This window comes from Peromyscus eremicus, chromosome 17, assembly GCF_949786415.1.
Source record: "Peromyscus eremicus chromosome 17, PerEre_H2_v1, whole genome shotgun sequence".
In the NCBI taxonomy this organism is placed as follows: Eukaryota; Metazoa; Chordata; class Mammalia; order Rodentia; family Cricetidae; genus Peromyscus; species Peromyscus eremicus.
Window position 1 is genome coordinate 59,301,126 of NC_081433.1, and position 66,796 is coordinate 59,367,921.

The 66,796-nt window shown below is 53.2% G+C and overlaps 5 protein-coding genes across 9 annotated transcripts; 2 read left to right on the forward strand and 3 right to left on the reverse strand.

Annotated features, from left to right (window-relative positions):
• Positions 1-3,219: 3,219 nt before the first annotated feature.
• Positions 3,220-10,190, reverse strand: Borcs8 (BLOC-1 related complex subunit 8). 2 transcript variants are annotated; one of them, XM_059244379.1, is made up of 5 exons: positions 7,870-7,905; positions 7,658-7,770; positions 6,764-6,828; positions 4,340-4,450; positions 3,220-3,619 (listed from the first exon to the last, which is right to left on the reverse strand). In XM_059244379.1, exons 1-5 carry the CDS (start codon positions 7,883-7,885, stop codon positions 3,586-3,588), a joined length of 339 nt encoding a protein of 112 aa, XP_059100362.1. In that variant the 5' UTR covers positions 7,886-7,905; the 3' UTR covers positions 3,220-3,585. The 2 variants fall into 2 exon arrangements, with proteins under 2 accessions (XP_059100362.1, XP_059100361.1); XM_059244378.1 differs by lacking the exon at positions 7,870-7,905 and adding an exon at positions 9,758-10,190 and having other exon boundaries at positions 3,501-3,619.
• Positions 10,191-10,307: 117 nt separating this feature from the next.
• Rfxank (regulatory factor X associated ankyrin containing protein) lies at positions 10,308-18,820 on the forward strand. 2 transcript variants are annotated; one of them, XM_059244434.1, is made up of 9 exons: positions 10,308-10,731; positions 11,509-11,703; positions 16,077-16,157; positions 16,597-16,662; positions 16,847-16,947; positions 17,053-17,178; positions 17,526-17,592; positions 17,852-17,932; positions 18,618-18,820. In XM_059244434.1, the coding sequence occupies exons 2-9, from the start codon at positions 11,517-11,519 to the stop codon at positions 18,686-18,688; spliced, it is 780 nt and encodes a 259-aa protein (XP_059100417.1). In that variant the 5' UTR covers positions 10,308-10,731; positions 11,509-11,516; the 3' UTR covers positions 18,689-18,820. The 2 variants fall into 2 exon arrangements, with proteins under 2 accessions (XP_059100417.1, XP_059100415.1); XM_059244432.1 differs by having other exon boundaries at positions 10,309-10,645.
• Nr2c2ap (nuclear receptor 2C2 associated protein) lies at positions 18,284-36,441 on the reverse strand. 3 transcript variants are annotated; one of them, XM_059244437.1, is made up of 8 exons: positions 36,182-36,441; positions 33,129-33,350; positions 31,978-32,055; positions 20,339-20,441; positions 19,997-20,087; positions 19,696-19,801; positions 19,556-19,623; positions 18,284-18,996 (listed from the first exon to the last, which is right to left on the reverse strand). In XM_059244437.1, the coding sequence occupies exons 4-8, from the start codon at positions 20,374-20,376 to the stop codon at positions 18,877-18,879; spliced, it is 423 nt and encodes a 140-aa protein (XP_059100420.1). In that variant the 5' UTR covers positions 20,377-20,441; positions 31,978-32,055; positions 33,129-33,350; positions 36,182-36,441; the 3' UTR covers positions 18,284-18,876. The 3 variants fall into 3 exon arrangements, with proteins under 3 accessions (XP_059100420.1, XP_059100418.1, XP_059100419.1); XM_059244435.1 differs by having other exon boundaries at positions 18,284-18,994; positions 36,129-36,441; XM_059244436.1 differs by lacking the exons at positions 31,978-32,055; positions 33,129-33,350; positions 36,182-36,441 and having other exon boundaries at positions 18,284-18,994; positions 20,339-20,563.
• On the forward strand, positions 33,161-53,840 carry Ncan (neurocan). Its single transcript, XM_059244438.1, has 14 exons — positions 33,161-33,233; positions 34,397-34,795; positions 36,136-36,310; positions 36,410-36,537; positions 36,853-37,146; positions 38,348-38,908; positions 39,955-41,199; positions 44,872-44,988; positions 46,442-46,555; positions 47,145-47,303; positions 48,790-48,872; positions 50,569-50,713; positions 51,495-51,677; positions 52,936-53,840. The coding sequence occupies exons 1-14, from the start codon at positions 33,161-33,163 to the stop codon at positions 53,064-53,066; spliced, it is 3,807 nt and encodes a 1,268-aa protein (XP_059100421.1). The 3' UTR covers positions 53,067-53,840.
• A 5,159-nt stretch (positions 53,841-58,999) lies between these two features.
• Positions 59,000-66,248, reverse strand: Hapln4 (hyaluronan and proteoglycan link protein 4). The gene is made up of 7 exons (XM_059244485.1): positions 66,165-66,248; positions 65,893-65,998; positions 65,367-65,432; positions 65,098-65,283; positions 64,509-64,871; positions 62,446-62,769; positions 59,000-61,416 (listed from the first exon to the last, which is right to left on the reverse strand). The coding sequence occupies exons 1-7, from the start codon at positions 66,246-66,248 to the stop codon at positions 61,025-61,027; spliced, it is 1,521 nt and encodes a 506-aa protein (XP_059100468.1). The 3' UTR covers positions 59,000-61,024.
• Positions 66,249-66,796: the final 548 nt, after the last annotated feature.

Here is a 66,796-nt window from a genome sequence, read left to right on the forward strand (position 1 = left end):
TACATCAGACTCCACGTCCTCCACCGGGGACTCCTGGGAGCCAGGCCCAGCATGCTGGCACCAAAGACTGTCTGCATGGGTCTCTTCAAGACCTGTAGACCCTGAAGACAGCCTGTGAAGAGGAGGGCAGAGCCACATCTGGGGCACACACAGGTCTGTTCCTGGATAGAGAAGGCTTCCCGGAGGCTAGGGGCAGAGAAAGCAGGAAATGAAAGACAGGCTTGGGGCGGGGAGCACACGGAAAGCCAGAGGGGCCGCAGGGTGGCTCAGAGCTTAAGAGTACATTCTGTTCTTGCAGAAGACTGATTTCAGTTCCCAGCACCCCCATGGAGGCTCACAACCAACTTTAACCCCAGCACCCTCTTCCTGCCTCCTGAACACCCGCACTTCTGCATACCCACACATATACGCAAAACTAAAAATAAAGTAAATCTCTAAAAAACATAGTAAGTTTTATTTATACTTTACAATGAAATGTTTATTAAAAAGCTAGCAACGCTGGGCCTGGTGGTGCTGGGCTGTGACCTCAGCACGGAAGAGCTGAGGCACAGGGTCTGAAGCTCATGGCCGGCCTGTTACATAGCAAGAGCCGTGTCTAAAAGGAAATCAATTCAGGAACTGTGAGATGCTCAGTGGAAAAGGTGCTAGCTGCCAAACCGGATGACCTGAGTTTGGTCCCCATAGTGGGAAGACACCCCAAGCTGTCCTCTGACCTCCTCCACATATATGCCATGATACTAATGTGCCCCCCAATAAAATAAATGCAAAAGTTTCAAAAGTCATAAGCACAGGCCACCGTGGGTTCCCTTCCAGCCCTGACAGGTCTGGAGGAGCCTAGTCTTCACTCAAGGTCAGACCCCTTGCAGGTTATTCCCAGCCAGGTGGCTGCTAGGTTCCATCTTGCTTGTCCCATGGCACAGGAAGGTCATTGCCTGTCTCCAAGTTACCGAGTGAGGTGGGGAGGGGAGGCTGTGAGCTTTGGTTGGAGCAGTGTGGGGACAGATATAAGGCTTGCTGAGTGCCCTGGTCCCTTGGAGGCTCAGTTCACTCTCAAAGGACCAGGAGCCTCTGCTGGGTTTGTGTGGGGCAGGACTGTGCGCCAAGATCAATGCTCAGCTGGGGGTGGGAGGGATGCAAATGAGATGTAAATTATTAACCATGGCTGGGGAGGCCTGGGCAACAGGTGCTGAGGTGGGGGAGAGACCCGAGTCCTACTCTGGAACCTCTGAAAGGTGCCAGCTGCCAGGTGAGGGGGCACCCGGGGCTGGGGGTGTTAAGGAGCCCTGGAAGCGCACTAGGTGCCCCAGGCCTGCCCCCTAAAGTTCAGAGCACCCAGTTGTTTCAATGGCTGAATCCTGCAGGTACTTTTTACATTTACTATCTATTTACATGCATGTATCTATAGAGGCATACTTGTGTGGGTGTTGGGGTTACAAGCTTTGGCCACATTCCTGGCCTTTTGTTTTTGTTTTTGTTTTTTGAGACAAGGTTTCTCTATGTAGCTCCAGCTGTCCTTGAACTCACAGAGATCTGCCTGCCTCTGCCTCCTGAGCGCTGGGATTAAAGGTTTGCCTTCCTGCCATGCCTAGCTTTTTTAATGTGGGTTCTGGTGGCTGAACTCAGGTCCTCACAGTTGTGAGGCAGGTGTGTAGCTGATGGAGCCATCCCCCTAGCCCCTCCATGTCTGGCGGCACAGCTGGGTCTGGTGGCCCCGCTGTGCACGGCTCACCTGCAGTCTTAGGCAGAACTGCGACACAGTGCTCTTGCTCCAACTGCTCCAACTGTGGCAATTTATCTGGTTGGAGTTTGTGGGGGTTTTTGTTAGTTTGTTTGGTGTGTGTGTGATTCTGGGGATGGAACCCAGGGCCCAGTTGTAGGCCAGACATGCGCCCTGCCCCATCGTGACCCAGGAGACGGGAGCTGGTGGCCAAGCCAGAGTAGGAGACAGTTATCCAGTGTCTCCTGAGAGGTCAGACAGGGAGATGTGTTCACCTCAATCTCAGAGAAGCCAGCACCCAGCCCTGCACCACACATATCAGAGGCAGGGTCAGGGTCTGGTCTTGAGCTATGTGATATGATACAGGTCATGTGACCCCAGCATGGAAGAACAACTTCTGGACATTCAATGTATATGCACCAAGATTGCCCCGGAGGTGCTACCGGAACAGTGACCCTGGTTCATGGCAATTATGGCCGAGCCAGGAGGCACCAGACACTGGCCACCTTGCTAGGTGTTCAGTTCCTGCTGAGTTCTCAGTGTGGTGTCTGAGAGCCTGCTTCTGCAGGGACTGGGAGGGGGACAAGGGGACAGGAGCAGGGGGGGGTGGGGCAAAGGGTCAGAAGGCCAGGGTGTGAATCCTGGTGCCCACAGGCGGGGCGGTACCTGGAGCAGCGTCTCACCACTAACTCACTTTGCTCTTGTGTAAGTAAGATGAGACTGTGGAGAGGGTCATGGATTTAGACAGGCAGTGTGTATCTGACCCCATGAAGTGACCGGAGGAGAGTGGCTTTGGGGGACACAGGGGTGGCAATCTCAGGAAGGTAAAGAACTCTGTAGAGATCAAACTGGGATCAGGAGGAGCCCAGGATGCCACGAGGTAAACAGACCAGGAGACACATGATGAAGGGGTGCCCAGGTGCGGGCTGGGTATGGGCAGGATGCACCAGGGCTGACAGGATCACAGTGCACACACCTGGGAGCCCTTCTAGCTTCGGGCCCTCCCAGATGCCCCATGGGATTCTCAAGTCAAGAACAGCCCATCTCCTGTGGTGCTGGTGACAGCCAGTGAGTGCCCAGAAACCTGGCAAGCTGAGGCACTCAGTGAATGCTCACTGACTGGTGCCCAGTAAGTTCTTGCTACCCAAGCAGCTTGAGAAATGCTTACTGTACAAGGGAGTTGCTCAATTCGTGCTCGATGACATTCTGACTACTGTCTAGGAGGAGCACTCTGCTGCCTCTGGGCTTTGGGCTGCAAGCCAGTCTCCTCACACCCCTGGGCCTCTGCAGCAGAGGATGGTCAGCACCAATGGGGCCCAAAGGGATCAGCCCCTCTGCTTGAGGTGGTGAGGGGACCCTAGACCCCCACCACAACACAGCAACAGGCAAAGGCCAGAGGAAGCCCCAGCTGTGTGCAGCCTGAAGCAGTCTCCGGGCTGGTCAGTTTATAGTACTGTAAGATGTTAGGATGTGGGGTGATTCTCTCCCGCATAGACACAGCTGTCACAATGTACAGCCGTCACTGACCACGCGACCTCAGCTGGATGAGCCATGTTTACATGAAGAAAAAGCTGAAGACCAGAGAAGGGAGCGTGCAGCCTCAGGGTCCCACAGCAGCTGAGTGGTCGGGGGCAGAGGAGGCAGGGCTCTGCCTGAGGGAGAGGAAGATGAGGCAACAAGAGGCCTGATCAGCAGAGATCAGAGTGGGAACCCCAAGCCAGCCCCCCATCCCAGAAGAGCAGCCAGGAAACCCAACAGTTAGACAGCAGGTCCCGGCAGGGACACAAATGGGTTAGCTCAGCAGAGGGGCAGCCTCCACACTGACCTGGGTGGGGAAGGCGGTGGCCCCGAGTCTTCCGGGGTCAGGGTCAGGCCACAGAAGGAGGGGATGGTTTCTCCTGGCTGGAACAAAACATTTGGGGTGCATGAGACTGATGCCACGGGCCAGGGGCCAGCTCAGCCGAGCTGACTTGAGGCTGGAGTCACACCCTGGTCCCCCCCAAGACCTGAGCTCCTGAGTAAGGGTGGGATCAGCACCTACGTCAGAGGCCAGGCCAGGGCCTGGGCAGATGGGGCACACACAGATGCAAGAGTGGAGAGGGGTCGCCAGCACTTTCTGCTGCTGCTCCTCTCACTCCAGCGACAGGCCAGAGTCGGGGGACCCCAGGTAAAGACTGGCTGCGGCCGGTGCAGGTCAGCTCTGCGTTTATTGAGTTATAACCAACACACAAAAAGTCCAAGGTCAGCAGGTGCTTTTCATCTTACTGGGCCTCAGCTGGAGAAACCACAGCAGGACAGGGTGGAAAGTCCAGTTCCCCACCAACCTCAGCTTCCCACTGAGTTACTCCTCTTGCTCTTTTTATGGGCCCAGAGTGCCAGCCTCAGGGCCTTGCTCTGGTCATATTTCTGGGGATGCCAGGATGCTGCTCCTTGATCACACACTTCCTCTGACCTGTGTTTCTCGGTCACTGTCCCTGTGAGTCTGTCAATCAGGCACCACTGTATTCCTCACATGCAGCTGGGTTACAGGATATTTGTGCCACAGATAACAAAGAATACCTGGACAGCTCACTGGTTAGGGTGGTGACAGGGGCTGGGGTGGGGGCAGGTGGCTGAGGCTACCTGTGGCTCTGAGCGCTGGTGTTCATGTGGTCCCGGATACTGATGGCCTGTTTGAGCAGGCCTTCCACACTACGGAAATACACACTGCTGTCCACTAGGCTCTTCACAGCACTGGAACAGAAAGGAGGGAGGTCAGCGTCAAGGCTGCCAGGAAGGTTCCTATCCTGGCCACACCAGCAGCCTTAGTGAGGAGCTGTGGAAGTCAGCTCAGCCTTCAACACCGTTAACTACTAACAACTAAAAGAGATTCAATGTCTGTAAAGCGAACACTCAGTGTGTCTGTCTGCCTGAGACACTGCTATCCTGCTCAGGGAAAGGATACCTCTCAACCCAGTGACTGTTGTGGGTGTGGCTTTCCAGGGATGGAACTGCTCTTTATGCAGTTTAAAAGGTGGCTGGCTGGCTGTGTAACTTTGCTTTTAGGATTTGAAGTGTATAGGTCAGGCATGGTTGTACATGCCTGTCCTCCTAGGACTGGGGAAGGCTGAGGCAGGAGGATCCTGAGTTTGAAGGCAGCCTGGGCTGTAGAGTGAGACCCAATCTCAAAATTATATGAATCTTTTTTTTTTTTTTTTTTTTTTTTGGTTTTTCGAGACAGGGTTTCTCTTTGTAGCTTTGCGCCTTTCCTGGATCTCACTCTGTAGCCCAGGCTGGCCTCAAACTCACAGAGATCCGCCTGCCTCTGCCTCCCGAGTGCTGGGATTAAAGGCGTGCGCCGCCACTGCCACCGCCACCACCACCACCTGGCTTGAATCTTTGTTAAAAAAGCATTTCTTTGTGGAGGGCATGCATCTGCAGCAGTGCCCTATGGGGTCAGAGGGCAACCTGCAAGAGGCAGGCTTGGCGCAGGCACCTTCACCCACCGAGCCCTCTCTCTGGCCCCACGTCCTTCCTAAGAGTCCTGGCGTCATCTGTGTGAAGGGCTTTATCACTCACTCTCATGTCCAGAAAACCCTACAGAACCGTGCAAATGAGGGTGTCAGGTCCTCAGTAAGAGCCCATGAGAAGCCCAGGCCATCGAGGACGTGCTTATCAAAAGCAACTGGCTATCTGAACCTGACTTTACAGAAGTTGTGAGATGCTGGAGTGGGTGAGTGTGGCTGGACACTGCTGTGGGATGTCTTTCTGTATGCTGTGAATATGTGTTGCTATGATTGGTTAATAAAGAAGCTGCGCTGGCCTATGGCAAGACAGCTTGGAGGCAGGTGGGAAATCCAAGGAGAGAGACGGGAAAGAAAAAGGCGGAGTCTGGAGAGACGCCAGCACTGCCAGGAGAAACAAGATGTGAAAGTACCGGCTGGCTTACTTATAGATGAATAGAAATGGGTTAAGTTGTAAGAGCTAGCCAGCAAGAAGCCTGCCACAGGCCATGCAATTGGTAATTAATATTAAGCCTCTGAATGATTATTTTGTAAGTGGCTGGGGGACCATGCAGGCTGGGTGGAATGGAAAAACCTTCTGGCTACAGGACACAGGGCTGATGACTCAAAAGGAGGGCTGACCTGCTACTGAGGAGGCCCAAGAATGCAGAGAAAAGCCAGGCATGGCGGCACACTCCTTTAATTCCAGCATAGCTCTATGCCTGGGGTCCACACAGTGGAAGGAGAACAGATTCTTGTGAACTGTCCTCTGCCCTCTACTTGTGTGCACCATGGCACATGTGTGCCTACACACACAAACACACACACACACACACACACACACACACACACACACACACTAAAATGACCTCAGTTCCAGGGAAGGCAGAGGCAGAAGGACTGCTTAAACCTGGGTATTCAAGGCCAGCCTGGAGAGACACCAAGACCCAACTCAAAAACAACATGGCAGGTAGAAGTGGTGGCATGTTCAGTACCTGCTGGCCAGGCTCTCTCTGCACTAGAGGACACATCACAGGGTGGAGGGCAACCCTGACTCCCCTTAACTGTGGTCCAGCCTCAGGCTCTGTGCCACCGCTCAGCTGGGAGGGAGCTTATCTGTGTGGCTTATGTGTGAATATGTGTTTGCACGTGTGTGGAGGTCAACACTGGGCATGCTCATCAATTGCTCTCCACCTTATTTTTCACACAAGAATTCCAGCAACGGAGTCTTAGCCCCTAATTTGAGACAAGAGTCTCTCATTAAACTAGAACTCGATGGCGGGACCGGCTGCCTAAGGGAGCTCTGGGCATGCTCCTGCCTCCAGCTCCTCAGGACTTGCTGGTGCACATCAACTGTCCACAAGGGTACTTCGGATGGAACTTGTGCAGCAAGCACTTTATCCAGTGAGCCCTCAGCCCCGTCAGAGGCAGATAGTCAATTCCCCAAACTCCCCAAGAACAACTGCGAGGGACCCAACAGAGGTGTCCTGGCTGCCACAATGTAGGGATAGAGATTGGGAATCTATGCCACTCTGCCCTGTGACGATACAGTAGGGTGTCTCACCTGCAGGCATACTCCACGGTGTATATGGCACCTTGGCTCTGCTCCTCCCACCTCTGCATGTCAGCCTGCAGGATTGGGGAGTGTTAGGAGGGAACAAGTGTTCTATGACAGATCCCCTCCGAGTTCCCCATCCCCGAGCCCCACCTGAGTCCTCCACCTCCCCACCTGAGTCCTCCACCCCCACCTGAGTCCTCCACCCCCCCATCTGAGTCCTCCACCCCCACCTGAGTCCTCCACCCCCCATCTGAGTCCTCCACCCCCACTTGAGTCCTCCACCCCCCCACCTGAGTCCTCCACCTCACTTGAGTCCTCCACCCCCCACCTGAGTCCTCCACCCCCACCTGAGTCCTCCACCCCCCACCTGAGTCCTCTACCCCCACCTGAGTCCTCCACCCCCACCTGAGTCCTCCACCCCCACCTGAGTCCTCCACCCCCACCTGAGTCCTCCACCCCCCCACCTGAGTCCTCCACCTCACTTGAGTCCTCCACCCCCCCACCTGAGTCCTCCACCCCCACCTGAGTCCTCCATTCCTTAGCTGTCTTGGTTGGGGCTTCCCTACTCCTTGCTTAGACCACAGACTTCTCCTGCAGTCCTCTTCCCCTTAAAGCTATGTGGCTGGCAGGCCTCAAGCCCTTGGCACTGGCTATTTCTTCTGCCTGGCACACCCTTCCGTGGGCTCTTCGCTCACCTTGCTCGTCACAACACAGACCATGCTGTCTCCTTCAAAAGCCACCCAAGGGCTGTCCCCACTGTGCAACCTGATTCAGCTGCCACAGGCCACCTCACCAGAGTCTCTGCTTTAACTTCAGCCCCTCTACATGTAGCACCCCACTCCTGATCAGGAGCTGTGAGTGGACTTGGAGGAGATCCTCAGCAGGGCTGGCAGAACTCACCTTGTGCTGGGCCAGCTCCGGCAGTGAGCGGCGCACATGTTCCTGTAGCCGGTACAGGGCCACTGACGGCTCGTTGGCCAGGACATAGACACTCTCAGTGAACTTGTCTGTGACTGAGAGACACGATGGGAACAGGAGACAAGTGTTAGACCCCTGTCTTTATTCTATTTTGAATTATGTGTATGTGTGTATCTATGTGAGTGTATACACACATAGGTGCAGTGCCATGGAGGCCAGAAGAGCTGGTGGTTGTGAGCTGCACACTGTGAATGCTGGGAACCAAACCCCAGACATTTGTAAGACCACTACTGAGACATCTCTCTAGCTTTTTTTTTTTTTTTTTTTTTTAAAGCTAGGGTCTCATGTAGCCCAGAGCAGACGTTAGCTTTCTGTATCCAAGGATGACTTTGAACTCCCAATCCTCCTGCCTCCACCTCCTGAGTGCTGAGAATGCAGATGTGTGACGCCACACTTAGTTTATGTGGTGCTGGGCATGTAACCCAGAGTTTCATGCATGCCAGGCAAGCACTCTGCCAGCTGAGCCCAAGCCCACATTAGACTCCTGGTTGTTCAATCTTCGAGCCCAATCAGCGGGGAGGAGCTGCCAGGGTGCTCCTGCACCTGCCATCCACACTGAACTCACCCAATCAGAGGGGCGGGGCTGCCAGGGTGCTCCTGCACCTGCCATCCACACTGAACTCACAGGCTTTTCCCACTGCAAACCCACTTTCAGGGGACACTGGTGAACAGTACTATTGCCACTGAGACCCCTTGGCCTCTTTTATAATATCATAGTAGAGACCAGCATGGAACATCATATGAGAATCCAGTAGCTCTGGATTCCCTGCAACTCACTGTGTAAACCAGGCTGTCCTCAAACTCAGAGCAATCCTCCTGCCTCTGCCTCCCAAGTGCTGGGAAGAGAAGCATGCACTAGCTGACCAGAGAATGACCAGAGAACCCAAAGGTGCCTCAAGTCCACATCCTTGTGTGGCCTCTACTTTGACCAAAATGGGAATGGTGTGAAAGCCCACATCCCTTGCTGTTCTGGAACAACTCTTAGGTATACACCATCACCAGCCCTGCCATAGCAGCATGCCTACTGAGGCTGCCCTCTAAAGAACCCAGCAATGTGCCTGTAAAGCCCGCCTGCTTCCTTTTCCCCAGAACTCATGTGTCTCCCACAAGTCAACTGCACATAAACCATCATCCTATGGTAGACTTCGAGCAAGGGCTTTCCAGTCAGCCAAGTCTCCAACCTTCTTGCCCGATCCATCAAGAATCTTGTTGCTTCCAACTGCACTTGTCCCCACTCCCGCTGCAGGTACCAGACCAGCTCTGACAACAGTCCCAGCTCCGGGCTGCAGATGGCGCCAACACCCAAGGCAAAAATGACGTAGGCCCCGCCTTTCTTATCATCCAGGGCTTCCACCAGCCAAAGAGAATAACCTACTTATCCAGTTTTTATTTACTTTGCAATGTCGAGGATCAAACCTACAGCCTTCAACATTCTGGGCAGAATGCTCACGACTGAGCTACTGCCTCAGCTCTTCTCTTGAGACTGAGTCTCACTAGAATTAAACTGGCCTTCAATCAGTAATCCTGCTTCTTGCCTCTAGAGGAAAGATTAGAGCACTTCGTCACCAAGCCTGCTCGTTTACGTGTTCACAGGATAAGAAACAAATTAAATTGAGCATGGGGTGCGCGCCTTTAATCCCAGCACTCGGGAGGCAGAGCCAGGCGGATCTCTCTGAGTTCAAGGCCAGCCTGGTCTACAGAGCGAGATCCAGGACAGGCACCAAAACTACACAGAGAAACCCTGTCTCAAAGAAAAAAAAAAAAGGCAGAGGTGTTAGAGGCCAGCCTGATCTACATAGCGAGTTTTCCAAAACAGCCAGGGCTACATCCTGAGACCTTGTCTCAGAAACCAAAAACAGAAAGAGAGCCTTCCCCTGCTCCGGGTCACTACTACACGGCTGTCACATCACCTCCCGCCGGGAGACACTGGCCTCCCTTTTCCGCTGAGCCCCGCACTGCCTTTTCCAGGCTGCGGTCGGGCGACTCCCCGACCCCTCCAATCCGCCCGGTGTCCCGCAACACCTTTCTTTCCCTTCAGCTGCATCTCTGGTTCTTCCATAGTGAAGGCCGCCAGACAGGGGCCCAAAACCGGAACCGGAAGTCGGGGGACTGGGACGTCTGCCTAAACTTTCCGGGTTGAAACAGCCGCCGCAAGCCTCCAGTTCTGGTGTCGGGTTCGCTGACCCCTCTTCGCGCCCCCTTTTATTCAGACCGGAGATGGAAGAAGGCAATCCCGCGCGTGCGTGGGTAGGATGGAGATTTCCTGGTGCCTAGGATACCTAGTCAAGGACTCCCTGCTGCCACCATATCCCTGCACATGCTGATAACCCTCTGGGACCAGGGAGGCACCAGTGAAACTCGGTCCCTTTAAATCCTCTAAGTCCCTCCCACGTGTCTCCGCCCCGGTCTGGAGAACGCTCCGCTCTCCCACCCGCAAGTGGCTCCGATTGGGGAAGACGGGGGGGGGGGGGGGGGGGGGGGGGGGGGGGGGGGGGGGGACGGGGGGGAGGGGACGCAAGAGAGGCAGCACATGCGCAGTGAAATCCTTAGCAGGTTGAGGCTGCCTCACCCCTGCACAAGGAGAACGCGCGCATGCTCCGCCGTACTTATTGACCTCCGCGGAAGCCATGCCCTGTCCTCGGATCTTAAAGGGCTAGAAGCAGCTTCGGTTCCTTGCACTTTTGCTGGGAAGGGGTGCGCAGGCGCAGTGAGGAGTTCTCCAGTTGGAGTAGTCGTCGCGTATTAAGTTGCTGCTGTCTGTCCCAGCAGAGGAAGCTAGAGTGCTGAGCGTCCGACCACCAATTTGCACCTCACTAGATCCACTGGACCAGAAAAGTTTGTGAATAGGGGTTCCCGAGTTTTGGGATACCCAGGCTTGCAGCGTAGGGGGACGGAGGAGGCTGGAGGGAGGTGAGTGGACCTCCTGTGTCGTATCGTTTATAGAGCCCTAAGTCATTTTGGAGGACCCCGACCCAAATAACCACAGAGGGACACTGGTAAGTTTAGTGTTAGTATCTCTCTGTGCTGTTTTCTGACATGACCTCTCTGAGGCCTCGTTTTTTCACCTTATTGAGGAGAAAACTGAGGTTCAGCTTAGTCATAGCCCAGGTTTTCACAGCTTGTAAGTGAGGGGATTTGAACACAGACTGCTGCCCGAACTACGATTTTATTGCCTGGTGCAAGTGCCTGGGATTCTGGTGTTAATTTCTTGGCAATAGCAATTATCCAAAGCCTTAAGTTTCCCATTCTCACTATATAAGGCTGAGTATGCAGAGCATGCCGTGTGTGTGTGTGTGTGTGTGTGTGTGTGTGTGTGTGTGCGCGCGCGCGCGCGCATATATACATATACACACACACACTACACACACACACATACATACACAGAGAGAGACAGAGACAGAGACAGAGAGAGAGATTTTTTTGAGATAGGGTCTCTCTAACATAGCCCTGGCTGTTCTGGAACTTACTAGGTAGACCAGGCTGGCCTCAAACTCTAAGGATCTACCTACTTCTGGCTCCTGAGTACTGGCATTAAAGGTGTGCACCACCATGTCAGGACCTAACCAAGTCCCAGCCCCTGATAAGAACTAATTTATTCCTTTATTTGGGGGTGGGATGTGCTATGGAGGCCAGAGGACAACTTACTAGAGTCAATTCTTTCCCTCACCATGTGGGTTCCTGGGATTAAACTTAGATCATCTGGCCTGATGTCAAGCTGAGCTATCTTGGGGACCCAAGAGCTTTTGATAATTATTGTCATCTCTTCCCTCTAGCTCCCCATATGGAGCCCACTCAGCTTGCAGAGAACCTCATCCCAAACCAGCAATCCCCTGCTCCTGAACTTGAGGATCCTGAGGACCCCAGAGACGAATCCCCAGACAGCTCAGATACTGTGGTCCTCAGTCTGTTCCCCTGCACCCCAGAGGCTGTGAATCCTGAAGCAGATGCCAGTGGATCCTCATTACATGGTGAGAACCTGGGTTTCGGTGAGGGAAACTGTCAGGTTCCACATGAACTCTCTGCCCTCATGGCAGGAGACTTGGGACTACTCTTCCCCTCCACCCTCCTAGATTATTTTTTTTATTTGTGTGTGTGTGTGTGTGTGTGTGTGTGTGTGTGTGTGATGTATATGCATGTTCCTGAGGTTGTGTGCATGTGTTCACACTACTGCATGTGCATATGTGTGCACATGCATGGAGACCAGATGTTGACTTGGATACCTTGTCTATAAAAAATATTTCATTTTTTAAAATATTTGCCAGGCATGGTTGGCACACATCTTTAATCCCAGCTCTCAGGAGACAGAACTAGGCATCTCTGTGAGTTCAAGGTCAGCCTGGGCTACAAGGGAGTTCCAGGACATTCAAGGACAGTCAAGGTCACTTAGACCTTGTCTTTAAAAAGTGTGGTGGGATAGGTAGAGAGATATCTGAATTGTTTAGAGCACTTGTTCTTCCGGAGGATCTGGGTTCAATTCCCAGCACCCACAGGGCAGCTTATAACCATCTTAACAACTCCAGCTTTTCAACCCAAATACCCCCAGAGATCCGACAAATTCCTCTGGCCTTTGAGGACATCAGACACACAGATGGTACACATACATTCATGCAAGCAAACTATACACATAAAATAAAACAAGACCATCTAAACAAAAAAGTTTTAAAGGGTTTTTATTTTTTTTTATTTTATTTATTTTTTGTATATTGTTATTTTGCCTGTGTGAGGGTGTCGGGTCCCCTGGAACTGTAGTTACAGACAGTTCTGAGCTGCCATGTGCTTTTAAGCACTGAGCCATCTCTAAAGCCCCTAAAGGATTTTTTTTAAAGATTTATTTGTTTATTATGTATACAGTATTCTGTCTGCATGCATATCTGCAGGCCAGAAGAGGGCACCAGATCTCATTACAGATGATTGTGAGCCACCATGTGGGTGCTGGGATTGAACTCAGGACCTCTGGAAGAGCAGTGTTCTTAACTGCTGAGCCATCTCTCCAGCACCCCCAAAGGATTTTTAAATGTTTTATTTTATGTGTATGAGTGCTTTGCCTGCATGTGTTTGCACCATGTGCATGCAGTGCCTGAGGGAGCCAGAGGAGGGTGTCTGAACCCTGGAACTGCAGTTGTAGACCCTCCCCCAACACAGATGCCGATCAAACCTGGGGCTCTTGAACCCCAGAGAAACATCTCTGCAGTCCCTAAATTTTTACATTACATTTATTTATTTCATGTGTGTTTGTGCACATGTATGAACATGTGTGTATGTGGAGGATGGAAGGCAATTTTCAGGATAGGTTTTCTCTTGTATCTGGTGGGTCCTAGGGACGGAGCTCAGGTCATCGAGCGCACAACACGTGCCTTTACCAGCTGAGCCATCATTCTGGCCGCCGCCTTATGTTCAGGAGGCAGAGGCAGGTGGATCTCTGTGTTTGAGGCCAGTCTGGTCCATACGACAAGTTCCAAGACATCCAGGACTCTAAATAGAGTGGCTCTCTCTATATACATACATATATACACACATGCATACATACATGTGCACATATACATACAAATACACTAATTTTTTTTTTTTTTTTTGAAACATTCACTGTGTAACCCTGGCTGGCCTAGAACTCACTACGTAGACCGATTGGCCTCGAAGTCACAGAGACCTGCCCGCTTCTGCCTCTATAGTGCTAGGACTCACTGACTAGCAGGTCAAGCTGAATCAGTGAGTTTCAGGTTCAGTCAACCTGGGATCAAATGCGTACTCCACCACACCTGGCCATTTTGTAAATGTCTTTAGTGTGGCAAAATACATACATTTACTATTTGGACACAATTGCAGTACAGTTAGTGAACTTTGGCACACTCACCAGCTTGTGCCACCATCACTTCTATCTAGTTCCAGAATATTTCCATCACTGCAGAAGACTCCCCTCCCCCAGGCCGGGGCAACACTGATCTGCCTCCTGTCTCTGGTAATTGCCTGTTCACATTGTTCTGGTCGATATGTGTCCCGGGGGTGGCCCGACATCTTGAACTCATGATTGACCAAGTGTGGCATGGGGCAGCTAGCTCTACATTACTCTTCATGATCACATGGTATACTAGGGGGTGGGCGGACCACATTTGTTGACCTGTTTATCTATGCACAAACATTTGGGTGGTTTCTTTTTATTTTTAAATTTGTGTGTGTGTGTGTGTGTGTGTGTGTGTGTGTGTGTGTTTGAGCATGCATGCATGCACTGGTGCCAACAGAAACCAGAAGATATTGGCTCTTGCTGGAGCTGGAGTTACAGGTGGCTGTGAGCTGGCAATGTGGGTGCTGGGAGCTGAACGAACCCCAGTCCTTTTTTAAGAACAACTAACACTCTCAGTAGCTGAGCCAGCTCTCTGCCCACCCCCCAGTTTCTTCTGTGCTGTTGGGAACAGTACTGCTTCCAGCACCACGTTTTCATTTGAACTAGGCTGTCTGAGAACTTCAGAGGTAGAAACAGGAAGATTTGAAATTCAGGGTTATCCTCAACTACGGAGAGATCCTGGGCTACACGAGACCTTGTCTCAAAAGCCAGGAAGGCTCCCACGGGGATGACTGGGTCAGGTAATGCTGCCCTGTGAACAAAGGGACCTGAGTTCAATCCCGAGCAGCCAGAGCAGAAGCTGGTGTGGTAAAACACACTTGCAGTTCCATCTCCGAGGAGGCGGAGACAGGGGGGTCCCAGGACCTGATGGACAGCCAGCCTAGCCCAAATGGTGAGCCCCAAGCCTGTCTCAAAAGACAAGGTAGACAGCTCCTGAGGAGTACACCTGAGGTTGACCTCTGACCTCTGTATGTGAGTGCATGCTCGCGCGCGCACACACAGTTGGTCCATCCCTTCCCCTTCTCTATTTCCTTATGTGAAACATCCTGAGCCCAGGCCTCCTTGTCCCTAAACACCCCTAATTTGATGTCCCACCAGGACCTGTGTCCTCCCTACCTCTGCCCAGCTTGTTGGGAGTGGAGCGGGGGTCACCTGAGAGCCACCTGCTCTAACCATCTTCTCAGGCAGACTCGCAGCCGGCCCTGCTTTTGTACTCTTACCTGCCTTTTCTCCTTCCTTCTTTTCTATGGCAGGATTTCACTGTGTAGCTCAGGATAGCCTCAAACTTGGGATTTCCCTCCTGCCTCTGCCTCCCCAGGATTGGGATTATGGGGTGTGCCCCTCAAACCTATTTGTTCTATGGCCTTTTTATGGCCCCTCTCTTTGGTTTCTCTGTGTAGCCCTGGCTGTCCTGGAACTCGCTCTGTGGCTCAGGCTAGCCTTGAACTCACAGAGATCTGTCTGCCTCTGCCTCCTGAGTACTGGGATTAAATGTGTGTACTACCATCGCCTGGCTATTTATCTCTCATTTTTATTTACTTATAGTCTTCGAAAAGATTTATTTTTACTTAAAAAAATCATGTGTATGGGTGTTTTGTCTGTTCGGGTGTCTGTGCAGCATTCATGCCAAGTGCCCACAGAGGCCAGAAGAAGGCGTCAGGTCCCCTGGACCTGGAGTTACAGTCGGTTGTGAGCCAGCATATGGATGCCATAAACCAAATCTGGTCCTCTGGAAGAACAGAGTGCTCTTAACCACTGAGCCATCTTTCTAACCCAATTTTGATTTTTAATTATGTACATGTGTAGTGCATATATTGTCCACAGAGGCCAGAAGTATTGGGTGCCCTGGGGCTGGAGCTACAGGTTGTGGTTGTGACTCACACAACATGGGTGCTAGGAACCAAATTCAGGTCCTTTGGAAGAGCAGCAAGCACTCTTAACCAAAGAATGATCTCTCCATCTCCCTTCTCTTGTTTTGTGCTGGGAATCAGCCCGGTCCTCACACACTAGGCCAGTGCTGTCACCGCCCTGGATCAACAGCTCTTCTCTTCCTCTACCTTCCCTCCTCTTTGTTTGCTTTGGTTTTTACGAGACAGGATTTCTCTGTGTAACAGCCCTGGCTATCCTGGAACTCACTCTGTAGACCAGGCTGGCCTCGAACTCAGAACCCTTGGAGTGCTGGGATCAAAGGCATGTGCCACCACTGCCTAGCCTCCTATTTCTTTAACATAGGGTTTCATTCTGTGGCCCAGGCTGCTGCGACTTGTGATACCTGCCCCAGCCTCCTGAGTAGCTGGGGAAGTGAGCCTGCACCACTAGGCCCCGCCCCTTCGCCCTCCATTTTAAAAGGTTATTTTATTTACTGTTAGCATCTGTGTGGATGTGGGCGTGCACATGGAGATCACAGGGGTGGCCTTTGAAAGCTTGGAGCCCACAGCGTATGCCTGACACCCGAGACAAGGAGACAAGCAGACAGGGGACGGGCTCTTCCTCTCCCTGCAGGCAGCTTCTTGAAGCACTCAACAACCCTCACGAACCGGCAGCGTGGGAATGAGGTCTCGGCGCTGCCAGCCACCCTGGATTGTAAGTAGAACTCAAGGAGGGGTGGGGTGGGGGGGGGCTAGAGGAGTCCTTACAAGCCCGGCAGGGCATCCCATGGCCCAGCACTTGGGAGATGGAGGCAGGGGGGTCAGAAGTTCAAGGACATCCCTGGTTACTCACTGAGTTGGAGGTCAGCCTAGACAAAGAAAAGCCACAGGGATTGAGGAATGTGGCTCGGTTGGTAGTCTGCTCACCAGCATGCACAAAGTTCTGAGTTCACCCCAAGCTCCTCATACCTGTCACCTCAGCACTCAGGAGGGTCAGCAGTTCCAGGTCATCCTTGGCTACATAGCAAGTTGCAGGCCAGCCTGGGCTATGAGACCCTCTCAAAAAAAACCAAAGAGGACGATTTTGAACAGGGTAAACTGAGGCCTGGGGAGGGGATGGAGTGGGTGAACACTGTGCCTGTCTCTGGCCCCAGCTCTGTCCATCCACCAGCTTGCAGCCCAAGGGGAGCTGAGCCAACTGAAGGACCATCTGCGGAAAGGTACGTGTGTCCTCTGTGTGCATGCACACGCCTGTCTGGTAGGGGAACTTGTGTGTGAGTGGCTTGTGTGAACATGTATGTTTTGTGTATGTTCCCCTTCATGAGACCCCCGAACCCTGCCCACCCCACTCATGAGAGTGCACAGTTTTGTCATCTCCCACCCCATGTCCCTCCCACTTGTCAGGTGACAACCTGATCAACAAACCAGATGAACGTGGCTTCACCCCCCTCATCTGGGCTTCAGCCTTTGGAGAAATTGAGACAGTTCGCTTCCTGCTAGACTGGGTACGTCCTGGGGACGCAGGGACAGGCTGGGCTCTCAGCTTCTGATGCTGCTGCCTTTGAGATGGGCTGCCCCACTTGAGGACCCTGAGATTTCTGCTTCCCTAGGGTGCTGACCCTCACATCCTGGCCAAGGAGAGGGAGAGCGCCCTGTCGCTTGCCAGCATGGGCGGTTACACCGACATCGTGAGGTTGTTGCTTGAACGTGACGTGGACATCAACATCTATGACTGGGTGAGCACTGCCACCTTGATCTGTCATAGCCTCCTAAGCTTCCATTCCTGCTCCACATGGATGGAGTCCCCGGGAGGTGCTAGGCCTGCCCTGGGTTCTGGGAACACAGGACAACTGTTATCACAGCTGGTAAGACTTCCCATTAATGGGAGACAGATGCACAAAGAGAATGAGTAGAGCTCTGAGGGTAGGCTCACCAGCAGCTGCCGTGAGAAGTGAGGGAGGGCTACCTGGAAGAATGGGCATCTAAGAGACACCGAGCATGAGAGCCCATGTGGTAGACAGCAAGTGGGGTGAACTGGCAGCCAGGGCAGGGGCAATGGTTTTCACCTAGTCTTATCCCACAGAACGGGGGGACACCACTACTTTACGCTGTGCGTGGGAACCATGTGAAGTGTGTGGAGGCCTTACTGGGTGAGTAGGAGATCACTGGGCACTTTGGGAATCCTGGACTCCAAAAGTAGACAAGAAGAGGCAGAGCAGTGAGTGTGTGGGTTTTCCTGTTTGATCCAGTCAGCCACATTGAGCCCCCCCCCCCCCCCAGGGACTCCAAATCCTAAGTCCTGTTCTTTGGGTAGGGGGGCACTGAGGCCCTGCAGTCCCCAAGCCCTGCGGCCAGGGGCTCCTGACTCTCAGATGCAGCCCTGTGCACAGTGCTTGTTCTGCTTTGCAGCCCGGGGCGCTGACCTCACCACAGAGGCCGACTCTGGCTACACCCCAATGGACCTCGCAGTGGCCCTGGGATACCGCAAAGGTGGGCTTGAGATCCTGGGGTGGATGGAGGGACCGTGTGTGGGGTGGTCACAGAGGGGTACACAGGGTGCTCCCCGAAGGTGCTAGGTGATGCCCTTTAGCACCCAGGCACCTCCTCATCCTGGCCCTTGGCACTTGGGCTGTGGTAGGGGCACCAGTGCCTGACAGGGATGGAAGCCACTCGGGTACACAGACACGCAGATACCAATAGCCCCAGCTTAGCTCCAGGGTAGGTTTAGATCTTAGTCCTCCCTGCCACAGGCACGCATGCACCATGACACACGGTGCTGGGGTGGAGCACTTCACTGAGGCCACCCCAAACTTGTGTCTATTTCTGCGGCTATAACAGAATACAAGGTAGAAGGCTTTATTTAGACAGACTCATGGTTCTGGAGGCGGGAGAGCTACAGCTGTGTGGCCACACTGGCTGAGGGTCTGGTATTGCTTTGACTGAGCGGGGAGCAAGAGCCGGAGTGGGTGTGAAGCAGGAAGTCGAGAGAAGCCCGGAGGCCTTGTCTTAAAACAGCCGATTCTCCAGGGAGCTCTGCCCCGCTGCCCAGCTGCAGCAGACCACTTGTGAGGAGTCCCAGCCTCTGGGCTGAGCCCCTCCGGGGTCTCCTTCACTCCTGCTCATGGCCCCCTGAGCAGCCTCTCCAGTCCCCTCCCACTCATACCTCCTCCCACAGTGCAACAGGTGATGGAGAGCCACATCCTCAAACTGTTCCAGAGTACCCTCGGGCCTGCTGATCCCGAGTGAAGACGGCCTGTTGGGAACCCAGGCACTCAGGGAACAAACCAGTCTGCCCACAACTGGCTTGAGGCAGCTCCTGGACAGTGGTGGGAAGGGGCCTTCCCCAACAAGAACCAATAAATCTGTGGAGATCTTGAAGGGCTTCCAGGTGCCTCCCAGGGGGGCTTCCTGGAGGAGGTGGCCGCCGATAGCTCTCACACTGCTTTCTCACCCAGCACCCGCAGGTGGTAGATGACCACACGGCCAAAAAAGTCGGTGGTGTCCTCAAAGGTCAACTTCAGCTGATCCACCTCCACAGTGGGGATGGAGAAGGTGTGGCCTCTAGCAGTCAAGGAAATGGTGACTTTGTTTCTGACCGACCAGGCCACCTTCCCAGTTCAGACGCCACCCAATGGACTACAGACCCTTTCTTGGTGCCTCTCATACCCAGCAAGAAATCAACAGCACCTTCTGCCCCCCACAGGGCTTTACTGTGTAGCTCTGGCTGTCCTGGATCTCACTCTGTAGACCAGGCTGGCCTCGAACTCACAGAGATCCGCCTGGCTCTGCCTCGTGAGTGCTGGGATTAAAGGTGTGAACCACCACTGCCCGGCCACCTTATTTTTTGATGGCCTCAAAACTCACTGTGTACCTGAGGATGACCTTGAACTCCTGACCCTCCTACTTATACCTCCGGAGCACTAAAGCTCCATGTAATAGCTCCTGCTCAGGTGTAGGAGGCCAAAGCTTTGGAGACAGTATGGTTATGTGGCCAGGCTGGCCTAACATTTTAGATCCTTCACCTCAGCTTCTCCAGTGCCTGTACCACCACACCCTCCAGAGCCAACCCTTTTAGAAGACCATATCCCTCAGACCCCAGGCCAAGCAGGATATTTGAAGAGCATTGCTGTCCTCAGGGTAGAGGTCCACAATCTTGCTGAGGGTGCCCCCGCCCTTTGAACCTGCAGTGGAGAAAGACAAGCTGAGAATCCAGGGAACCCCTTTGACACCCACCTCTCACGACCTTCCAGTACCTTCCAAGCAGCTGTGGCGACTGGAGAAGCCGCCCTGGAACTGCACCTGCAGCTGTGTGACGTGAACACGCTGGGGAAACTCGAGTGTCACCCACTGGGAGGGGCCCTGGAAGCAGATGGGTACTTGGTAACCGCAGGGTAAGGGCCTATTATGCTCTGCTCACCTGTCAAGTCCCACGGCCACAGCCAGTCCAGCGAGAGTGAGCGCGCAGTCATTTCTAGTTCTCCCCAAATTTCTCAAGGCACCCTGCACCCCGAATCTGCTTCACACTCGGAATGGAGGGGTGTGGAAGCGCCTCACCTGGTCAGAGTTCCAGCACGTCTCCTCATCCTGGTCAAAAAGATGTTTCTTCCCAAACTGCCGGCTGTTGCGATGAAGCACAGAACTCACCCTGCAGGACAGGAGCAGGGCGAGGGGCCTCGGCACGACTGTGAGCCACCCTCCAGGCCAGCCAGCCCCACCCGCAAGAACTCTGCCACCACCAGTCTGGAACAAGACCACCAGCCCTCGCCCGGGCCAGGGACACGGCCGCCTGGCTCCGCCCCCAGCCTGCCCTACCCGCCACCAGGTCGGGACCCTAGATCTCACCTGGCCTCACCACCACTGCTCAGCTCCCAGTTCATCCGCCCCCTTGAGTCTCACCTGCTCACGGTCTCGGGGCAAACCAAAGACTGGCTCATCTCGGCTCTGCGACGCCTTGCCCAGAGCTCAGCGCGAGTTCGAACTCCGGCGCTGCCACTCCCCACTTGACCCAGGTGACAAGGCGGTGATCCGGGAACCGGAGAGAGACAGAAGCAGCTGCCTAAACTTTACAGCCTAGCCCAAGTTTTTCCGCAGATTCGCGAACCCGACACCAAACCCGGAACCGCGTGCGGACAGCGCACGCGCAGTGTAGCCAGGACCCACCCACCGCGCGCGGTGCCGGGGCGGGGTTTGTGGCGACTTCGCTTCGCCTCTTAAAGAGCCCGCACCCCGAGGTTTCTCATTCCGTGGAGCTGGAGGGAAAACGCAGGCGGTCCCCCTCCCGGATACAAAACGTTCTCACACAGCCTTCTAGTGATCGTGTCTCCTGCGGAGGGCCTCCCTCGCCGCGGATGCAATCCAGCTTCCCCAGCAGGGTTTGGTGGGCGCCTGCCGTCCCTCAGGAGGCTAAGCAGGAGGCTTGCATGTTTCATGCCAACATGGACAATTCAGCAAGATGTCTCAAAAAAAAAACTTTTTGGTATATAATATATTTCTTAATTTATCTTGTGTGTATGAGGACTTTGTGCCTGGTGTTTGAATGAGACTCCCTGTGGGTGCTGAGAATCGAACCCCAGTCCTTGGAAAGAACAAGTGTTCTTAACCACGGAGCCAACTCTTAAGCCCTTAATGTGCTTTTTGAGACAGGGTCTCGTTGTGTAGACTTGGCTGCCTGGAACTCCCAGAAATCCTCCTGCCTCTGCCTCCTGAGCCCTGGAATTAAAGGCATGAGCCACCACACCCTGCTGTGGGATTTAAATATATTTTTTTATTTTTTATTTATTTTTTTTTGGTTTTTCGAGACAGGGTTTCTCTATGTAGTTTTGCGCCTTTCCTGGAACTCGCTTTGGAGACCAGGCTGGCCTCGAACTAACAGAGATCCGCCTGCCTCTGCCTCCCGAGTGCTGGGACTAAAGGCGTGCGCCACCACTGCCCGGCTAAATATATTTTTTAATTAAAAACATTTTATTGCTGGGCGATGGTGGTGCACGCCTTTAATCCCAGGCTCAGGAGGCAGAGGCAGGCAAATCTGTGATTTTGAGGCCAGCTTGATCTATACAGAAGAGTGCCAGGAAATCCAGGGTTATACAAAGAAACCCTGTCTCAAAAAAAAAAACAAAACAAAACAAAACAACAACAACAACAACAAACATTTTATTTAATGTGTAATGAGTTTTTCTTGAATGTTCATACCATGTAAGTCTGGTACCTCTCCATCTAGAAGAGGACATCAGATCTTCCAGTGTGGGTGCTGGGACCTGAACGTGGGTCCTCTGCAAGAGGAAAGTGCTCTTAACCACTCTCCAGCCCCTAATTTTTTTTTATTACATTTATTTGTATAAGTCAGAGCACAACGTGTTAGGAATTGGTTTTCTCCTTACACCACATGGATCCTGGGGACTGAGCTTGAGTAATCAGGCTTGGCCATGTCCTCAGCTAAGGATGTAGTTCAGTGATAGAAGGCTACCAGAAAGTGCTAGGTGGGGGTTAGTTCCATTGCCAGCACAGAATGAACTGGTAAGTCTCAGCAAATGGTGTTATGGAAGGCTTGTTCAGAGAATCGGCATAGGTGGGTTTTGTAGGATGAACAGTTTACCCCAGCGGTAACAAAACAAAACCACTCAGACACCGCAAACCCTGTGGTTCAGGGATGAACCACAAAGACAAACAGGCTGAGGAAGCCCTGAAGGAAGGGCTTTCTGGGAGGGAACACCTAGTGGGAACGAGTTCCAGGCCAGGGATTGGAAAAGTAAAGGCATAGACTGAGGTGACAGACCTTTGGAGCCAATGCCTACTGAGCTGGAGCAGCTTTGGGGAGAGGGTCGGACCCCCACCTCTCTGAATTAAGACTCCCAAGCTAGAGCAGTCCCTGGGGTTGAATGGTCTTAGATCTTTTCCTTTTTCTACTAGAGCCAGAAGGGTTCCCAAGGCATCCACTAGTGTCTCCCCAAGCCCACCCCAGGAAGCGGGGCTGGCAGGGTAACTGGGTCACCATCGGGAGAGCTGCCCTGCTAGCCTGTAAATGCCAGAACTTCCTTGCCAGAACTTCAGTTATGGGTCCCATCCAGACCTAGCCTAGCAGTCCTCCAAGGGCTATGGAGGAAGCGTGTGGAGTTAAAAGCTGGGCTGTGTGATCTCAGACAAACATTTGACCTCTGAGCTCAGCTTCCTGTCAGTGGAAAGTAGGCTGTTTGGGTTGACGCCTAGTAACAATAATATGAGACACTGGGACTCAGACAAGGTCTGTCTCCAGGCACAGGCTCATCATTATCCTGCCTATGGCTGTCTGGTATCACTTCTATGGCACTGAATGCAAAAAAACGTGGCCGTGGTGCCTGAAGAGGCTGCATACAATCCCAGCCGGATCCTTCCTATATCGCTCCTGGCTCTGGCATGAGGCTGCCTGGCCCCCTGGGACATGGCCAGCTCCTTACCCTCTTCCCGCCTCCTCACCCCACTGGCGCCTGGGCATGAAAGAGCCTCCTGTTTCACCAGGGAATTAGTAGTTCTGAGTTCCCAGTGAGGCAGCCAACGCGGTCCATTCATCCGCCTAAGTAAGGGAGCCTGAGTGCTGCCTCCTTCCCACCGCTCTACAGGCCCTGAGGCAGGGAGGGTGCCATAAGGACCGGATCTGTCTATTCATTCTCTCTCCATTTTTTTTTCCTGTTTGTTTGTTTGTTTGTTTGAAGACAGGGTCTCACTGTGTAGCTCTGTCTGTCCTGTAACTCACTCTGTAGACCAGGCTGGCTTAGAACTCTCAGAGATCTGCCTGCCTCTGCCTCCCACGTGTTTGGATTAAAGGAGAGCTCCACTATGCCTAGTTTTCTTTTTCTTTCTTTCTTTCTTTCTTTCTTTCTTTCTTTCTTTCTTTCTTTCTTTCTTTCCTTTGTGACAGAGTTGCTGGCCTCAAATTCATTATGCAGCCAAAAATAGCCTTAAAATCCCAGTCCTTCTCAGGTGGTTGGTGGCATTGTGTGTAACTGTCTACATGTGACCATGGACAGCTAGAGGGATATTGCCCCAAGACCTGGCTGTCCAGGAGCTTCCTGCCACCCATGTGGCCTTTGGGCCATTCATCCCCACCGCCCCCTTACCTCATCCCCTGATGGCAGCCCCAGGGTGCTTGAGACAGAAAAGACCTTCCAGGCTGGAGGTAGGGACTTTCTGGATCCCAGAGTGGGCCTATAAATAGCTCTTTGAGCCTTACAGATTCCCAGGCAAGGTTCCCTCACTCAAGACCCCGGCAACAGCAGGTCTGGGCACTGGGCCAGTCCTCTCTTTTCAGCCCTGGCACCAACCCAGGAATGGGGTTGGTGCAAAGCTGGAGGGTCAGCTTGGCTCTGGGGCTGCAGACAAGGTCTGTGCAACTTTAGGCAGGGCATCTCATCTCCCTGAGCCTCAGTTTCCCCCAGCAAATTCCAAATGAGCAACAGTAAGATGGTAGCCCTGGGTGTGGTAAAGCACGCTTCATCCTAGCATTCAGGGGCTGAGGCAGGAGAATCAGAGGACCAAGATTATCCTCAATGGACCAAGGTTATCCTCAGGGACCAAAATTATCCTCAGTGGACCAAGGTTATCCTCAGTGGACCAAGGTTATCCTCAGTGAACCAAGGTCATCCTCAGGGACCAACATCCTCAGTGGACCAAGGTCATCCTCAGGGACCAAGATTCTCAGTGGACCAAGGTTATTCTTAGGGACCAAGGTCATCCTTAGCTGCTTAAAATGAACTGCAGGCTAGCCTGGGCTGACACTTGGTCTCAAAAATGCAAAACAGTAATGCACGAACGCATTCGTGCTCACACACACACACATTTCCTGTTGCATTCTAGCAATATATGCAGAGCACTCATACTCTTCATTGAGAGGGGTTAACTGAGGCACGGGAGGATGAGGTGGCTGGTTCAGAGTTGCATGGTTATGAGTGGTAAAAACAGCAGATCTTTCCCCTCATTCGTTCAGAACATCTTGTTTGTTTGTTTGTTTTGTTTTCCTAGACAGGGTTTCTCTGAGTGTCCTGGATCTCACTCTGTAGTCCAGGCTGGCTTTGAACTCAAAGAGATCCACCTGCATCTGCCTCCCAAGTGCTGGGATTAAAGGTGTGCTCCGCTGCTACTGCCCTGCATAACTTTTTTTTTTTTTTTTGTTTTTTTTTTTTTGTTTTTTTTTGTTTTTCGAGACAGGGTTTCTCTGTGTAGCTTTGCACCTTTTCCTGGAACTCACTTGGTAGCCCAGGCTGGCCTCGAACTCACAGAGATCCACCTGGCTCTGCCTCCCGAGTGCTGGGATTAAAGGCGTGCGCCGCCGCCGCCGCCGCCGCCGCCGCCGCCGCCGCCGCCGCCGCCGCCGCCGCCACCACCACCACCGCCCGGCTAACTTTTTCTTCTTTCTGTTGTTTGTTTAAGATTGATTCTTACTTTAGCTGAGTCTAACCCAGAAATTACTGTGTAGCCCAGGCTGTCCTAAAACCGGTGACAATTCTCCTCCTGAAGCCTCTTAAGCACTAGGGTGACAGTTGCCAGCCGTCACACCCTGTCTTCATGGTGATAAATTCAGAAGGCATGTAATTTGCTCTGATGGGGGTGGCATGGGGGGACGAGGGGAGAGAGGGGATGGTTCATCTTGATTTGATTGTCAACTTGATAGGATCTCACTAAGAAAATATTTCCCTAAGGAAACAAACTTTTGTTTGTTTGTTTTTTAAAATAATGTATTTATTTAATTTTATGTGCAGTGGTGTTTTGCCTGCATGTATGTTTGTGTGAGGGTGCCAGATCTCCTGGAACTGGAGTTACAGACAGTTGTGAGCTGCCATGTTGGTTCTGGGAATTGAACCCGGGTCCTCTGAAGAGCAGCCTGTGCTCTTAACGGCTGAGCCAACTCTCCAGCCCTGGAAACAAACTTTTGGACATGTGGGACTATCTAGATTAGTTGACTGGGTGGGAAGGTCCCCCTTCTGAATATGCTGTCTTTACGTTAGTTTTCTGAGGATTTTGTTACAGCTACCAGACCAGTGTGGAGGGGTCTCCAGTGGGGACTGACCACATCACAGTGCGTGCAAAGCACATACTGTACCCAGGGCCATGTTCATTGGTTAGGCAATATTGTTATTTATTGGAGGGGGTGCACGTGTGCCATGGTGTGAATGTGGAGGTCAGAGGACAACCTGCAGGACTCAGGTCGTCAGGCTCGGTGCCTTTACCTTCTGGGTCACCATCTTAGTCCAAAATTGTCCCCTGTTTTAATTTTATTTCATTATTTTAAAAGAACTTTTTGCTGGGTGGTGGTGGCACACGCCTTTAATCCAGCACTCAGGAGGCAGAGACAGGCAGATCTATGAGTTCAAGGCCAGCCTGTACAGAGTGAGTTCCAGGACAGCCAGGGCTACACAGAAAAACCCTGTCTTGAAAAAACAACAACAACAACAACAAAAAGAAACTGTCTCGAAACACCCCCCCCAAAAAAAAAAAAAAAAACCGTGTGTGTGTGTGTGTGTGTGTGTGTGTGTGTGTGTGTGTGTGTGTGTAGGGCTGGGATCAGGGCTCTGTGGATAGAGTGCTTGCCTAGCATGCACAAGCCCCAGGTTCCATCCCCAGCACCACATACCCCAGGCATGGTGGAGCATGCACGGGCAATCCCAGCATTTGGGAGGTGAAGCCAGAGGACCAGGAATTCAAAGTCATCTTTGGATACATAGGAGTTAGAGGCCAGTCTCGTTACATAGCAAGTTCCAGGCTGGAATATATGAGATCCTGCATTGTTTTTTTAAAGGATGTGGCAGGTGCTGAGACATAAGCAGTTAAGACCATTTGCTGCTCTTGCAGAGGACTCAAGTCTGGTTCCCAGTGCCCTTGTACAGCAGGTCAAAACTGTTTATCCTGCCAGCTTCTGGGGCTCTGATTCCTTCTGACCTCGTTAGGTGTTCACACGCAGAGACACACCCTTCAAGGTAAATAGAAGTAAATCTGTGAACAACAACAAAACAATAACAAGGCTGGGTATGTTGGTAACATTGTACCCATTGTTCTGGAAGCAGAGACAGGAGGGTCATTTGAAGTTCAAGTCTAGCCTAGGCTACATCCTTGCCAGTTCATACCAGCCAGGATTACAGGGCGAGCCGTCTCAAATCAAGCAATCCACAGCAAGCAAACAAACCAAGCCCTGAGGTCAGTGGATTAGTAATCCCGCAGCGAGGTGGGTTTAAGGATGTTTATATTATTTAAAGATAGCTGTCTCTTCTCGAGCTCACAATTTTCACTCCTTGAGAGAAAACCCCTTTCCCACAAGCAGTCATTCACAGCCCTGATATGTTTCCTGTTTCCGTGGGCTGGACTGTCCTGGGACCAAACATGATGCAGCCTTTAGTGCCTGCCTGTCCCTGACAATGCAGTCTCTTCATTCCAGGTTTATCCCAGTTGTGTGCAGAATTTTTCATGGCTACATAACATTCCACTGTGGAGATCTAGATTTATTCTGGTTCCTTTGGAGAGGCAGTTCTGTAGTCCAGGATAACTGTGGAATCAGGATCCCCTGCCTCAACCTGTTGAGTGCTGGTATCACTGGTGTGTGCCACCTTGTCTGAGTGAGATCTACAATCTGTGGGGCAGAGCAAATACCTGTGTGTGTGTGTGTGTGTGTGTGTGTGTGTGTGCGCGCGCTCAGGGGTGTACCCCTGTACATGTGAGTGTGGAGGTCACAGGTTGACATGGAATGTCTCGCTCTATTTCTCTCCAATTTCTTTGTTTATCCATTCACTTGTTTTTGAGACACGCTCATCGTTTTGGCTAGACCAGCTGGACATAGGACTCCGGACTGGGCAGTGGAGGAACGCGCCTTTGGAGGCAGAGGCAGGCTGAACTCTGAGTTTGAGGCCAGCCTGGTCTACAGAGTGAGTTCCAGGCCAATCAGGGCTACACAGAGAAATCCTGTCCTAAACAAAAAGAGAGAGAAGGAGACAGACAGACAGACACAGGGCTCCACCTGGCTCTGTCCTCTGCACTGGGGTTATAGGAATGACACAATGACACTGCACATGACTTCTACATGGGTCCCAGGGGACTCAGGGGCTTGTGAAGCAAGCACGTCCCCCACTGAGCCATCCTGAGGCTCCCCCTCTCTCAGGCCCAGCCCTGTCTTCTGTAGCCCAGACTGATCTCCATCTGGTATGTAACTGGGGATGAACCTGGAACTCCTAAGTGCTAAGTACAGGTGTGCACCGACATGCCATGCCTGGGTTATGAGATGCTGCGGATCCAACCCAAGGTTTCCTGCATGCTAAGCAAGCATCCTACCTACCAGCTGAGGCACATCCCCAGCCCCTAAAATCAAGGGTTCCAGTCAAGGCTGCACAAATGCTCCTGCCCAAAGTAGGAGTATCCTAAACACATGGCCCTGGTGTGCACCCTTAAAACGATAGAACCAAATGAGTGAGTGATGGTGCGTGAGCAAGTGAGTGAGTGATGGTGAATGAGCAAGTGAGTGAGTGATGGTGAGTGAGGGATGGGGGAGTGATGGGTGAGTGATGGTGAGTGAGTGATGGTGAATGAGGGATGGGGGAGTGATGGGTGAGTGAGTGAGTGATGGTGAGTGAGCAAGTGAGTGAGTGAGTGATGGTGAGTGAGTGATGGTGAGTGAGTGATAGTGAGTGAGTGATGGTGAGTGGTGAGTGAGTGAATGATGGTGAGTGAGCAAGTGAGTGAGTGAGTGATGGTGAGTGAGTGAGTGATGGTGAGTGAGTGATGGTGAGTGAGTGATGGTGAGTGAGTGAATGATGGTGAGTGAGCAAGTGAGTGAGCGAGTGATGGTGAGTGAGTGATGGTGAGTGAGTGAGTGATGGTGAGTGAGCAAATGAGTGAGTGAGTGATGGTGAGTGAGTGATGGTGAGTGAGTGATGGTGAGTGATGATGAGCGAGTGATGGTGAGTGAGGGATGGTGAGTGATGATGAGCGAGTGATGGTGAGTGAGCAAATGAGTGAGTGAGTGATGGTGAGTGAGTGATGGTGAGTGAGTGATGGTGAGTGATGATGAGCGAGTGATGGTGAGTGAGGGATGGTGAGTGAGCGAGTGAGCGAGTGAGTGGGGTGCTGGAGCAGTTCTGCACTTCACTGTCCCTGCCCCGATTCCCCTGTGTGGGTGCAGGTCAGAGACTGCAGTCACTTCTTCCACCCTGCAGGTCCCAAGGATCGAATTCAGGCCTCAGGTTTGGCAGCAAAAACTCCTTCTAGGAGCCGTCCTCGGAGCCTCGGACAGTCGGGTTCGAATCTCTGCTCTCCCCTTTCCATCTGCGCGGCCTTAGCAAACACTCTCCTCCCTGAGGCTATTTCCCCACCTGTAAATTGGAGCAGGTGGCCTCAGGAGGCATGGGGGGCATTTAGTGGGGTTCCTAAGGGGGCAACAGGAAGTGGGGCGGAGTCTGGCGAAGCCTGGCCCTGGGCTGTGTCAGAGAGAGACGTGAAAGGAATCTCAGGCCGGCCCCCACCCCCACCCCCTTTCCCCCCACCCCCCACCCCCATCCTACCCACCCCCGCCCCGCCCAGCGCAGCTGGGGGCCTGGGCTGCGCATGCGCACAGCATCCCCGTGGTCCCTTATAAGCAAGGAGGCTGAGCCTGGCTTGCTGAGCACCCGGCGCAGGGGCTGGAGAAGCACCGGGGCCGGCCGCGCGTCCTTTGTGCCGGGGCCGTGGGGATGTGTCCGCGCTAAGGAGCCAGGTGTGGGGGGCCCGCAGAGAGGGGGGCAACAGGGTTTCGGACTTGGGGAGGACTGACCAGGATGAAGGCGAAGCCCCCCTCCCGGATGGGGCTGGGCAGGGGGAGGTGGGGGAGGGGATCAGTTTGGGGGGCCAAGCACATGAGGGGCGGTCGTAGGGGTGTTGGGAACGGAAGGGAGTCTTGAATGAAAAGGTTTCCCCTTCCCGGTGGGGAGGGTCCCTGGCCGCGGATAGTTCTCTGGATCAAGCAGGAGGCGCCGGGAGCTAGGGCTAGGGGAGGGGCACCCCGAGTTTGGAAGAAAGACAAGGGCATCCTGGACATAACCCAGGGAATCTTGGGACTGGGTACCCCGGTGTTTTAGCTGAGACACCGCGGGAATTTGAAGTGGGGACCTCCAATTTACAAGTGAATGGAGGGCTGCGGTGGGGCGGGAGCCCCAATTCAAGAGTGTCTGCAGATGAGCCTAGGTCTCTGGGAAGGGAAGCCAGACAGGTCTCTGTCATCTAGCTGCATCCTGGGCTCAGGCTGCCCCATCCTAAGGGGGCTCCCTGTTTTTCTAACAGATGTGGAGTTGGGGTACAGTCCCTTTTTCCAGCGAGCATGCTAATGCTGGGTGTGGGTTCTGATCTACCCCAATATGGGTGTCCAGGACCTGGATGGACCCTGCGGGGAGACAGGGAACCCCCAGATGTTGCACATCTCCACATCATCTCAGCCCTCCACACCGGCGTTTCACCCCCAGTCTGTCTCTATGGTGCATTTTTTAAACTGTTTGGGTCTAGGTGCTGGGAGGGAGGGGACCTGGCCATGAGGTATTCGAGTGACCCCCATCGATATACCACAGTGTGGCTTTGTTCATTCTAAGTGTCTGGGATGAAGCCAGGCTGAGGCAGGCCAAGGTGGGCGATGTCCCAAGCTGGGCATGTTGGGATGGGATGAATGCATGCACTGTGCCACCCCAGATCCTGGCAGTCTCAGTGGCCCCTGAACATCCCCACAGGGAAATAGGGAATGTTCTCACCCCTTTTGTGGGGGTCTTTGTGTGTCAACCTGCCACGAGGAGAGGCATTATCAGGGGACCTGGGGTCTCCTGTGGCTGATACAACTGCAGTTAGTGTCTTTTGTTTCAAAACTGTGACGGGGACCACATTACCAGTGGCCATGCATCGGACACCAAGGCCACATGCATCCCAGTCTGTACTCAGGGCTGGTGTGACAGCCTGTGGGAGGAGCCAGACCTGGTGGTTGATCATTGGGGGCTTCAGCAGAGGGCTCCAGACTGTGGGTGTCTTTGTGTAGAGGCCGCACAGCCTACCCAGTGAGCGCCTGCATGGGTTCTCTTTGTTAGTGTCCCTGGAAGTCGCGTGTGTGTCTCTCCTGGGGTGTATGTCTGGGGTGTGTTTTGTGAATAGGAACAGGTGACCCAGAGCATGGGGGTGCAAGGCTGAGGAGTCACAGTGGGAGGGGTGGGATCTCCAGCTTGGCTTCTCTTTTCCTACACAGTATTCCATGTTCATGCCTGTGCATACAAATCCAGTGTGAGTCTCAGGCCAGGAATCCACAGTGTCTGCAAGTGCGTGTGTGTGAATGTGTGTGGCCTTTGCCCAGGACCAGAAATCCTCCTGAAGCTCATGTAACTGATGTCCCCACACCATAGGGTGCAGACAGGTATACCCTTGCCCAGACACAGCACCACAGATGCAGTCACACACCCAGTGACACTAGATGGTAAGTGCCCAGCTCCAACTCGGTGGAGAGACAAGAGACAGAGTGGGTGGGAATGGGACACACACACACACACACACACACACACACACACACACGAACACGCACACACATGCATGCACACATACACTTGAATGTGTCTCCCCTTTCCCCTGCAGGCCCCTGCTTGCATATACATGAGGCTAATGCATCATTCATGAGGGGGTGGGCCCAGACCTCAGCCCAAATGCTGCCACTTACCTCTGGCGGCCCAGGGGAGGAAGTATTTTAAGAGAAGATTGTGGGTGTGTGAGGGTGTGAGGGGAAGGGAGAGAGAAGGTGTTAAGGAGGAGCATGAGGCTGACATTGTGTCTGTCACTGTGTTGGGCTACCTTGGGGTATTTTTAGGGTGTTCCCAAGGTTTTGTGTACAAAGAGCTGTTCTTAAATTTGATGTATTTTTACAAGTCTTAGCCCACTCTTTCGAGATAACTTCAGAGGGTTTAGACTGGATGAGGCTTATTTTACAGGTGGGGAAACTGAGGTATGGGGGAATAAGACCCCTGGTGCAGAGTCGCATGGAGGTTCAGTAGGTAGAATGTGACATGGATTCTTTTGGGGGTTGTTTTTGAGACAGGGTTTCTCTGTGTAGCCTTGGCTATCCTGAAACTCACTCTGTAGACTGGGCTGGCCTCGAACTCAGAGATCCACCTGCCTTTGTCTCCTGAGTGTTGAGATTAAAGGCATGCGCCACCACACCCAGATGGATTCTTTTTTTTTTTTTGAGACTGGTTCTCATGTAGTCAGGTTGACTTTAAATTCAAAATGAAATTCAGGGTAGCCTCAAATCCTTCCAAGTGCTGGGATGACAGTCTTTGGCCACCACACCCATGTGAACTCAATTGTGTGGAGAAGGCTGGGGAGAAAAAGAGAGAGAATGAGAGAACACACATTTTCTGGCCTTGAACTCTCCTAAAATCCTGATGGGGTGATCTCAGCCATTAGTGTACTTCACATTGGCTTAGGGTTCCAGGGGAAGAATGGGGATGGCCTAGGTTGAAGTTAGAGGTTGTAGACATTGCAAGTTGGTAGCCCGTGCTCCGCTGCGCACTCCAAAACCAACAGCTCACCTTCTCTGGGTGCTCAGGCAGGCCAGGCTCAGGGTTCAGCACCAAGGACAGGTCCACGGCAGGCATATCGGCTAGTGCCTGGAGAACAGGGAGGAGAGCAGAAGGAAGTTGAGCTCTTCAAGGACTCTGGAGACCCCACCCACAAGGGCCTGCTCTTCTTTGATAGGCTGAAGAGCGGGTTTGCAAGTGGCCCTGTGACTTACCCTCTCCAGTCCCCTGTGAGGGGCCTGAGTTGAGAGAAGGCCAAAGTTTTGTTGAATAATCTCTGGGGAATGGATTTATTTTAGGCACCTGAGGTAGAAGTCACTCACAGGCATTTAATAATTGCCTACCATATACCGGATGGGACACAGTCCCTCTGGAGAGGATGGCCCCAGGGCAGAGGAAGCTGCTTCTGTGGGTTGTAAACAGTCAGCTGTGAGGACTGGGCTGGGGAAGGGCCTGGGGCCCCCAAAAGGATAAGGACCCACTGCTTCCCTTAGGAGCTCCCAATCTAGTGGTGGAAGCTCGCTTGAAAAGCAGGATTTCAGACTTGGCAGTGTGGAGTTTAATGATAATATTAGCCACAGCTAAGATGTTCTCCTTCAAGAGAGTTGCTGGAAACATTGTGTATGAGTTGACTCATCCATCCCTGCAGCCAGCTGTTATCCTCATCTGAACCATAGGGAAAGGAAGGCAGAAAGAAGCCAAGCTCCTTGCTAAAGTCACACAGCAAGGAAGAGGCAGAGTCATAGGACTTGCTGTGCAGATCGCGCTGGCCTAAACCTGTGCAGATTCTGTCTGCACCCTCCAGGGCTGAGATGTGAGATTGTGTGAGCCACCAATCCCAGCATGGAGTGATATGCAGGACTCAGGGTCAGGGGCTAGAAGTGGGGTCCCCACAGGAGTGTGGCAAGGACTGGGAAGAGAACCCAAGGCTGTGTAAGCCTGGAGGGTGCTGGGCCAGAACCCAGGCCCGCGAGCTCAGCAGGTGTCCCACCACTAAGCTGCACTCTGCCTCACTGCTTGGATTCTGAAGTGAGATGCTCTGGGTTCAAATCCTGCATGGCCCCTGCTTTCCTTGCTCTGTGACCTTCACTGACATGCTGGCCTTTCTGAGTTCTGGTTCCTCCATGTTCGGGGTTGGGGGAGGGGTCTGTGCCATGACTCACCTGCCTCCCTCTCCTTTGCTCCTAGCTCCAGTATGGGGGCCACATCTGTCTGGGCCTCAGGCCTCCTGGTGCTGAGGCTGCTGCTCCTGGTGGCTGGGGATCAGGGTGAGTGGGGCCTACGGGGCTGGGGGTGGGATCCTGTCTGCTGTCAACCATGGGTCAGCGGGATGGGATGAGGCCTTTTCATTCCAGAGCCTTCTCCTGCTGGTCCTCTAGCTGGGTCTGCAAAATAAAACAAGAATAGCTGGAACCAGTCTTTGAACAGTCAAAGGGAAACAAGGTACCTGAGAGGTTATTTTTAGTCATAACCAGCAGAGGCTGGAGGTTCCCGCCTCTCACTGTCTTTTGCTGAAATGATCTGAAAAAGAAAGGTTGGGGGAGAGAGCCAGCAGCCCGGGGCTTGGCTACTGATGTCTGCCACGGGCGGGAAGGGAAGGAAGATCTCTGTGCCGCCCCTGGAATCTCCCCAATGGTGGTCAATTCCAGACTTTATGAATCCCTTACTGAGTTTCTCTGTGGCCATAGGCAAGAGTATTTGTTTCTCTGATCTTCAGGTTCCTAATGTCCCTAAAAGAAGACAAGCCTTTTCCACCGCGGATGGTTGTGGGTATTCAATGACTTGACTTCACTCACCCGACATACTGGCACACCTCTGTAATCCCAAGCATTTGGCCAATAGAACAGGAGGATGAGAAGTGCAAGGTCATCCTGGGCTACATAGCAAGTTTGAGGACAACCTGGGCTACAGCTGACCCTGTCTGAAACCAGAAGGAAAAAGGAAAGAAACAAACACAACTGCCAGTGTCTGCCTCTGGCTTAACTTCTGAGGCTTAGAGAAGGAAAGGGATTTCCCCAGGGCCACACAGCAAGCCAGAGATAATGACAGCCATAGTTCGCCCATCTAAGCAGCCTTTGGAATGCTGCCGAGAGAGACAGAACCATGAGTGGTCTGGCCCAGCAGTCCCTTTTTGCACTGTGACACTGTGTGGACAGCCTGGCCTCTCTGGCCTCCATCTCTCTGTAAAGTGTTAGTGTAGCTGAGTGTAGTGCACACCTTTAATCCCACACTAGGGAGGCAGAGGCAGGAGAATCTCGGAGTGTGAGCCAGCCTGGTCTATGTGCTGAGTTCCAGGTCTACATAGTCAGACACTGTCTCAAAAAACAAAACAAAGAGTTAGTGAAAGAAAAAGAGAAAACAATCCGCTAAAACAAGACATCTAGTGTCCTGCTGACCCCTGCCTCTGATTCGGGTCCTCTTTCCATCCCAGACACACAGGACACCATCACCACGGAAAAGGGCCTTCACATGCTGAAGTCGGGGTCGGGACCCATCCGCGCTGCCCTGGCGGAGCTGGTGGCCCTGCCCTGCCTCTTTTCCTGGCAGCCATTGCTAGGCACCCTTCGAGACATTCCTCGAATCAAGTGGACCAAGGTTCGCACTGCATCAGGCCAGCGACAGGATTTGCCCATCTTGGTGGCCAAGGACAATGTGGTGCGTGTGGCCAAGGGCTGGCAGGGGCGGGTGTCACTGCCCGCTTATCCCCGGCACAGAACCAATGCTACGCTTCTCTTGGGGCCACTTCGGGCCAGTGACTCTGGGCTGTATCGCTGCCAAGTGGTGAGGGGTATCGAGGATGAGCAGGACCTGGTGACCCTGGAGGTGACAGGTGAGTTGGCAGCAGGTAATGGCCAGGTCAGAGATGAAAGGGGTGGGGCCTAGGATGAAGGGGAAGGGTTGAGGCTGGGAGGAGGGCCCAGGAATCCTGGGAGGAGAGGCAAAGGAAGGAAGAGGAAGCTGGAAAGAGAGGGTCTGAGGATGGAGATGAGGTGCCCAGGACAGAAGGGGGTGCAAGGGTGAAGGGGGAGAGAACAAAGATAAAGGAAGAGGAAGCAAGGATGGAAGGGGAGGAGCTAGTGTGCAGGGGTGAGGAGATAGCAGGGAGGGAGCCAAGGATAGAAGAGGGGCTAAAATAGTAGGGATGGAGCTAACAGAGGGGAGGGCCTGAGGAAGAAGGGGCATTGTAGGATTGAAGGGAGGGGGCTAGGATGGAATGAGAGGGGCTGAGCGTGGAAGGGGAAGTTAGACTGGAGGGGAGGAGCAAGCCTGAGGCCCAGACATGGGTTCACCTTTCAAGTCGCCTGTGACCTTTAATTCCATCACTCGAGAGGCAGAGCCAGGCAGATCTCTGTGAGTTCAAGGCCAGCCTGGGCTACAGAGTGAGTTCCAAGACAGCCAGGGCTACACAGAGAAACCCTGTTTCAAAAAAAAAAAAAAATTCACTTTTTTGTTTTATGTGCTTGGATGCTTTGCATGTATATTGTGCACCAGGTGTGGCCCTGGTGCCACAGAGAGCAGAAGAGGGCACTGGATCCCATGGAACTGGAGTTATAGATGGTTGTGAGCCACCATGTGGGTGCTGGGAATAGAACCTGAGTTCTCGGGAAGAGCAAAAATACTCAACTTCGGAACCATCTCTCTAGCCCCCAAATAGGAATCTCTTTAAAAAGGTTAAGTGAGCCTATCTTTAAAACGTCAGTTAACACGTGCATTGGGGAGACACTGCTCCTCTGCTCCATTCTAGGGCAGTCTCTGTTTTCCCAACAGATTAAGAAAAACCCATCTGGGTGTGGGGGTGAACTCACAAGTAGAGGTGGGTGAAGCTTTGTGAGTCTCAAGTCAGCCTGGGCTACATGAGACAATGTCTTTGTGTGTGTGTGTGTGTGTGTGTGTGTGTGTGTGTGTGTGTGCGCGTGTGTGTGTGTTTCATTGTTCGTTTTGAGACTCAGTCTCACTATGTAGCCCTGGCTATCGTGGAACCCACTCTGTTTTCTAGGCTGGCCTTGAACTCAGAGATCCGCCTGCCTCTGCTCCTTGAGTGCTGGGATTAAAGGCCTGCGCCACCACGGCCCAGCAAGACCAACTTTTAAAAAGTCTGCTCGAGGGAGGTCTATTCTCTTTAGATTCCACCATAAGCCCCTCTCCGGCCTCCCGGCTCTTACCCCACAGGCGTCGTGTTCCACTACCGGGCGGCCCGGGATCGCTACGCACTGACCTTCGCTGAAGCCCAGGAGGCCTGCCGCCTGAGCTCAGCCACCATCGCCGCCCCGCGGCACCTGCAGGCTGCCTTCGAAGACGGCTTTGACAACTGCGACGCCGGCTGGCTCTCAGACCGCACGGTTCGGTGAGGGGGTGCGCGGGAGGCTTGGGACGGGTCCGCTCCTGGAGAAAGGGGCTCCCGGAGCACGGGTCTGATAGCCAGCCACTCCCCTCCCACCGTCAGGTATCCGATCACCCAGTCGCGTCCTGGTTGCTACGGTGACCGCAGCAGTCTGCCTGGGGTTCGGAGCTATGGGAGACGCGACCCGCAGGAACTCTACGATGTCTATTGCTTTGCCCGCGAGCTAGGGGGTAAGGCGAGCGCGGCTGGGACCCCGTGGCCACCTGTCCTTGAGTGTCAGGTGCTTTCCCAGTCCTCATACTTCCCTAAGCCCACACGAATCTCTCCGAAGTCTCAGTGCCCTCCAAAGCTGCACTTGGAACCCGAGCCACGCCTCCCTGAGTGTCAGGTGTTCTTTCAGCCCCCGAGTCTCTCTAAGTCCCCTCAAAGCTCTCCAAAGCTGGAGCCAGGACCTGGGCCACCCGTCCCTTGAGCTTCCCATCCTCAGTTCCGAGCTTCCCTCCTTTTCCACCCCCTTCCTGACCTCCACCCTGTCCCTCTCCCAGGCGAGGTCTTCTACGTGGGCCCCGCCCGCCGACTGACTCTGGCAGGCGCGCGGGCACAGTGTCAGCGGCAGGGTGCGGCGCTAGCCTCGGTGGGGCAGTTGCACCTGGCCTGGCACGAAGGCCTGGACCAGTGCGACCCGGGCTGGCTGGCAGATGGCAGCGTGCGCTACCCAATCCAGACGCCGCGACGGCGTTGTGGGGGTCCCGCCCCGGGTGTGCGCACGGTATACCGCTTTGCCAACCGCACCGGCTTCCCTGCGCCTGGAGCACGTTTCGACGCCTACTGCTTCCGAGGTGCGTTTATGATATGCCCCCGGGGGGTGCTGCAGGCCACATCCACCACAGCCATTGTCTGGGGCCACCCCTCGCGGGTGTGTGTCATCCAGACCGTCCCCAGTTGGGAGTGTCTGACTAAGCCATGCCCCCAGGTGGTGTCCCCGCCTGACCGCATACACCCGAGCCAATCCCTGCAGCGGATGTGTTCCCTTGGGACCACAGACCCACCAGGAAAGCTTGGTTATGGCCACGCCTCCATGAGCGTGTCCCATCATCTGCATTGGGTGGAACAAACCACATGCCATTAGTTATATTCCCTTGAGCCCATCAGGGGTAGGTGAAGGCCACATCCCATAACCCTACCAGGACCATTGATGATGGGCATGCTCCATGGCTGAGTCTTCTGTGGACATGCTTCTGGATACAGGCTAGTGAAGGCCACATTCCTACCAGTTTTCATTTACTTGTTTCTCTTGAGACAGGGTCTCAGTGTGCAGCTCTGACTGGCCTGGAACTCTATGTAGACCATGCTGGTCTTGAACTCACAGGGATGCACCTGCTTCTGCCTCCAGTGCAGGGTCCAGAAGCATTCCTTTATACTGTTCTTGGCTGTGGCTGTGGTTCAGCTGGCTGAGCACCTCCCTTGCAAGCACAAAGCCCTGAGTCCCGTCCCCATCACCAGATAAAGCCAAGTGTGCACCTGAGGGCCTGGGACAAAGAGGCAAAAGAATCAAAAATGTTAAGATCATCTTGGGCTACCTAATCAGTTCAGGGCAAGTCTGGGCTACATGAGATCCTGTCTCAAAAAGCCAGAAACAAAATAATAAAATCATTCCCATGCCCATGTCTCCATGGAAACCCTGTGACAAGCATACCCTCTGGGGAGAGTCCCTCCTCCTCAGATGGGTCTTTCCTTTGATGTGGCCACTGCTGGGCCACTGTTGTATCAGCTAGCATTTGGAAGGCTGAGGCAGGAGGATCTCTGTGAGCTTGAAGTAAGCCTGGGCTATATATTGATTTTCCAGGTTAGCTTGGGCTGCAGACAGACAAGAAGATACCGCACTAGTGGGTGGGGCTCTGGAGAAGTTGCATTCTCCCCTTGGGCTCTATTTCCCTGAGATGCCTTAACCCTAGAAATCCTGCCCTGGGTGGGGCTTCACACCACTTTACCTTCCTGGCTATGCCTGGGCCACCTCAACCACTGCTGCTTTTTCTATAGCTCATCACCTTACACCACAACACAGAGACCCGGAGACCCCCTCTTCTGGAGATGATGGGGAGATTGTGTCAGCAGAGGGACCCCCAGCCCAAGAACTAGAGCCCAGCCTGAGGGAGGAGGCAGCACCTGAGTTCCAGGAACCTCTCATGTCCAGTGGAGAAGATGAACCCCTGGACTCGACATGGACACAAGAGCCTCAGAAGACCCTTGGCTCTACCCCAGGCGGTCCCACACTGGCTTCATGGGTGCTTACAGGTGTCCCCAGCCCCAGCAGCATGCGAGTGGACATGGTAGAGACAACACCCTCGGGCACACAGGTAGCCTCCACCCCCATGGCGAGGAGGGGCCGCTTCAAAGGGTTAAATGGTCGACACTTCCAGCAACAGGGCACAGAGGGCCAGCTGCTTGGGACAGCAGAGGCCAGTGCCCAGCCTCCGACTCTGGAAGTTACTGCTGACTTCCTGGGGCCTTCCGCAACCACAGAGGCCTCGGAGAGTGACCAGAGCCGCAGTCACAGTCCCTGGGCCATTCTGACCAATGAAGTGGACATGCCAGGGACAGGTGAGTGACCTGGGGAGAAAGGAAGGGTTGGTAAGACTCACATTGTTCCAGCACCCCCAACCTGCCATAGTCCTGCCTCCAAATACCCATTTTGTTGTGTGTGCGTGTGTTTATATGAGTGTGTGTGGTGTGTAAGTGTGTGTATGTGAGGTTTATGTGAGTGTGTTTGTATGGAGTGTGTGTGGTATGTGTGTGTGTGCTGTGTGTGGTATGTGTGTGTGTAGTGTGTATGAGTGTGTTGTGGTATGTGAGTGTGTATGTGGTATGTGAGTGTGTGTGTGTGTGGTATGTGAGTGTGTATGTGGTATGTGAGTGTGTATGTGTGTGGTATGTGAGTGTGTGTGTGTGGTATATGAGCGTGTGTGTGTGTGTGTGTGTGTGTGTGTGTGTGTGTGTGTGTGTGTGTGCATGCACACTAGCTAGTGGAGACCAAAGGTCGACTGACTTCAAGTGTCTCCCTTTATGGCCCTCCACCTTAGGCAGGTCTCTCACTAGACCTGGGATCCCTCTTGGCTCCCCTCCCCTCCCCCTTCCCCTGAACTGGAGTTAAAGACCTGGGCTGCTGTGGCCAGTTTTTATGGGAGTGCTGTGGATCCGAACTCAAGTCTTCATAGCAAACACGTTACCCTCTGGATCCATCATCCAACCCTGAGTTTTGTGTTTTGAGGCAGAGTATCACCCTGTACCCAAGGGTGGCCTGGAACTCAAAGCAATCCTCCTGCCTTGGTCTCCTAAGCACTGAGATGACAGGTGTGTGCTGACACACTTAGCTTTTATTGTTTGTTTGCTGGGGAGGGTGTGTTAAGACAACTCCTTATGTAGCCCAGGCTGGCCTCTAACTTCCATGTATCCAAGGATGACTCTGAAGCCCAGATCCTCCTGAGCGGCTTGTTCGCCACATCTGCTAAACGTGTCTCTGGAGGCTGTGCCTCTGTGTAGTGCAGACTGCCCTTACATGTTTATCCTCCTGCCTCCACTCCCAAGTGCTGGGACCATCAGTGTGTGCCGCCAGGCCCTGCTAACAAGAACTCTTTTCGATGTCACAGGTTCCCATGGCAGCAGGAGTCCTCCAGAGCCCTGGATGTGGCCTCCGTCTTTGATCTCACCTATTGTCACAAGTCCTGACCCTGACCCTGGCCTGAAGCCAGGGACAGCTGAAGCCCCCATTGTTAAATCAACCCTCCGCCACCTGCCCTGGTCTCCCTCAGAGCCTCCTGTTCGTCCTTCCAGCCCCTCGGAGGCCCCAAGTGTTGTCTACCACGAGGCGTCCCCTGAAGACACCTCTCCAGACTTCCCCGTTGTAGCAATGCTTCGTGCCCCCAAACTGTGGCTCCTGCCACACTCCACATTCGTCCCCAGTGTGACCCCCATTCCTCCCTCCCCAGCTTCTCCACTTCCCTCCTGGCACCCAGAAGAACAGAATGGGGATATTACCACTGCCGGGCCCATCAGCCTTGGAGCAGAAGGCCTTGAAACCCCATCTCAGACCACTGTGGATGCCCCAGTTGAAGCCAGCCACAAATCCCCTGCTACAGATTCTAAAGAAATTGGGGGTATCAGCTCCATCCAGGCTACCAAGCACCCCAGCTCTGGCCCATGGGTGTCCTTGGACTCCAGTAATGTGACTGTCAATCCTGTCCCCTCTGATGCTGGCATCCTAGGGACTGAGTCTGGGGTCTTGGACATATCAGAGAGTCCCACATCCAGTGGACAGGTCACTGTGGGCAAGGTGCTGTCCACCTGGCTACCACTGCCCAGCCAAGGACTGAACACTGGTTCCCAGTCCTCACCATTGGGAAGCCATGGAGTCACCGTGAGTGTAAAACCTACAGTGGCTTTGGAAGGAGGCCCCCCCGAGGGTCCTAGGAAGGCCACCATGGAGCTGGTCCCCAGAGGTGCTGATGCCACTTGGGGGTCGGAACCTAAAAGTTCCATTTCTAGCACCCATGTGGCTGTGAGTCCAAGCATGGACCAAGGGACCATGGCTGGAACTCAGGGTGTGCCTACACTGACCTCCACAAGCTCCCAAGACCACCCAGAGCCACAGGACCAGATGGTGGCCCAGGGGTCACCAAGGCCTCACAGCAGTCTGCCTTCTCATCCATGGTCATCCCTGGCCTCCAGCGTGGATGAAATGACCTCAGTTTCCTCGGGGGAGCCCACCGGGCTGTGGGACACCCCCAGCACCCTGATGCCTGTGTCCCTGGGGTTGGATGAATCAGACCTGAATGTTGTGGCTGGGAGTCCAGGATTGGAGGACTTCTGGGAAGAGGTGGCCAGCGGGCAGGAGGGTAAGTTCTGGGTTCTCCATCTGTCCTAGTGTGGCCAGGACCTGGGGACTGGAGGCTGGGGCTTCCCTGAGCAGGGGAAATGCCCTGGGAGGGCTGGAATTTTCTAACAAAGGATGATGCTAAAGGTCAGAGGTTAGGCAGGCAAGTTACATTGGGCCTTTCTGTGTTGTTTTGTGCTGTTGTTTGGACAGGGTCTCCCTATGTAGCCCTTGCTGGTATGGAACTGGCTATGTAGACCTGGCTGGCCTTGAGTGCACAGAGTTCCACCTGTCTCTGCCTCCCGAGTCCTGGGATTAAAAGCATTCATCATCTTGTCTGGCTAACACGTTCCTTCTAACACTCAAGGAATGTGGCCATTGACCAAAGTATGGGCTCCATGAGGCACTGGGAAATTGAATTTGGGGGAGTTCAGTTTCCAAAATATGCAGATCACTTTGAGGAACAGGGCAATGTGATGCCAAGGGCCGGCCTACAACAATTCTGATGTCTGTAGAAGACAACTGGATCTGGTTGCCTCCCAGGCAGAGTAGGAAGGACAGGACATGGTTCAAGCAGTATCTAGGATGGGCAGGAACCAGGGCTGGATTGACTTAGTCATGGAGATGGCAGGGGCTGGAGCCCTGAGGAGAATGGGAGGCGGGAGCAGGCTCAGTGACCAACAACGCTGCCTGCTTGGCCACTGTGTAACCCAGGGTAGCCTTGAACTGGTGACAGTCCTCCTGCCCTAGCTCTCTGAATGCTGGAATATTAGTTGTATGCCATCATGTCCAGTGTCTTAGTAACTGTCCTATTGCTGTGAAGAGACATAATGACCACGGCAACTCATATAAAAGAAAACATTTAATTGGGGCTTGCTTTTCGTTTCAGAGGCTTAGTCCATTATCATCATGGTGGCAGGCATTGTGCTGGAGCAGTAGCTAAGAGCTACATCCTGGCACACAAGCAGAGAAGAGAACTGGGCCTGGCATGGGCTTTTTACAGCCTCAAAGCCCATCCCCAGTGAAGACACACTATCTCCAATAAGGCCACACCTTCTCAATCCTTCTCAAGCAGTGCCACTCCCTGCTGACTAAGCATTCAAATCTATGAGCCTAAGGGGGCCATTCTTACTCAAACCACCACACCCAGCCTGTTTTTTAAAATTCATTTATCGGGCTGGAGAGATGGCTCAGAGGTTAAGAGCACTGGCTGTTCTTCCAGAGGTCCTGAGTTCAATTCCCAGCAACCACATGGTGGCTCACAACCATCTGTAATGAGATCTGGTGCCCTCTTCTGGCCTGCAAGCATTCATGTAGGCAGAACACTATACACATAATAAATAAATAAATCTTTAAAAAAAAAAAGGAAAAAAAAGAAAATTCATTTATCTTTTTTTTATGTGCATGCAAGTGCACACGTGTGTGTAGGTGCACATATAAACACATGCATGTACAGTCCAGAGGTGCCTGTCCTCAGGCACTGTCCCTCTTGTTTATTTTTTGATTATTGTTGTTTAATGTGTGTGCATGCACATGAATATATGCATGCCATGGCATTCTTGTGAAAGTCAGGGGACAATTTTGGGACTGGGTTCCCTCCTTCCACCACGTGGGTTCCAGGAATCAAACTCAGGTCATCATCTTAGCATTAAGCATCTTCACCTGCTGAGCAACCATGCCAGTTTTCCATCTTGTGTTTGAAGACAAGGTCTCTCTCTGGCCTATGAACTTGCCAATCGAGCTAGATTGTCTAGTCAGTAAGCCCTGGGATCCCCCTGTCTACATCTCCCCAGAGCTAGGACTGCAGGCACACACTTATTTTTTTTGGAGGGGGTGCCCACATGTATGTGCACTGCACATGTGCCTAGTACCCATGGGGATCCCTTAGAATCAGAGCTACCAATGGTTGTGAACTGCTGTGTGCATGCTGGGAATCAAACTCCTAAGAACAGTGTGCTCTTACCTGCTGAACCATCTTTTCAGCCCCCTCCCACTTTGAGACAGGATCTCACTCTGTAGCCCTGCTGGCCTGGAACTTGCTCTGTAGATCAATAAGGCTGGCCTCTAATTCACAGAGATCTGCCTCCCAAGTGCCTGGATTAAAAGCATGTGCCACCATACCCAGCCACACCCAGGTTTTTTGAAGTGGATGCAGGGGATTGAACTCAGGTCTGAGCCATGTCCACAGAATTACCCCACCCCACCCTCTTTTTTTTTAGACAGGATCTCACTCTGTAGCCCAGGCTGGCCTAGAGATCTCACCAACCCTTCTGCCTCAGTCTCCTGAGTGTGAGGATCATGGGCATGTGTTCCCATTCCCAGACAGAATGCCAGAATGGTTCAACTTTGTGACATCTCATGGGACAAGCTCTTGTGTGAGGGGAGACTGAGGCACAGGGATATCTGAGAACTTAGTGTGTTCATGCAGCTGCGGCTGGAGCTGGAACTCGGACAGAAAAACAAAAACCAGAGCTTATGAGTTGTGAGTTGGGCTTGGCACAAGCCCACCATCCCAGCACTGCGGAGGTAAAGGCAGGGGTCACAGGTCAGAAGTCAGCCTCAGCTAAGAAGTGAGTTCCAGGACAGCCCGGATTCCTACATGAGACTGTATAAAGATGGAGTGGGGGAAGAAGGGAGACAGGGAGGAGGGGAGGAAAATAGGACGAAAGGAAGAGAGGGGAAGAGGAGCCTCTGTCTTGGGCACTAGCCTGCAAGATGCGGAGTACAGGCCATGTGACACACAGTGGCAGCCTGGGCGGCGGAGGCTGTGGGGAGGTGGGTCCCCGAGAGTGGCAGCATCTGGACAAAAGTTAATTAGAGGGTCTGCAGTCAGGACTCCGGGTGGCGGAAGGTGGCTGTGGTGGGAGGGTGGCAAGACACCCACAGCACAGATGCTAATAAAGCCAAAAATACACCAGCTCAGCTGAGTCAGTGCCAGCCATGGGTAGGTGTTGTGGTGGGGCAACCTGGTGCTGTCAAGTGTTTCATGTCACCCTCTGTCCCAGACATGCTTACACAGGGCTGGGACTTCAGCAGGCACATCACACAGATCAGACCCCCCTGTTTCCCAGTGTCACTGCCCCAGGGACAGATGTCCCAGCCACTGCAGGACAGCTAGCTGCCCCCATTGTTCAGTTAACTAGCAGTGATTGCATACCTGCTGTGTCCTGAGCCTTGCAAGCTGATATTCTACAACATTCTCTGAGTGGTCAAATTGACATGTGGCTCATAGAAGTGCATGCATCATCTCATTTTAATTAATTTAAGCATGAATGAATGTGGTTGCCATATGGAATGTCACTGCTCTCAGAGAGAGAGACAAAATCAGTAAGTACGAAAGGAACCTGGCGGGCTAGTGAGGGTTCAGTGGCTAAGGGTGCTTGCCGCCAAGCCCGAGGACGTGAGTCCAAGCCCCAAGACCCACACAGTGACAAAGAGAATTAACTGCCGAAACTTGTCTTCTGGTCCCTGGGTAAACTCACTAGGCTGGTGAGTCTAGTATGACCTGAGAGAGAACTTTGCTGTGAGCAGGGCATCCCATAGATGCTGTGGTGCAATTCTTGAAAATGGTAAGGTCTTTATCCCAAAGCATGTGAGCCATTGTTCATTGGGGAGGCAACGGAGGGGACTTCACAGACAAGGACTAATTTCTGGATTCCATGAAAGATGACGTGGCGGCCTGTCCATCCCACAGACCCCACAGATCCCTGTGAGAACAACCCTTGCCTGCACGGGGGCACCTGCCACACCAACGGCACCATGTACGGCTGTAGCTGTGATCAGGGCTATGCTGGGGAGAACTGTGAAATTGGTGAGTGTCCCAGCCCAGAGCACTGTCCTGCCCCCCTGTGCTCTGAGTCAGGTGAATCAATCGAAATTAGCTGAGCCCAAACTAGTCAGCTGAGGGGCTGTGGCCTGGGGGCTGTAGCCCAGGAGAGCCGTTTCCCACCGTGAGCATTAGAGGTTAGGAGGGGGACAACAGAGGGGTCAGATGACCCCCAGCAAGCAAAGGGCTCTGGGAGGCTCCCCTCATCTAGGTGGACATCAGTGTGGGTGCCACTCATACTGCTAAATGTGAGATGACAGCACTAAGTATAGATGGTGTCATTTCTTTTTTATTTTTTATTTTTTTTATTTTTATTTTTATTTTTTTTTTGGTTTTTCGAGACAGGGTTTCTCTGTGTAGCTTTGCGCCTTTCCTGGGACTCACTTGGTAGACCAGGCTGGCCTCGAACTCACAGAGATCCGCCTGGCTCTGCCTCCCGAGTGCTGGGATTAAAGGCGTGCGCCACCACCGCCCGGCCATTTCTTTTTTAAAGATTTACTTTTATTTGGTATTTATGGGTGTTTCGCTTGCATGTACGTCTGTTGTACCATTTGTGTGCATCGCCTGCAGAGGCCAGAAGAAGGCAACTGGAGTTACAGATGTTTGTGAGCCACCAAGTGGGTGCTGGGAATTGAACTTGGGTCCTCTGGAAGAGCAGCCAGTGCTTTTCACCTCTGAGCCATCTCTTCAGGCCCTATGGTGTAATTTCTTGATCACTGTGCATCCTCTGCTTGACTTCACAACCACACTTGGAATTATAGAGTCATAACTAAAAACACAAATGAGGACCAGGCATGGTGGCGCACACCTTTAATCCCAGCACTCAGGAGGTAGAGGCAGGTAGATCTCTGTGAGTTCAAGGCCAGCCTGGGCTACAGAGAGAGTTCCAGAACAACCAGGGCTGTATAGAAAGATAGAGAGACCCTTTCCAAAAAACAAACAAACAAACAAAACAAAACAAAAAACCCACACACAAAAAACAAAATAAATACATTTTTTTAATGTTGTATTTCAAAAATCCAAAAGAGTGACAACTAACAGCATCTAAGATTGGCCTCTAGCCTCCCACACATGCGTGTGTGTGCGCGTGTGTGTGTGTGTGTGTGTGTGTGTGCGTTCGTGTGTGTGTGTGTGTGTGTGTGTGTGTGTGTGTGTGTGTGTGCGTGCATGTGGAGTTAGGTGACACAGAGGTTAACTGAATTGCTTGGTTCTGTCTACAAACACTACCAGTGGAGCTCAGGGGCCCTTTCAATTGTGCAAAGGAAACACTTTCAGGCTGCATGTCCCTGGATGCCCGAGTCCCACTCGTCTGTCTGGTGGCGCCTGCATCCCTACGGGTGCCTAGGGGGTGGTCAGAAGGACCTTGACCCATCTGTACCTGCAGTCTGGGGTCTGAGTGGAGGCTGACCTCTGACCTCTAACTATCCATGTCTCCCAGACATTGATGACTGTTTGTGCAGCCCCTGTGAGAACGGAGGCACCTGCATTGATGAGGTGAACGGCTTCCTCTGCCTCTGCCTCCCCAGCTACGGGGGCAGCCTGTGTGAGAAGGGTGAGTCCCTGCCCCTGACACACGTTCAAGTCTCCTCTGGGTCTGGCTGAGTCCCACAGGGTGTAAATTAGTTTTATTATTTATTTTAAAATTCATGTGTTCTGTGTATGTGCATGGTATGGAGCATGTGCATGCCATGGCATGTGTGTGGAGGTCGGGAAAACTTTCAGGACTCAGCTTTCTCCTTTGATCGTGTCTAGTCGGCTCGCTGGGCGTGGTGGCAAGCGCCCTCATCTACAGAAGTGTCTTGCTAGCCCTATTTATTTTTTTATTTTAATTTATTTATCTTTTCTTTTTTTTTTTTTGAGACAGGGTTTCTCGTGTAGTTTTGATGCCTGTCCTGGAACTCACTCTGTAGACCAGGCTGGCCTCGAACTCACAGAGATCCTCCTGGCTCTGCCTCCCGAGTGCTGGGATTAAAGGCGTGTGCCACTGCCGCCAAGCTATTTTTTTTTTTTAATTTAAAAAATTTTAATTAATCTATTTTTTTTGTGTTTGGGTGTTGTGACTGCTTGTACGTCTGGGCAATCACGTGTGTTGCAGCCTGGGAGGTAACCAGCCCACCTCACATTCCTGTCCCACCTCCCAGACACAGAAGGTTGTGACCGTGGCTGGCACAAATTCCAGGGTCACTGCTACCGGTACTTTGCCCATCGGCGTGCCTGGGAGGATGCAGAGAGAGACTGCAGGCGCCGGGCTGGCCACCTGACAAGTGTCCACTCGCCAGAGGAGCACAAGTTCATTAATGGTAGGGACAGTGTGGTGAGCTGGGGGAGCCCTGGAGACCTTAGAAACCCACTGGCACCTCCCTGACCGTCACACGTCTGTTGAGTCCCACGTTAGTTCACTGATGCTCCCCGAACAGTCTCTGCACGCCTGTTACACCCTCCCCACCCCCCACCTCCCCCCCCACCCCCCCACCCCCCACCTCCCCCCCCCACCCCCCATCCCGCTCATGTCAGGTCCGGAAATACGCAGTGAGACAAATGTGTCGTTAGGAAGTGACACTCACAAGGGGCTGAGGAATTTGACCATCAAGCACATGTCTAAGAAGGTAATGTGTGGCCTGGTGGTTGGATTACTTCCATGCTTTATTGTTTTATTCCATATCATTATTATTATTATATTTTTTTTGAGACAGAGTTTCTCTGTGTAGGGCTGGCTGTCCTGGAACTTTCTCTGTAGACCAGGCTGGCCTCGAACTCACAGAGATCCACCTGCCTCTGCCTCCCAGGTGCTGAGATTAAAGGCGTGTGCCACCACACCCAGCTTTATTATTATTATTTTTTTTTCTTCCTTTCTCCGGAGCTGAGGACCGAACCTAGGGCCTTGCGCTTGCTAGGCAAGTGCTCTACCACTGAACTAAGTCCCCAACCCCTATTTTTAACACTATAGGAACTGACAAATAAAACAGAGCCAGGGGATGGAACTTGGAGGCATCTGGGTCTCTGCAGAGAGTGGCATGACCTGGAAGTGGCACTCATTACTTCAGTCACAGTGTTTCTTCACGTGGCACCGACCCTGTCCCTGTTCATTGTGTGGCTCACTGTGTCAACCCTGTCTGACCATCCATGGTCGGAACTGGCTTCTGGTTTGGGCTCCTCACTGCTGCCCTCCTGCCCCAGCCAGCACTGCCCGGGTGACCTCTGTTCCCCACCCTCGCCTTTCCAGAAGGAGCTGACGGGGCCTGTGCCTGTTTTCTCCTGTGCCACATTTGTCCTGTCTGGCTGCCCAGTTCCCCTTCCCTCACGTGATTGGGCAGGGCTCCAGGCCTTCCTCACCTCGTGCTACCACACTCACTACACCACTCCATAGCCCACCTCTGAGCTAGGGGAAGTTGAGGCCTTCCCTTCCACAGAACACTTGACCCACAGAAACCACATGTTACTGAGGGTGGGGCTCTCTGTTCTCCATCCACGTCCCATTCATCCCCTAAGTGTGGTCACCGCCACGCCTAACTCCCTCCCATCCTTCCCATCCAATCCCATTTTTCTCTCCAGGCCCCTCTCACTCAGGTCTCCTGACTCACAGGCCCATGCTTATTTCCCACCCCTCCCTTGCTGTCCACTATGTTCACTCTCTCCTGCCGGCTCCTCCCCGTGTGATTCTCACCAGCCTCAGACTTTACCCTCCTCCAGCCTCCTCTAGTCTGGGAAAGAGAAGGCCCCTGGACATCATCTCTTTTCCTTCAGCCCTGGGGAGGAGCATACTCTCATAGTCCTCCCTCCCAACAGGCTTTGGACATGAGAACTCGTGGATCGGCCTGAATGACAGAACCGTGGAGAGAGACTTCCAGTGGACAGACAACACGGGACTGGTGAGTGGCAGGTCCCTGTCTTCAGGCTGCTGAGCCCCAGTGGCCCTGCCTAATGGCCCCAGTTCACCCTCCTGTGAAGCAACCACTGGTGGGCATCATAGGTCCTCAGAAGCTCTGGGGTGTGTCTTGGCAGAAGAGCCCTGCCTAGAGTCCCCAGTGAGGGGCTGGGGGCGTGGCTCAGCCTGGCTTACATCTGGTTCCATCCCAACACTGTAAAATATGAAGAAATAGGTATCACCGAAATAATGTGGTTATTGCGGTGCTTGTCTGACATTCCAGTACTTGAGAGGCTGAGGCAGGAGGATCATTGCAAGCTGGAGCTTTAACCAGGCTGCAAAGTGAATTGTAGACCAGTCATTGTTGCACAGTTGAGACTCTGTCTCAGAAAAGCAAAAAGCATCAGCAAGCTAAGCAACAGGTTAAAGGCATCAGTGCCCAACTGCCTGAAAGGAAGCCTGCAGAGGAGCCGTGGGGTGGGGGCGGGGCAGGCGGCATGTGCCAGGCGCCAGGCAGGCAGAATGAGGAATTATTTTTTCCTGGATTGGTGTAGAATTTTGGTTTGTCGTGATGAAAATTTCTGGAAATAGATGCAGTGGTGATGGTTACACAACACTAAGATAGGGGTAATGTCATGAACCGCGGCTTTAAGACGGTTTACGTGGGGTCGGCGAGACAGCACAAGCAGGTATAAGCTTGTTGCCAAGCCTGATAACCTGAGTTTGATCCCTGGGGATCAAAGAAAAGGGATTTTCAAAGGTGTCCTCTAACCTCCAAAGGTACATGCTATGTGTGTCCCTCTCTGAAATAGCAGTTTATGAGACAGGGTTTCTCTGTGTAGCCCTGGCTGTTCTGGAACTCGATCTGTAGACCAGGCTGACCTTGAACTCACAGAAATTCGACTACCTCTACTTTTCGACTGCTGGGATTAAAAGTGTGTGCTACCATGCCTGGCTCAAACAAACAAATTCTTGTAAAATTGTATTTACTTCCTTATTTAACGTATAGGAGTGTTTGGCCAGCGTGTATATCTGTCTGTACACCGTGTACATGCAGTGCTCTCAGAGGCCAAAGAACAGGAGTTATCAATAGTTGTGAGCCACCATGTAGGTGCTGAGAATCAAATTTAGGTCCTCTGAAAGAGCAGCCAGTGCTCAACTGCTGAGCCACCTCTGCTGCTCAGAAAATTTAAATGTAATAAAAATACCTTTAAAGGCAAGTTTCGTGGTATACATACACTACCTCAATTTGTAAAGTACTCACTTCCTCTTGTCACCTTGAGATCTGGCCCTGCCCACTCTCTGTCCTGTGCAGGAACTTCCCTGTGCTTGGAACTCTGTTCCCTGCCTGGGTGCCCCTGCCTGGGTGCCCCTGCCTGGGTGCCCCTGCCTGGGTGCCCCTCGGCTCCAGTGCCTCCTGTTGCCTCCTGAGGGAAGCCCCTCCTGTACTTCCAAGCTGGGGTCAGCATTTTTTCAGCTATGCTGTGAATCAGGTATAAACGAGGCAGGAAGAATAGAAAAGGTGTTGCAACCTCCCAGCTAGAGAAGGGTGCCCGTCTAGAGATGGCCAGTGCCTGTTGTAGAGGGGGGTACCAGTCCTCCTCTTGTTGGAGGGTCTGGCCCCAGGAATCACTCAGGAAGTGCCGGGAGCTGGGCTGACACACAGGCCCCAGAGTGACCGCAGCTCTTTCTTTCCAAAGCAATATGAGAACTGGAGGGAGAATCAGCCAGATAATTTCTTCGCGGGTGGCGAGGATTGTGTGGTGATGGTGGCACATGAGAGTGGGCGCTGGAATGACGTCCCCTGCAACTACAACCTCCCGTACGTCTGCAAGAAGGCCACAGGTACTGCATGTGCCCTCCCGCTTGTCCTCCAGACACTTGTTCTGTTTCCCTGACTATTCCCAGGAGTGCCTTGGGGTTAGCGGTTTCTTTTCTTTTTCTTTTTCTCCCCACCCCTTTCAAGACAGGGTCTCTCTGTGTCATCCTGGCTGTCCTGGAACTCGCTTTGTAGCCCAGGCTGGCCTCGAACTCACAGAGATCCGCCTGCCTCTGCCTCCTGAGTGCCGGGATTAAAGGCGTGTGCCACCACTGCCTGGCATGATTTCTTTTTCTCTTCTTTTCTTTCTTTCTTTCAAAATTTTTATTTGGTTTTTCAAGACATGGTTTCTCTGTGTAGTGCTGAATGTCCTGGAGCTCACTCTGTAGACCAGGCTGTCCTTGAACTCAGAGATCTGCTGTGTCTTCCTCCCGAGTGCTGGGATTAAAGGCGTGCGCCACCACCTGGATAATTTCTAAGTGAAGGAAATAATTGTATGCATTCTGTCCACTTTTCTTTTGTGCTTCAGTTTATTCTTGTGCCTTATGCCCTAGGGAGTGGGGTGTGTCCAGAAGATTACACACACACACACACACACACACACACACACACACACACACACACACACCAAGGAGCTCCTGGTTTAGGTAAAAGGCAAGAGACAGGCACAGCCATGTGGAGTTCTCTGGGCTCAGAGCTGTGCAGAGGTGGGGAGCTGACACCTGGAGGGCTGCCATCTAACAAGATGTGTCACTGGCTTATCCTCACCCTTAGCCACTCCCCTAACCAGAGTCCCTCTGTCCCCAGTGCTGTGTGGTCCCCCTCCAGCAGTGGAGAATGCCTCCCTTGTCGGCGTACGCAAGGCCAAGTACAGTGTCCATGCTGCTGTGCGATACCAGTGTGATGAAGGGTTCTCCCAGCACCATGTGGCCACTATCCGATGCCGGAACAATGGAAAGTGGGACCGGCCCCAGATTGTCTGCACCAAACGTAAGTACTCTGCCCGATAACCCGTCCCTGACAAAATTCCAGTTGTTTATAGGTCCTGGTTATCGTGCCCTATCTCCACACAGTGGGATGGCATCATCTGTAATCCCAGCAACGTGGAGGCTGAGGCAGGAAGACCACAGTTCGAGGTCAGCCTGGGCTGTGGTGTGAGACCCACAGGAGAGAAAAAGCTAAGCTGAGGATGTGGCTCAGTGGGTAGAGTGCTTGTAGCTCGGTGAGTACAGTGCTTGTAGCTCAGTTGCTAGAGTCAGGGCTCCATTTCCAGAGACCTGTCCTCCGAGCACTCAGGAGGTAGAGGCAGGAGGATCAGAAGATCAAGGTCATCCTTTGTTACATAGTAAATTTAAGGCCAGCCTGAGCTACGTGAGGCCCTGTCTCAAAAAAAAGTCTTCCTGTGGCTGGGCAGTGGTGGCACTCACCTTAAATCCCAGTGCTCAGAGACAGAGGCAGACCTAGGCCAGCCTGCTCTACAAATTGAGTTCCAGGACAGCCAAGGCTGTTACACAGAGAAACCCTGTCTTGAAAAACAAACGAAACAAAATCTTCCTGGTAATGCAGCCTTTCAGATAAGTGAAACCTCACCAGCCCACCTAATGCTTTCATTGTATGTTTTTGAGACAGAAGCTCTTGCAGCACAGGCTGGCTTCAAAGCTGGGATGTGTAGCCAAGATTTGCTTCCTACCCTGGAAGTGCTGGGTCGACAGGTGTACACGAGTCCCCACACCAGCTGATGGGGTTCTGGGCATTGATCCTGTTCTCAGCTACTCTGAGGTCAGTGCAAAGAAGCTGTAGATCCCAGGCCAGCTTGGGCTGTAAAGTAGGACCCACACAACCCAGAAATGTGGCTCTTTTGGTAAATGAAGCCACATTTCTAGCCCTCAACAAGTTGTTTTTGTTTTGGTTCTTTGTTTGTTTTTTGTTTTTCAAGACAGGGTTTCCCTGTATAGCCTTGGCTGTCCTGGAACTTGCTCTGTAGACCAGGATGGCCTTGAACTCACAAAGATCTGCCTGCCTCTATATCATGAGTCCTGGGATCAAAGGCTTGCGTTTGATAACCATAACCTGGCTTGGTTTTTTGAGTTTTTGAGACAGGGTCTTACTATGCAGCTCTGGCTGGCCTTGAACTCAGAGTTCTTCCTTGAGTGTATTTCTTGTCTTTCCATCCCCTGAGGAGGCCAGTAACATCCAACTACCCCAACATCCATCTTCACCCCTTCTCATCTCTTTCCCATCCCTACAGCCAGGCGGTCACATCGGATGCGTAGACACCGCCACCACCAGCACCGACATCACAAACCCCACAAGGAGCACAGAAAACACAAGAGACACCCAGCAGAAAACTGGGAGAAGGACGAAGGAGATTTCTGCTGAAAATCCAGACAAAGCAAGCACATGCTCCCACACCTCCTCCAGGGCATTCACCTGGGGAGCCAGAACCCAGACAGCCAGGAGAGAGAGGGTGGGAACACCCTTGAGACCCACACCCCTGCGGTCCACTGTACAAAGCTCAGATCTCCCTTTCCTTCCCTCCTGAGGTCCTCCCGCAGGGGTGGCCACAGAGTGGTCAGCCCAAGCCTCTAGGAGCATCTCCCAGCCACAGGAAAAGGGATTCCGAAGTCTGGCTGCTAACCTTCCAAGAGGGGGCGACAGTATGTTTGTGTGTGCCGGGAGTGGCTTTCACACCAGAGATTCAGGCTTAGTAAACAGTGGACCATCCTGAATCCAGGGTGAAGCTATGGCTGAAGGTCACTGATTCGAGAGTGGAGACTCAGCAGAAGCCCACAGTGCAAACATGACCTGCTCCGGCTTCACCTGGGATTCCCCCTAAGGGTGGTCTTTGGTCTGTCTGGCTTTCTTTCTTCTTCCTTCCCCACAAGCTTCCATCTCCCCCATCCCCATAGACTAGGCGGGCCTTGAACTCACTAATGTAGCTGTGCACCACCATGCCTGCCTGGTTCATTTGGTGCTGCAGATGGGACCCAGGGCCTCATGAGTACAGCAAGTGCCCTCTACTAACTAAGCCCCAGCCTTGATCTTTGGTCTTGGTGCATAAATCTAGTGTGGAACTCTCCGTGTACTGAATTTTAGGATGTCTCTTGGAGTCACTGGCCGCCTTGGCTTTTGAGGGGAGATTACTTAGAGTGATGGGGGTTGTGTATTGTTCACTCCCCCAGGTTAGTGCAGTGCTGAGGTACAGTGGCTCTGTTTTGAGGTTGTTTTTGTTTTGAAACAGGACTTCACTGTGTAGCCCAGGCTAGCCTGGAACTTGCTATCTAGACCAGGCTGGCCTGGAACTCAGTGATTTGCCTGCCTCTGCCTCCTGGGATTACCATGCCCAGACTTCTTTTGTTTATTGACACAGGATCTCATTGTATAGCCCAGGCTGGGTTTCAGCCCACAGCAATCCTTTTTCAGCCGCCTGAGTGCTGGGATGACAGGCACACACCATCACATGTGGCAGTTTCGTGGGTTTGCGATGACAAATCTCACACACCCATGTGTATAGAAATGAGATCTGGATGCCACTGCATTCCCCCTCCATCTCTCAGGGAGACAGATAACCTCCTGCCTGGACCAAGATGGTGCCGCATTTTCTAGCCCAGAGCCTGTCCTTACTAAACCCTTTCAGCAGACCTCAGTAAATCCCCTGCCTCGGGTCCGACCCCTGCCCCACCCTTTCCTGTCTCCACACCCTGCCAGTGGACTGGCAATGCTTGAAGGGACCCCTCCTTGTGGTCTCCTTGTGGAAGTGACACACACACCCTTCTCTCGTACTTTCACATTTTAAAATGTGATAGAGTCCACCTTACAGTCCCTCTTCCCATCTGCACCTTAGAAAAGACTTCTCCAAACCAGGGGTCCCTCATCCAGAGGAGCCAGAGATTTGTCTCCAAGGCCTCTGTCCACTTTCAATCCCTCCAGTCTGGGGAAAAAAATCTGTGAATTTGTGTTAAAACCACAGTGTGGAGCCTGAGCACAGCCCAGCAGATAAAGATGCTAGCCGAAGAAGCCTGAAGAAGCCAGTTTAATCTCTGGAACCCATGTTTCAAAAAGGAAGAGCCAGGTGGGATGGCATGAATCTGTAGTCGCAGGATTAGTATTGTGAGAGGGGAGGTAGGGACTCATGAGCCAGCTAGCCTGGAGGGAGTGGAAGGCCAGAGCTGGCCCTGAAAGGCCGGCTGCCTTCCACACGCTCACTGCAGCACGGGCGAAGCCATCCGCACAAACCCACACACACTGCACAAGCACAAAATAAACAAGTAAAATTTTCAAAATGTGTGGGCGGGAGCTGGTATGGCAGGCGCGGGCAGGGCAGCTGGGGATGAGTGCTTAGCCCTGCACAAGGTCCTGGGTTCCATCCCCAGCTCACAAAGTTACAGACAGGAAGGACTTCGTTGTGGGCACTGTAATTAGTGTAAGGTTGTTGTTTTTTAGACAGGGCATCATGCATCCCAGGCTGGCCTTGAATTTACTGTGTAGCTGAGGACGACCTTAAACTCCTGATTTTCCTGCCTCAGTTTCTCGAGTGCTGGAATGACAGGTGTGCACCACTATGGCTGATATATACAGTACTGGGGATGGACCCCAGAATCTGGTGTGCTTTGTGCACATCCACTGAGCTGCAAACACAACTCAGCCCCATTCCCAAATTCTGGTTTGATTTGTGCTCCAAACTTTGCTCCAAACACACACACACACACACACACACACACACACACACACACACACAGGAGTCGGCTTAGGAAATGATTGAGAAAAGCCAAGTGGACCCTGATCCCTAGTGGCCCCTGCTGCAGCCAGCCACTGTCTGGCCTCTGGCTGTGGCTGGGAAGCCGGGAGCCACAGCTGTATTTGTTTTAACATTTCATGATACAGAAGGGAGACCCTTAGCCAGCTCCTGGCAATCCTGAGCTGGAGGGACTGGGGCGTGGCTGCTGGGGGCTCAGTGGCTGCAGGGGTGTGCTGCTCCCTGCCCCAGCCCCACCCCAGCCCTGCCCCAGCCCTGCTCCATGAATGGAGAGGCTTTGGGCTTTTCTGGAGTGGAGGCTCATCTTTAGTTCTTTTCCTCCATGGGCCACATCTGCGGCAGGAGTGCGAGTGTGTGTGTGAACGGCTACACGTTCTGTTGGTTTTTTTCCTGGAGCTTCAATGTTCGGTGGATCTGTGGTATCTGACACTGTGGACGTTAATGTACTTCTTGGACATTTTAATAAAATTTTTTAACAGTTCATCTTTCCTGTTGCCCCCGAGACTGTTTCTCACCCATTCACCTATTTGGTATTATTGACTGTGTTTCTTTGAAGTAAATGGCTCATGTAGCCCAGGCTGGCCCAGAATTCCCTATGTATCCAAGGATGATCTTAAACTCCTAATTGTTTTTGTTTGGAAACAGGGTTTTTCTATGTAGACCAGGCTGGCCTCGAACTCACAGAGATCCGCCTGCCTCTACCTTCTGAGCGCTGAAATTGAAGGCGTGCACTGCCACATTTGGTTTATGGGATGCTGGAAGTTTTGTGAATGTTTGCAGAGCACTCTGCCAATTGGGCTACAAGTCCTCCGCCAGATGAGCCACAGCCGCAATCTAAGCGTTACCACAAGCCATATACTCTGCTGTGTGCAGAGGGGAAAGCAGGGAACGGCAGAGGAAATAGGAATCCTCTCCTCTTCTCCCCCCTCCTCTTGTCTCCTCTTCTCTCCCCTCCTTCTCCCCCCCCCCATCTTCTCCCCTGCCTCATCTTCATTTATTTATTTATTTATTTATTTATTTATTTATTTTTTCGAAACAGGGTTTCTCTGTGTAGCTTTGTGCCTTTCCTGGAACTCACTCTGTAGACCAGGCTGGCCTTGAACTCAAAGATCTGCCTGCCTCTGCCTCCCGAGTGCTGGGATTAAAGGCGTGCGCCACCACCGCCCGGCTAGTTAGTTTTTAACAGAGTCTCACTATGTGTCTCAGGCTGACTTTGAACTCAAGATCTTCCTGCACCAGTCTCCCAGGAGTAGATCTGCATGCCAGGCGAGGAGGGTGCAATGGAGGCACAGCACGAGCTAGACTTGGGGTCGGGGGAGATGGCCACAGTTTTGAAAAGACTAAAGTCACCCTATAAAGCCGTGATTTATTTGAAAACATGAAGGGGCTGGACAACGGCAAGAGTGCTGGTAAAGGTCCCTGCGGCAAGGCCCCCCCCCCCCCCCCGCCCGCGGTTTTAGTTCAGCCCCTGGACCACGTGGTAGAAGTAGAGAACCACAAGGGGACCATGAAGTGAGTCCTCTCCTCCCCCTGCAAAATAAAGAAATGTCACAAACAAAACATAACCAAGGAGAAAACGGGGAGCAGCAGCCTTCAGCATCCCACGTCCTCACTGTGAGCACAGTGCGATCCAATGCCTCATGCCCCTGCCATCGAGACATTCCCACTGAGACAGACTGTATCCTTGAGCTGAGAGTCTAATGAACGCTTCCTCCCTTCATTTGCTATGGCACGCATCTGGTCACAGAGAGAAGAGAAGTGATCCACACACACATCTCAACAGAGCAGGAGTGTGCACACGCCTTGCCCCAGCACTCTCGGCTCAGGCAGGAAGAGCAGCCTGGGCTACACACGACCCTGTCAAAGACAAACAACAAAAGCAGGAAAGGAAAACACGTGCTGCTACATGAGCTAGAGAAGAGCAGGTGTGGGCGGCCTGCCAGAGGTGGTCTTACTCTGTAGCCCAGACTGGCCTGGAGTTCACAGCAATCTTCCTGCTAAGTAGTGAGATAAGAATTGTGAGCCCAGCCAGGGCTACAGGGAGAAACTCAAGAAAAAACAGCCGGGCGGTGGTGGCGCACTCCTTTAATCCCAGCACTCAGGAGGCAGAGGCAGGCAGATCTCTGTGAGTTCGAGGCCAGCCTGGTCTACAGGCAAGTTCCAGGACAGCCAAGGCTACACAGAGAAACTCGGCCTCGAAAAAGAAGAGAAAGAAAGAAAAGAAAAAACAAACAACAAAGAAGTTCCCATAGGAGTCCAAGAAGCAGAAGTGGAGACCTAAGACACCAAAGACAGCTTGTGCGAGTCAGTTCTCCCCTTACCCTGTGGGCTTGTCAAGATCAGCGACAAGTGTCTGTATCCACGGAGCCATCTTTCCAGGCTCTGGGGTGGCCATGCATCAAGACACCAGTGCCTGGTGCCACCTCTGTAAACCCTCGTCTGCAGCAGGGACAGACGTGCACACAGGACGGAGGCATGTGCTCCATGGACCTTAGTTGGGAGGGAGAGCACATGGGGTCTGGTTTGTATTTGGGGTTGTTTTTTAAACAGTGTCTCACTAGCCTCAACTAGCCTGAAAGGCACTCTGTAGGTAGACCAGTGGTTCTCAACCTTCCTAATGCCTTGACATGTTCCTCATGCTGTGGTGACCCCCCCAAACATAAAATTATTTTGTTGCTACTTCATAACTGTAATTTTGCTACTGTTATGAAACATAATGTAAATATATGTGATCCCCAAAGGGACCGAGACCCACAGGTTGAGAACCACTGCTGCAGACCAAGTTGACCTTGAACTCAAGAGATCTATTTGCCTCTACCTCCAGAGTGCTGGAACAAACGGTGGACGCCACCACGTCCAGCTTAGGGGGGCGGCATGATTAGGGTTCTGGGACAGCATATGTCAGGGTGGGATAACGTCTAGATAGATTTTTTCCATCCCTGAAGTGGGTCCAGCTTCTGAGTTCTCTCTTCCTGTGTAACGTCCCTGTTTTCACTGGGTGAGAGTGAAGAGAAAGAGTTACCCCTTCCAGCGCAGCCAAGAATGGTCTGGCTCATTTCCCAGAGTCACCCTGATTGGTCCAGGACTGCATGAATGTCAACCACTGAGACTCAGGCCCATCCTCTGACCACTTGTTACACACTCCACACACTAAAAATAAGCAAATAAATAAAGTCTACAAATAAAAATTAGGGGGCTGGAGAGAGGGCTTGGTGATTGAGAGCACTGGCTGCTCTGGCCGAGGACCGAGGCTCAAACCACAATCCAGTTGTAGGGATCCAACTCCCTCTTCAGGCCTCCGGGCACATAAGCAGTAGAGACAAAACACACAAACACTTAAAAATAAAAGTATAGATGGCTACCTCAATTCTACAACCAAATCCTGATGGAACACATTTCAAAACTACAGAATTATTATTATGCACCCCTCTCACAATGCACTTGAGGAGGTCAGGGTATCTCATAGGGTCCTAGTCTTGACCCCTGGTAAACTGTTCTGCCTTTTCCCAGCCTAAGAAGTCCACGGCACTTATGACAGAGGAGCACGGCAGCCATGTTTCCCATTCATCAAAAGGAACAAAGGTTTATTGACGGCAAGGCTGCAGGCTGCACTGTGGGACCTCAGAACAATCCTGGTTCAAAGAAAACAGCCTGGACAAGTTCTTGGTCAAACATTTTACAACAAAAGCCCACGGCCACCAGCTTCCAGACTCAGAGATGGGTTTTGCAGATACAGACGGGGCAGGCAGAGGGCACCAGCAAGGGTACCTGCTGCTCCAGTGGCACCTGGGAGCTCCTGCATCTGGGATGCTCTGTCTGCACAGTCTGTGAATGCCGGTCCTGACCCTGGAGCGCACACGGGCCCTCCAAAACTGTTTGGTGGTTTCAGGCACATTCCACCCTTCTTCATCTCCAAGGAAGGAAAGCTCTGGCTGTGTGCAGTGCCACAGCCTGTCTCCTCACCTGCAGGGCGATCATTTAAAACGCTGGAGGGGTTTGCGGTGGTGGCTGGTGCTCAGCTGCTGCCTGGCATAGTTAGCGTGCAAATGAGCCGTGGCAGACAGCTGCTCCGGAAGCAGAGCCTTGTCTGGCCCATCTGAAGAAGGGACATTTGTCAGGCCCCTGAGGAACACAGCTGGCAGCTCCAGTCAGAGGTACTCTGCCCATGGCAAGAAGTTCCTGAGAGCTGCAGGTCAGTTGTCATGGAGACACTGATGGTCTCTATGGCGACAGCTGGGCAGGACAGGACCCTGGAGGGAAAGCCTTGGAAGGACAGGTGTTCTGTTACCTTGGACACCAGAGTTTGGTCTCCATGGCAACAACTGTGAGGTACAAGCTGTCTGGGGGTGGGGCTTGGACAGCTGAGAAGAGCTGGAGATGCACCTTGGGAAAGGGGCAGCTTGTTTCCATGGAGAGGCCTGGAGAAATGAATGCTAGGTCACCCTGAGGACATTCAGTGGGGAAGACGGTCTCCATAGTGGTCCATCAGGATGGGGACAGCCAGAAAAGGAGTGGTGGGTGTCTGGGCTCTAGGCCAGTGAGAAAGGAAAAGTGTGGTGGTACCCATGGTTACAGAGGAAGGCAGGATGTACCATTTCGGTGGGTGTAATAGGTGAGACCTATTGGGTGGGTGCACAAGTGACCTTTGTCACCTTAAGAAGCCGAGCAGCATGTTTCTACAGCAAGTGAGATTTTTTTTTTAGGGGTTTCAGGTTTGAGGGAATGATCTCTTTGGTGACAGCCCCAAGGAGCCTGGGAAGGGACATTCAGGTGAGTCTACTCTATGGCCAGAGATACCTGAGGGGTAGGCATGGTCACTGTTCCTGGGACTCAGCTGGGGACATTCTCCCATGAAGCCAGAGGTGTTGGGGCTGTCCTCCACTGTGACGGGGGACAAGGCATATTACCTTGGAAACTTAAAGAGACTCTCTGGAAGAGTGGGAATACCCAGCCTCTGGGTTACCTGCCGGCACAGGGCATGGTCACCTTGTGACCCATAGTTTTCTGTTTCTTCACTAAGTGATGGGGAGAAGTCAGTGGACAGCTGACTGTCCAAGACCAGTTTTCCAGCTCCTGGGAAGTGCAGAGGCTTTGTGTGGCCAGTCTCCAGTTAATCCTGGGGGTCCAGCCTCCAGGTGAGTGAGGGGGACTGTTTTCCAGGAGGCCACAGAAGGGTGGCTCGTCTTTAGGAAACCGTGGGGTCCTGCAGGTCTACTGGGATCCTGGGGGTTGGGAGACAGCGTGGCTCTTCTAGACAAAGTCTGGAAGATGGGACATCCATTATCCAAAGAAGTGGGCTTGGCCACTGTCAGGGTATCTCAGAGGGCGGCATAATCAGCGACCAAGGACCTCAACAAGTGGGTCAGTCTGCAGCGCACTGCAGGGTAGGTAGGTCACGTATCCAGGAGACCTCAAAAGGTGTGGTCAGTGTCCAAAGACCACAGGTAGCTGAGTCAGCCTGCAGCGCACCACAGGGGTGTGTCGTGTATCCAAGGGATCTCTGGTGCATAGTCTGTCTCCAGGGGGTGTGCAGGGCCCCTGGATCAGCCACCAACATCCCCAAATGCCCATCTTCGCGGTCCTAGACACGCAGCGGAGTCCAGGCAGCCGGGTCCCTCGACCCTCCCGCCCAGCCTCCTCCGCCCGCCCACCCCCAGCCCCAGCCTCCTGGAGCCGGGTCCGGGGCACCTGGAGCGCGATAGCAGTAGACGCCGAAGAGGCGTCGGGAGGCGTCGGGGAAACCCAGGCTGCGCACGCCCGGCCGAGGGCCCCCGCAGCGAATTCGCGGATTCACGATGGGGTAGCGCGCGCTGCCATCGGCCAGCCAGCCTGCAGTGCAGCGGTCCAACAGCTGCAGCTTCCACGCGGCGAACAGCTGCCCGACCTTGGCCACCGTTGCACCCCGCGCCGCGCAGGCGCGAGCCGCCCCGGCCAAGGCCACCGGCCGCAGAGGCTTCAGGAAGAACACGCGGCCTGCGGGGACCCGGGGGCGTGTCAGCACGGGACCGGGCTGGGCCCGCTGGGCTCCTGAAGCCTGGAACTCCCAGCTCCGGGTCCATCCCATTCCCTGCCATCGGCTTCTGCCAGGGCGATGCCGGTGCCGTGTGGCATTTCACTGCCCCCCTGTGGCAGCCCTGGAAAATCTCCTTCCTACAGACGCGAAGGGGCAGCGAGGAGGAGGGGGCGGGGCCCGGTCACTTAGGGGGCGGGGCCGATGCTCTAGGAAGCAGGGTCTATGCGCTTCAAGGAGATCTGAGTCCATTGGGCAGGCCCCCTATTTGGGGCGAGACCTATGTTTGGGAAGGTTTTCGCCAGTGGGCCAAGCCTATGTGGCGGAGTCTGTGTTCTTGGGGGCATGATCTACACTCTTGAAATGGACCTCCACCCACGGGGTAGGCCCTATGCATTTCGGACAGGCCTTCCTCTAGGGGTCAGGGAATATGCGCTTGAAGTGGGCCTCTCTTCTTGGGGCAGAGCCTACTGTGTGTGTGTGTGGAGGGGGTGTCTTCACTCAAGAGCCTGTGCCCTGAGGAATGGGGCCTATGCTCTTGTCTGTGTTTCTGAGACAAACCTCCCTCCCTCTGCCAGGCCCTATGGCCAGCCTTCCCCCAAGACTATGCACCTGGGGTGGGTTTCCTTCTAGGGGGCGGGACACATGCACTTGGGGAGGACCTCCTTCCAGGGACTGGGCCTGGGCACTCAGGAGTGGGGCCACCCTCCGCGTGTGTGTGTGTGTGTGTGTGTGTGTGTGTGTGTGTGTGAGGGCCTGTGCATGCGAGGTCGGTGTCCCTTCAGGGCGGGGTCATTTGAACTTGAGGGATGGGCCTCCTTCCTGGGAGAGGGCATAATGCTTAGGAGGGAGGAAAGAGGGAAGGGTTCCCTTCAGGGGGTGGAGCCTATGTATTTACGGAGGGAGCCTCACTTCTTGGGGCGGGTATCTTCCCAGAGGGGCTGGGCTTAAGCGCTAAAGGCACGCTTCTTCAAGGGAAGGGCTTAACTCACCGGGGAGGTTGGACGTGAAGCAGAAGGCATCATAGCGTTCCTCGGCGTTATGGCGATAACCATAGTTGCGCACACCGCCGTTGGCGCCTCCACCAGCCCCAGGGCTCCCAGCTCCGCCACAGGGCTCCCGGGCCTGGCTCACAGGATACTGCACGGAGCCATCGCGGAGCCATCCCGCATTGCACCAATCCAGGCCGTCGCGCCAGGCCTCGTGGAGCTGCTCCGCGGACGCCAGAATGCCATCCTGCTCGGCGCATGCGCGCTGTGCTTCCACGAACGTCATCTTGTAGCGGCCTCCACGCGGGTGATAGGGGAAGACCACGCCTAGAGGAAAACAGATGGGAGTCTGTCAGGGTACCCCGGTTTCTCATGCAGCTTACATGAACCAGAATCTTCCAGTTCATTCTCTCTGGCCCTCAGACCTGGCCACACCTCCGGCCACCTCACACACATTACGGGTCCTTGACATACTTAATCATGCCTAGTCCTCTTCTATGGTCGGAGACCTTTGCTCACGCTCTTTCTATCCTTCTTCACCTGCCTAACTTTATTCTATTCAGCCTTCAAAACTCAACTCTGACAGGGTTTCTGTGTAGCCCTGGCTATCCTAGAACTAGTTTGGTAGACTGGGCTGGCCTTGAACTCACAGAGCTCCACCTACTTCTGCCTCCTGAGTGCTGGGATACATGTGCCACCACCGCCCAGTAAACTCAATTCTTAACCTTCCTCAGTCTCAGTGTTCTGACAGCCCAACAGAACTGAATCTTTCCCAAAGGGACCACGGAGCTGGAAATGCCTGTTCCTAGCTCAGGATTCCTCTACACTGGCCCCTGAAAAGCTGGGTAGGGTGTTGAGCTCTTTGGTTTGCCAGTATTTATATTTAAAGTGCTTCTGTTACAACTTCAGTGCCCGACTCTGAACTTGTTGCTCCCTAGACTCACAGTCAACACAACTGTTTCTGTGCCTAAGGACAGGGCTTGGGCTGAATCACGTGCTCTCAGCGATCCCAAGACAGACGTAAACAACAGCTGTAAACAACAGCTGCAGTGAAGACCCAGAGCTTGATGGACAAGATGTGGACTCTCCGCCAGGACCCTCACTCACAGATGCCCAGGGCAATGCCATAGCCTTCTTGAGACAGAGCTCATCTCCTGGTTAATAGCTGTCTACCTTGGGGATTTGGGGGAATTAAATGAGAAGCTCCAGAGAGCCCTTCAGCTAAGTGGCTGGCAAACAGAAAGCATCTAACGAAGATAGCTACTATTATCTGCCATTGTTAAAATGTCCAAGAGGCCAGTGAAATGGTCTTGGAGGGAAGGGCATTTGCCACCAAGCCCGATGAACTGAGTACTATTCTAGGACCTACTTGGTGGAAGAAGAGAGTCCATTCTGTAAGTTGTTTGTGACCTCCATGCAAGCACCATGGTAGGTACACACCCATATGCATACACTTACACCCACTACAAATTCAATAAATTTTTCTTTAAAGACCATGAGTTTGCTGGGCAGTGGTGGTGCACGCCTTTAATACCAGCAGTTCGAGGCCAGCCTGGTCTATAGAGTGAGTTCCAGGACAGCCAAGGCTGTTACATAGAGAAACCTTGTCTTGAAAAACCACCAAAAACAACAACAACAACCACTTTCTTCAGGCCAGGTGTGGTGGCACATGCTTTTAATCCCAGCACTTGGGAGGCAGAGGTAGTTGAATCTCTGTTAAATTTAAGGCCAGCCTGTGGTTTCCAGGGCAGCCAGGGCTAAATAGTGAGACTCTGTCTAGAAACGGGGAGGAAGAGAAGAACTCTTGCTTCTCTTTCAAAGGATGATGAGAGTTCCCCCACATCGACATTAGGCAGTTTACAACCACCTGTAACTCCAGCTCCAGGGGATCTGAGGCAAGGTGCCTTGACCACGTGCACACACATTCAAACACATACAGATAAATAAAAGCTGTAATAAACCTTTTTAAACGAACTAGTCCCCTGCCCACTAACATCTCTACCATGCCAACTTGATTCGGTTTGTCCCACACTGTCCCCCTTTCTCCTCTGCCCACACTTCATCACCTTCCAGGTCCAGCTTGACCATGCCGGCGTCATCCTCTAGCTCATTGGTGACCTCGCACTCATAGCGTCCATAGTCCTGCAGGGTGACATTTCGGAGGACCAGGGAGGCGTCCCCAGGGCCGTCGTTCTGCAGCTCAGCCCGCCCTCGGTAGGGCCCGAAGGCTCGGTGCTGGGGACCCAGAGCCACGAAGACATCGGCGAAGGCCAAAGGATCTACTACCTTGGTCCACTTGAGGCGGACGCCTTCTTGGCCGTGGGCAGACGCCTCGTAATGGTAACGGCAGGGTAAGACGATGGTGCCACCGCGGTGGCTCACCACCTGCCCGGGCGCCGTCTGCACCACCACGGAGCCGGACTCGCCCTCTGCGGGGCGACCAATCAGGGGTCAAAGGTGCGGTAGGGAGGGACCCAGAGAAGGGATGTAAGTCTAGGATGAGAAAGGAACTCCGAAGAGACTGAGTGTTGGGGACCACTGCAACCCGCCACCCACCCCACCCCATCGTACGCTCTTGGCCACAGCCGTGTGTTGTTGGGGGGAAGGGGGGCGGTGGGAGCGGGGACGGGAACCAGAGCTGCGCTCAAGACTCACCCAGCACGTGCACGACTTTCTTCCTGCCACGCTGCGCCCCGGCAGGAACCGGGACCAGCAGCAGGAGTCCCCAGGCGACGGCCCAGAGCGCGCGGGGACCGAGGGCCGCCGGAGCGCACGCCTGCGGGCACACGAGCTGCGTTGCGTTCAGTTGTACTGCCCCGACCCTCAGCAGCTCGTCCTGCCCTCCCCAAAGGGGTCTTAGCCTCGGAGCTGCCCGAGCATCAGATGACTCCTCTCGCCCTCCCTCAGGTCCCCGCCCCCGCTACCGGAGCGCACGGGAGGGGGAGCAGCAGCCCGCACCGGGGCCGCAAGGTTATCCCAGCGCCAGGAGACTGCAGCAAGCCCGGCAGCATGTGCGGGGGCTGGGGCCAGCGGGGCAGGCGCGGGAGGAGGAGGGAACATCGGGCTACTGAGCCAGGCCAGCGGGAGAGAGACATGCAGACCCAGAGACAAAGACCCAGAACAGAGACCCAGAGACAGAGACGCAGAGACAGAGACCCAGAAATAGAGACGCAGAGACAGAGAAGCAGAGACAGAGATGCAGAAAAAGAAAGAGACTCAGAGGCAGAGGAAGGAGAGACTGGTGGCGAGAAACAGGGAAAAAAGTAAAAGTGAGCACTCTATCCCCTCCCCTCAAAATAAAGGGTAGACATTGAGGGGGCAGAGAAGGGAAAAGTGCCAAAGAAAGAGAAAGACGAGGCAAGAGGAAAACAAAAGAGGGCGGAGAGAGGAAGCGAGGAGAGAAACAGCGACAAAGGCGAGGTCGGGACCCCAGTGCAGCACAGCACTCACCATCCTGGTCGCGGCCCCCGCTGAGCGGCCCGTGCGCTTCCCGACTGCGCACGCGCACAACGTTCTGGCCAGCTGGTCCCGAGGGCCGTGCAATCCCGGCGTCTGCCTGCAAGGGGAGGAGGACGTGTGGGGCATTAAAGGCGCAGCGCGTGCTCACCGCACAGCACGAGGTGGAGGGGGAGTGGGGGAGACGGGCAGTCCCGGCGCTGCTGATCTGGGAACACGGTGATGGTGACCTTGATCCACCACGACTTCCCAGCTATGTGGATTACCTTGGCCAGAGAAGGAGTCTCACGGGCCCCAGTTTTCACTCCACCTTGGGATGGCAGGTGTGCTGCAGCCCAGAAGTATGACATAATCAACCAATGAGCAGATGGGTAAACGGAGGCTAGCTGGTCAAGCCCCTTAACCAACTCTCCCAGCTCCTGCCAGCTCAGGGAAATCTCAAGCTCACCAACCTCCCTGCCACCCATACACACTTCATTTTATGGTGGTGACTCAGGACTGTTACCCATGTACTCCGGGGAAGAGGGAGGAATCAGCAGTTCAAAGTAATCTTCCACTACTTATCAAGTTCGAGGCCAGCATGGGATGAGAAGGAAAAAAGGGAAGGGGGGTGCAGGATTGGCTAGCCTGACCTCTACCCAGGCCATGTATCAGCCGGAGGCTTGGGCTGAGGCTCAGCTGAAGGAGGGCTCACCTTGCATACATGAGGTCCTGGGTTCCATCCCTAGCACCGTATAGCAAGGGTAGTCGTCCATATCTGTCATCTCAGCACTGGGGAGACTGAGGCAGGAGGATTAGGAGTTCAAAGTCATCTCGGGCCAGTTGTAGTGGTGCATGCTGGTAAGATATGCCATAGAGGCAGGGGGATCATGAGTTTGAAGCCAGCCTGGGCTACACA

Excerpts from the sequence above, each read along its gene's own strand:
- Borcs8 (XM_059244378.1), bottom strand. The coding sequence starts at position 9,794 with ATGGAAGAACCAGAGATGCAGCTGAAGGGAAAGAAAG. Across the intron at positions 7,771-9,757 it reads GCAGCTGAAGGGAAAGAAAG|TCACAGACAAGTTCACTGAG; the intron begins GTGTTGCGGGAC and ends CGTGTCTCTCAG. Across the intron at positions 3,620-4,339 it reads ACCAGCGCTCAGAGCCACAG|CCAGGAGAAACCATCCCCTC; the intron begins GTAGCCTCAGCC and ends GTTTTGTTCCAG.
- Rfxank (XM_059244434.1), top strand. The coding sequence starts at position 11,517 with ATGGAGCCCACTCAGCTTGCAGAGAACCTCATCCCAAACCAGCAATCC. Across the intron at positions 11,704-16,076 it reads CAGTGGATCCTCATTACATG|GCAGCTTCTTGAAGCACTCA; the intron begins GTGAGAACCTGG and ends CTCTCCCTGCAG. Across the intron at positions 17,593-17,851 it reads GTGTGTGGAGGCCTTACTGG|CCCGGGGCGCTGACCTCACC; the intron begins GTGAGTAGGAGA and ends TCTGCTTTGCAG.
- Nr2c2ap (XM_059244437.1), bottom strand. The coding sequence starts at position 20,376 with ATGAGCCAGTCTTTGGTTTGCCCCGAGACCGTGAGCAG. Across the intron at positions 19,624-19,695 it reads TCGCCACAGCTGCTTGGAAG|GTTCAAAGGGCGGGGGCACC; the intron begins GTACTGGAAGGT and ends TCTCCACTGCAG. Across the intron at positions 18,997-19,555 it reads AGGACAGCAATGCTCTTCAA|ACCTTCTCCATCCCCACTGT; the intron begins ATATCCTGCTTG and ends GCTAGAGGCCAC.
- Ncan (XM_059244438.1), top strand. The coding sequence starts at position 33,161 with ATGGGGGCCACATCTGTCTGGGCCTCAGGCCTCCTGGTGCTGAGGCTG. Across the intron at positions 37,147-38,347 it reads CGACGCCTACTGCTTCCGAG|CTCATCACCTTACACCACAA; the intron begins GTGCGTTTATGA and ends CTTTTTCTATAG. Across the intron at positions 38,909-39,954 it reads AGTGGACATGCCAGGGACAG|GTTCCCATGGCAGCAGGAGT; the intron begins GTGAGTGACCTG and ends TCGATGTCACAG.
- Hapln4 (XM_059244485.1), bottom strand. The coding sequence starts at position 66,248 with ATGTCATACTTCTGGGCTGCAGCACACCTGCCATCCCAAGGTGGAGTG. Across the intron at positions 65,433-65,892 it reads CGGGGGCCGCGACCAGGATG|TCTCCTGGCGCTGGGATAAC; the intron begins GTGAGTGCTGTG and ends GGCTTGCTGCAG. Across the intron at positions 61,417-62,445 it reads CTTCACGTCCAACCTCCCCG|GCCGCGTGTTCTTCCTGAAG; the intron begins GTGAGTTAAGCC and ends GGGTCCCCGCAG.